At 38.7% G+C, this 72,089-nt stretch overlaps 1 protein-coding gene across 3 annotated transcripts; it reads left to right on the forward strand.

Annotated features, from left to right (window-relative positions):
* The first annotated feature begins 17,119 nt into the window (after positions 1-17,119).
* LRRN1 (leucine rich repeat neuronal 1) lies at positions 17,120-53,878 on the forward strand. Of its 3 annotated transcripts, XM_047779438.1 has the most exons (3): positions 17,141-17,592; positions 18,305-18,465; positions 50,616-53,878. In XM_047779438.1, exon 3 carries the CDS (start codon positions 50,895-50,897, stop codon positions 53,043-53,045), a length of 2,151 nt encoding a protein of 716 aa, XP_047635394.1. In that variant the 5' UTR covers positions 17,141-17,592; positions 18,305-18,465; positions 50,616-50,894; the 3' UTR covers positions 53,046-53,878. The 3 variants fall into 3 exon arrangements, with proteins under 3 accessions (XP_047635403.1, XP_047635394.1, XP_047635412.1); XM_047779447.1 differs by lacking the exon at positions 18,305-18,465 and having other exon boundaries at positions 17,120-17,592; XM_047779456.1 differs by lacking the exons at positions 17,141-17,592; positions 18,305-18,465 and adding an exon at positions 38,730-38,771.
* Positions 53,879-72,089: the final 18,211 nt, after the last annotated feature.

The raw sequence follows: 72,089 nt of genomic DNA on the forward strand, positions 1-72,089 counted from the left end.
GCAGTTCAGGTACAGGATTAGCAGAAAGTGTGTCTTCTGGTAAAGGATAGAGGGGAGTAGCAGAAGTCAGGTCAGTGAAACTGAGCAGGCCCCTATGGGGCCTTCCAGGGCACAAAAGTTTTTCTGTGTCCCCCATTTCTTATTTGTAGGAAATAGGTATCATTCAGCATCCTTGACTTACCTTGAATTCCAAAGGGCAGATTCAAATAGTGGCGCATCAGAGAAAAGAGGGAATGCAGAGACGAAGAAGCAGAAGTCAGGAAACAATACAGTCTTGGAGCAGGGGCCTGGTTCTGCCTCAAGGGATATACATAACAATGCCTTTGAGTTATGAACTAAGGACTCTACACAGGTGGAGAATGGTAATTTCAGGCTAGACAAAAAATTCCTGGAACACCACTCTGTTACTTCACCACTCAGAGGAAGGTCACACACTCTGTAGCCTTCACCTCAAAATCTTGTCTATTAAAATCTTACCTCCCCAAAATGATTAAGGGGTTTGAGATTTTTGATTGTTTGTTTGTTTTAGGGCCATGCCTGCAGCATATGGGATTTCCCAGGCTAGGGGTTGAATTGGAGCTATAGCTGTCAGCCTACACCACAGCCACTACAATGACAGATCCAAGTTGCATCTGTGACATACACTGCAGCTTGCAGCAATGCTGGATTGTTAACCCACTTAGTGAGGCCAGGGGTCAAAACAGCATCCACACTGAGACCCACTGAGCTGATAGGGATAGAGTAGGATAGTCACATGGGTAGTTGTAGAAGTCCCAGTAAGGGATCATAGATAGAGAGGGAAACCTAGGGAAATTTGGGAGATCATTGTAAGTTAATAATAGCTCAAGAAAGTCCTCAGAAGGAGTTCCTGTCATGGCTCAGTGGTTAATGAATTCAACTAGGAAAGATGAGGTGGCAGGTTCGATCCCTGGCCTCGCTCACTGGGTTAAGGATCTGGCATTGCCATGAGCTGTGATGTAGATCACAGACGTGGCTCAGATCTGGCATTGCTGTCGCTGTGGCCGTAGGCTATTGCTCTGATTGGACCCCTAGCCTGGAAACCTCCATATGCCACAGGTGCAGCCCTGAGAAAGACAAAAAAAAAAAAAAGACAAAGTCATCAGGACGAAGCAGGCTTACCACAACTAAGAGCTCAAGATATGCCTCAGGTCTTTACCCTTAGGACAAAGGGCAGGATTTAAGGACAATCCTTCGCTGATTCAAATAAACCCTGACAGTCCTAGTTTGACCTTATAAGTTCAAATACTCTATTACCAGACACAAAGTAGGAGCTATTACTCAAAGAAAGAGGAAGAAGCAGTCTTTTCCCACTCCCCACTTCCTTTGGATTATAAAAATGTAGCTAACCTAATCCTCCTTGTGTGCCCATTTGCATCTCTCACAAACACCTTAATAAATCTATTTCTTGCCTATCACTTTGTCTCTTGCTGAATTCATTCTGTGCTGAGGCACAAAGAACTTGAACCTCAGTAAGTCCAGAAACCAGATGAGTGATTCTAATTTAAACACTATGGGTTCAAGTCCCAATCTGTGTTTAGGCTGTGTCCAAGTCCTAGCACGTGGGTTCAAGTCCCAATCTGGGTTCTGGCTGGGTTCAAGTCATAAGTGTTGTCTATTTCAGAGCCACAATGGGAACTCCTAAGATTTTGGGGGGCACAAGTCACCCATTCTCCCTGTTTGGGCTTGCAATAAACCTTTCTCTGCTCCAAACTCCAACATTTCAGCTTGTTTGGTCTTACTGTGTAGCAGTCACATGAACTTGTGTTCTGTAACAGTTTTGGTGAGCCAGCCCAAGTGTCCATGCCCATTGCAGGTTGACCTTGGCCAGGAGAAGCCCCTTCCCTGAGTCCTCAGCAACTACTGGAGCTCATTTCATGCCAGGGAACTCAGAGGGACTCTTGCTAACAGGCATACAACTTGTGATCATAACATCAGTTTTATCATCTTTTGTTGTAGGTATCTGTTGGGTATGTAATTTTCCATGAGTCTTTTGCAGCAAGTTTTTTGGTAAGGCCCTTTTGGAATCTTGAAGACTTTTAAGTGCTTCTGCATACCAAATAAAATAGGTATCCCATTTTGTTTGTTTAATTCAGGAACTCTTGCTCAAGGGTACTTTTTAAATGAATAATCTTATCTAATTGGAACATTCCTCATAATGACTATTGTAATTTTAGATTGTCTTTATTAAGATTTTGCAATTTTTATAAATAATTGTGGCTTCTGGACCCTAGTTCTTTTTTTCCTTCTTCATTTTTTTTTCTCTTTTTTCTCCAGCATGCAGCAGCTTGATGTGGGATCTCAGTTCCTAGACCAGAGATTGAATTCAAGCCACAGTGTTGAAAGTGCCAAATCTTAACCACTATACCACCAGGGACCATAATTCTTAGACAAAAAATAAGCAGGTGTGCCAGAGGTGGCACACTAAACTCTTATGAATGTAAGTATTCCACTGTATTTAACTAAGCCTGTGGGTCTCTTGGACCCTGACTAATACCTAAAAGAGCTATGCCTCCAGGCTGAGAATTGTATAATATTTTGCAGTGTACCTTGCTGCAAAGAAGTTTTCTTGGGATTGGTGAGTGAGTGTCAATCTAGCCCACTCCCTGACCAATTTATACTAACACAGGTGTGTTAGGTAGTGTGTACTATGAACAGCTTTTAAATGCTTGATTCATGTACATTTTGTGGCTCTCTGTCTTCTAAGACCCCCATTAGCAATAGCCTCTACCTCATGTACACATTAATATACCAACAATACCAATGAGATGTTATTGTGGCCTGGCCAGTAGAAAGCCCTGTGTATACTGATGGTAATTCCCATGGGACTAGGGATTGGGGAAAGAGGTGAACCATCAGATGCCAAAGAATGGGGACTTCAGAGTGATTCCAAACAAATGAGGAACTTCAGACTAAACTTCCAGCAGATCCCAATGTGGAATCTAGGAATAGAACCAAAGGCTAGGGTTTTCTAATCAAATGGGAAATTGCAGACTGAACCAAAGGCTAGGGGCTTGGGTTCTGGATGGAATTATCAGCTAGTTCATGTGGACATTTCCTGGACTGAAAAGCCAGTTAGATCAGGAGCTCAACATAAACAGAAAAGAGCTCAGAACTGAGAGGAAGTTATCATACAGCCCTGGGAAATGGTGAGAAAGATAGAACTCAGAAGAGTTTGTGTGTATTACACCTGTGTCTCTTGTCATTGAAGCCATTGGAAGTCACCTTTGATTCAATCACTGCCACTAAATCTGTTAAAAAAACAAAATCCAACTAAATAAATATGAAGATGTAATTTGCTTACAAATGGTTCATGATTCATGAACCAGGTAGCAATCCATTTTAGCACATAAAAATGAGCTCTGAGGACCTGTACCAAATGGAAAACTTTTACAGACAAAAGGAGGAAGGGCGAGGAAGCTAGTTTTGTGAACAATGGATTGTTTCAAGCAAGGTCAACTTTCTCTGGGAAAAGGCAGATTACCTCATTAATACTGACCAGATAATTCCAGATTGACAGTTAAAGGTAACATTCCCAGAAGAGGCTGAAATTGCAATTACATTAGGTATGAAATCTTGGTTTGCTGATATGGGACTTAGCGCAAGTGGCTCCTTTTTCTTTTTTGGCCACCTCATGGCATATGAAGTCCCTGGGCCAGGGATCAGATCTGAGACATAGTTATGACCTACCCCTTAGTTGTGACAATGCAGGATCTTTTAACCATTATGCCAGGCTGGGGACTGAACCTGCATCCCAGAGCTCCAGACATGTTGGCGGATCCCCTTTGTGACACAGTGGGAACTCCACAAGCGACTCCATTTTGGGCATATTGTTTATTTTTTAAACAAATTTTGACATTTCAACTTTTTCTCAGGCTCATGACGCAGAAAGTTTTCTGTCTACTTAGCAGACCAAAATTACATATCTGTTCATCTCTGCCACCTTTCCTTTCCATTAAATCTCTGTGTGGCAAGGAAATCACTCAGATAAAGAGATTAAAAAGCAATAACTTAGGTAAGGGAGGAGGCTTCAAAAGGATATGATCTTAGCTTGCTCCTGTGATATATATAAAAATAACATTCCTCATGGTAGATTTGTATTTAAAAAAAAAACAGATAAAAAATAAACAAAATGTTTGCTGCACATTTTATCCCCAAGGCATAACTTCAAAACTTTGTGTTCCCAAAATTTGACCACACTAAGTTCTAGAAGCTTTTAGGAGATACCTAAGACACAAAAAAGGTCACACTTGTACTTGGGGACGTTCCAGTTTTGTTTCTAATTTCAACCAATGAAAACATTTGAAGGGAATTTCCAGAGCATTACTTGAGGCATACATGATAGATAGTTAATGCAGACAAGCACATGTATATGAAACTTATTTTTAAGCCAGTGTAGTATGCTTTCTTATTTGAAGATAGAACATTTTTTAAATACTGTACTTCCTTTCTGTGCTAGGCACTTGTACACACACTATCTCATTTAACCTATTAAACACAGGCACATAGGGGGTAGGTATCTAAAAGATAACTGCTTCTCTAGATGATACAGCTGAAGTTCAAAGAGGTAATTAATTTGTCAAGGGCCTCGGAATATAGAGAGTCTTATCTGCTCTCTTAAACCCTACTCTAGATCCACTTTGGACCACATCAGAGCCACATATCAGTGCAGAATTTCTCGCTCTATTTTATTTTATTTTATTTTACTTTATTTTTTTGTCTTTTGTCTTTTTAGAGCCACACCCATGGCATATGAAAGTTCCCAGGTTAGGAGCCTAATCAGAGCCGTAGCCACCGGCCTACACCAGAGCCACAGCAATGCAGGATCCGAGCCGCGTCTGCAACCTAGACCACAGCTCATGGCAACGCCGGATCCTTGACCCACTGAGCAAGGCCAGGGATCAAACCCACAACCTCATGGTTTCTGGTCAGATTTGTTAACCACTGAGCCATGACGGGAACTCCAGAATTTCTCACTTTAAGTGCAAGGGATTAAAGTCCTCAAAGTCAAGAATAGCTGTCTAATAATAAATATAAAACTCGTTAGTATGACTAGCTCACTTTGGTAGAAGCCAGGCCTTTCTGGTTTTAGCACCAAAATACTGCATCCTGGGAAATCACTCAGTCCCAGTTTTAAAAAGAAAAGTTTTGTGCAACCAGTAAACCCCTCAGGTACAGGCAAACTGTGATAGTTTGTCACCCTACCTGTGGTTTTCCACATATGTAGGGGCAGAATCAATGCTAACATCTAATTCTTTAATGTCCTTCTCCCTTGTCCCCACCACAGGATTCATCAAATCTCCTAGGGCCTAGATAAAGCTCAGAGCTGAAAACAATTCAAGTATTTGCTGAATTAGTGTCCATATTTGTCCAATCTCCCAGTTCATGGGCTCTCACATTTTAACTGTAGTCAATGTTCATCAATTTTTATTGAATCTTGTACAGCTAAAGAAGGTTCCAAGAAAGGGAGAGATCTGTCTCTACATCTTGATGATTGTGGGTGACATGGGAGTTGATTGCACATATATGAATATCACACCTCACTCCTCTAGAAGATAAATTTGTGGAGCCACTTCCCTATCCTGGTTAGCAGCCTCCTCAAGTCACTGCTCTATGGCCAAGTGAGCTTCCAAGGGAGCAAAAGTAAAGGTATGTGCCCCAGTGACTTACAAGACAACATTTCTGATGTCCCAGACAATGTGCTAATAATCAATCCATTTAATATTGCAACAACATGACACAGATTCTATTATTATTCCTATTTATGGATAAGTTTACTAAAGCTTCTAAAAGGACTGAATCTAGAGGCCAAGCTCTTAGACACAAGGACATAGTACATCCCAAGTTATCATATAGCTGATGTACACACTATGCCTAATGATATGGTACCTCACTGATTTCTGTTGTCTTTGGGGTGTCCTGATAATAATAGGATAGGTATTTTCCAATAATTGAGAAATATTAGGGAGTAAAAGATTATGTAAACAGGTCTTTAAATAATTTTAGTTAGCTCATTTGCTCGTTCTTTTTTCTGACTTTCAGAAATTTGTGCTTGAGATTTGTAGATATGAACCTGTGCCAAACACTGTAAGCAGTTTCCCTATACCTGCATCTGCAAGTACTTGCAAGTTAAAAATATTTCCCTTGAAAGACCCAAAATATGCCCTTCTGGAAAAAAAAATGCCATATAATCTCTGTTAAATATTGCATCTTTCTTTCCCTTGCCTTCCCTTTCCATTCCTTGTGTGTAAATTAGATATTCTTATACTGATACACCTAATTGAGGGAATCAAGCCAAAGGTAAATGTAGATGAAGCCATACTCCTTGAGTATAATATTCTTAACTACTGATAATTATGGAGAATATATTGGAACTAGCAGAATCCTCTAGGAAAATACTTCTTTAAATTCTCCTACTCTAATTTAACCTTGGAAATGCACAGACTAAGGAATTTTAACACTAGAGAGAAACTTAGAAATAATCTAGTTTGGTGTTTTTCTTGGTTTGGTTTGCAGAGCCTTGGGGGCCTGTTTAGTGAGGGGTTGGCCAACAGGGTCCCATCAAAATCAAGGAATAGTGAAAAGTAAAAGTCAAATAGGGGCTCCCATTTTGGCCATCTTCAATGTGCATGATGGCATATACTGTGAGTTGGCCCAGCCAATACCCAGGATAATCCCTTTCTCTCTGGCTTACTGTCCTGCATAGGGTCTGGATTCAGTCAAGCAACACATAAGCACAAGTGGATTACTTGAAAAGGCAGCCATATTTTTGGCAAGGACCATGGTAGCATCACTAGGCAGAGCTGTGTAGAGTTACTGGACTCTCGCCCACAGTATAGTAGGTATCAAGCTGATAGGCAAGTAATGTTTCCCATTCCATCAGAATAGGAACATTGAGGTAAGACATGTTCTCCAGCTGCTTTGTTCTTGGATGGGCAATGTCTAGTCCTTCCAGAGATCCTGTAGGCTAACTAATACCTTTTAGGAAAGCTCTTCTTACCCAAACTACCTAGAGCAGATTTGGTTGTTGCAACCAAAAACTCAGGTAAATTTACTTTTATGTCTTGATGTAGTATTTCCTTGTGATTTAATCTAATCAAAGAACTCTGGAGGGAAAGAAAATGTGAAAAACACCAATTCTATAAGCCTGCCTCACTTTACACCTAAATACCTTGGGATTCAAAGAAATGAAGCTAATCCTAATAAAATATGAGTAGTATTCCTTGGACTCCTCCTTTCCAAAAGCGTTAAGATATTTGGAGACAATTCCTAGAACACTACATAAATCTTTCTTTTTCTAATTTTCTTTTTTTTCTTTTTTCTTTTTTTTTTTTTTTAACCAAAAGGTATACCTATGTCAATGTGACCAAAATGGTGCAGGCCTTTCAGATTATAGTACTATAGCAGAGATTGAATCAGAAATTATGGACCACCATAGTTAAAGCCATGAGCTCTAGTATCTGGGACATGTTATATACCTTAATTTAGATCTCAATTACTGGAGTTCCCTTGTGGTACAGCGGGTTAAGGATTCAGCATTGTCACTACAGTGGCTCAAGTTGCTGCTGTGGTATGGGTTCAATCCATATGACATTGGTGTGGTCAGAAGAAAAAAAAAATCTCAGTTATCTTACCTGAAAAAAACTAAGGTTATAGTGATACCTACCCATCTCATGGGATTGTTGTAAAAACTACATGGAATTCATGCAAAAATTATACCACACCTAGCACAAAATATCTGCTTAATAAAAGTTAGCTGCTACAGTTTTCTTCTTCTTCTTTCTACCTCTATTACTCCTCCCCCTCCCCTTTTCCTCCTCCTTCTTATTACAGCAAAATCTTAACTATAACAGGGAAAATTCCAGAGAAAATGGCTACCTGTTTTCCAATCCCAAACTCCTTTTGGACTTCAAAAGGAATAGTCCTAGAGGGCATTTAGTCTTTTTTCCCAAGGTCTGCTGGTACCTATTTTTCTGCCCAGGACCAAGGGGGAAGGGAGCAGGAGCAACTGGCCCATACACTCTACAGTCTGTGGGAACTTCATTCTGGAAACCCATCTCAGACAACCTTCCACTTTCCTGGCATCATTAAATAAATGGCCAGCAGATTCCACAGTTTTCAAAATGCTTCACTGAATAGTTTGACCTGATCCAAAACACAAAAAAACAAAAACAAAAACAAAAAAAAACCCAAAACACTCCAAGGATACAGGCTGGACAGATGTCTTAACTCTGGCATTTCAGAGGACATATTTCAGCTGGTGGATAGCATGCTGAGGAATATTTTTGGCTGGTCAACAGCACAATTATATCTTCTTACCTTAGTCTAGATCTCTTCAGAGATTTGTACACATGTAACATTTGACTAATATATTTGAATAATCAATTCAAACAAAATCATAGGCTGCACATTTCAAAGTCAAATAGGTCAATAACCTAAGTGTGTGAGTCAAGCCTGGTATAAGGTGATAGGCAGGGTGCTTTCTAAGAGCATCTAAAAATTCCTACCTCCCTGAAGACACTCATTTTCAAGAATCAATATGAAGGCTTATTGCAATTCTTACACACTGCTCCTGGGAATGAAAAATGGTGCCACCACTTTGAAAAAACAATTTGGCACTTTCTTAAAAAGCAAAAAGAGACACCTACCACATGATGTAGTCATTTCATACTTGGGTATTTACCCAGAAGAAATAAAAGTATGCATCCAGGCAAAAGTCTGGACATATTACTCAGAGGAATATTATATGTAATAGGCAAAAACTGAAAACAATTGAAACATCCATAAATTGATAAATGAATGAATGTACTATGGTATATCCATACATTGAAGTTCTACTCAGCAGTAAATAAGAAACTATTAAAACACACTACAACATGGATGGATCTCAAAATAATCATGCTGAATCAAAGAAATACAAGAAAAACAAATTAATCTACATAAAGCAGGTGAGTTTTACTGAATCCAGGGATAGGCAGCCAAGAGGAGGGCATGGAGGGTAGGAAGGAATAGAATACAAGAAGGCACAAAGAATCCTTTGAGGGTGGCAAATATTTTCCTTATCTTTATTGTGATAATGGTGTCATGAGTGTATGCAGAGGTCAAAATTTGAAACTATAAATAAGTGCAATTTATTACATGGCAATTGTATTGTTAGCTAGGGATACTATAGCAAAGTACCACAAACTGAGTGGTTTAAACAACAGAAATTTATTCTCTTATAGTTCTGAAAGTGAGAAGTTCATGATCACAGTGTATGTAGGGTTGGTTCCTTCTGAGCGCTATGAGGGATAACCTATTCTGTGCCTCTCCTGTTTTTTTCTGGTGATTTGCTGGCAATCACTGGTGTTCCTTGGCTTGTAGAAGCATCACCCTGATTTCTGCCTTTGTTTTCACACAGTGCTCTCCCTGTATCCATGTCTGTGTCCAAATTTCCATATTTTATAAGGACTCAGTCATTTGTGGTTAGAGGTCCATCCACCCTACTCCAGCATGACTCATCTTAACTAATTACATCTGCAATAACCATATTTCCAAATTAAAGTCTCATTCTGAGGTCCTGGTGGTTAGAACGTCAACAAATAAATTTGTGGAGAACAAAATTCAACTCCTACTAGCAATTATAACTAAATAAAACTGTTTAGAAAAAACAAACACATGAACAAGAAAACTACCAAACCAGTTAAACTCAAATTCAAATGTAATGATCAAGTTTATGTAAGAGTTAAACTTTCCCCTCTTTTTTCCCCTAAAATTAAGTCACATCTTGAAGAGTGAATGTGGTACTGATGCCCAATCTTCCTCTCTACCCTCTCTGCAGTTTAGACTATTGCATATGTTGTAGGGTGATTCAGTCCTCTTATCCTTTTCTTTTCCTCCCTTCACTTTAACTCATGAAATTTCTCTGGAACCGTCTTTCTTAGAATGTGCTGAGATATCATGTGGCCTTTACCTGGTGAGAAGGCATCATGTACACATCAAAACCATCCCATTTCTCTCCTATTACTTTTAAATAGTTTGAGTGGTACTGTTTGGCATCAACGTAATCATAAACACAAACATAGACACTGGCACAATATGTCATTTTTTTCTGCATTCTATTGTAAGGCTGCCATTCAATTGATTCAGAATCTGCTTATATTAGTTTTTCAGATTATTATTGGAAGTTAAACAAATAAAAATTTCTTATATCAACCTAGCAGACTTCTAAACATATATCCACAAAATTCTGGGAAGCCTGAGGATCCTGGTTAAAATCACACTACTACTAAAGAAAGATTCTTGATCTAAAAATCAAAAGAACTAGATTTTAGACTTAGTACCCTTATTAACCAACCAGCAGTATGACCAGATAAAGGTTTAAATCCACTCAAACTTCCCACATGCTTTGAAGTACATGGACATGTCAGCGTTCTTGAGATTTCAGATTGCTCATCTGTGAAATGAAAGGATTGAGCCAGATTATCTCAAAGGTTCTTTTCAGTCCTCAAATCCTATGGTAGTTGCTGAACTGAACTACAGTATAGCCTTGTTTCTAGTGACTAGCTTAATTTACCATTTATATATCACACATCTCTCTGTTTTTTTGTTTTTTTGTTTTTTTTTCTTCTCTCAAAGTCAGAAAACTCAAAAAACTAACTTCCTTTTCTGAAAGACAGCTGGTGTGTAGTGCAAGGCTTGGGCAGGATACAGACTCAAGGGTACAATGTGAATCAAATTTCAGAGAATAAGCATTTCAAGAGATGATCATTTGAGTACTTAGTTATCCATGAAAATAGAATATGGGAAATGTTTTTCTCAAAAGAGACTGTTAACATGCTCAGAGATAAAAAGCATGAACATCTCTATTATAAAACGAAGTGCAGTCAAAAATGCAGACAAACTTGACAAAGGAAGGTGTTGGTTGAAATGTAGGGAAATTCTGTGAGCTTCAGTGTTCCTACAGGATGTGTGTAAACCACTTGTGTCTACTCCACCTGCCAATCTCTCTTTTATAGTCTGGTAGGCTCCTAAGGCTAAAAGTAAATGTGGATATTAAATTTATGATAATAGGGGCACTAAATTCCAGTGCTATAGTCTCTAAGCATTTTCTTATGAGGAAATATTCTGAACCTCCTTAAAGTTTTATGGTTACTGAAAGAAAAAGGAGTACAAGCTGCTGTTGGGCAGCTAACAGTCATCTCTTCCTGCTTCAAGTCTCTGGGAACTTCAGTGATGGCAACCAGATTAGCCATTCACCAAGAATGATTTTAAGAGGAAGTGAGAGGGAAATATAGCCAATATTTTATAGTAACTATAAATGGAGTATACCCTTTCAAAACTGTGAATCACTGGGAGTTCCTATCATGACTCAGTGGTTAATGAATCCGACTAGGAGCCATGGGGTTGTGAGTTTGATCCCTGGCCTCCCTCGGTGGGTTAAGGATATGGCCATGGGTTGCAGCGTAGGTTGCAGATGCGGCTCAGATCCCGCATTGCTGTGGCTATGGTGTAGGCCGGCGGCTACAGCTCCGATTGGACCCTTAGCCTAGGAACCTCCATGTGCTGTGGGTTCGGCCCTAAAAAGACAAAAAACAAACTGTGAATCACTACACTGTATTTCAACTATACTTCAATTTCAAAAATTTATAATAGTAAAATAAGAGGAAGTAAGACTTGGAAAGCCCTATCTAATAGCTGTCATATGAATATTTTGTTTGCTGTAACAATGGCTTCTTCCTTGCTGTATGACCCTGAGTCAATCTTGTCCTCTTTCCTACCTTAGTAGGCTTGTTTTGAGGACTAATCAAGATGAGAGCAAAAAGTAGGAGAGACTGCTGTATTGTTAATACACATTGCTATATTTTTTAATATAGATTACTACACAGAACAAAACTTCCTCTGCTGTTAAGCATACACCTTGTCTCCTTTCACAAGCTTCCCTTGCTATTCAGTGTTGCTATATACCTAAGTTCTTGCCAATAGACCGTAGGTGGAGGGGATATGAGCCATTTCTTAGTCAGGTCCAAAAATTTTCTCATGGAGTTCTTTCTTCTCTATTTCCCCATCCTCTGTGTGAATGAGTAGGGGAATATAGAAAAAGAGGAAGAAGAATCAAAAGATGGGAGCAGTCTACACCATGAAGGACCATGTGGAGGCCATCCAGCCAGAATCACACTCTGCTATACAACCGTGATATAAACTTGCCTTATTTAAGCCCCTGGGGTTCTTTGGTTTATTTGTTCCAATAGCTAGCACTATATTAACTAATATATTAATATTTAGTGAATTTGAATTCTTGCCATTTGCTAGGCACATACACATCTCTTTAATCCTCACAAACTTCATGATATAGGTGCAATTACAAACACAGAGAACTTAAGTAACTTGTTTACATTCACACAGCTATATTGAATTAGAGTATAAACCTTAGTAACATAAATAAAGAGCCCCAACTTGTAACTATTATAGTAATTGCCTTTTTCAATATAAGAAACATCACTAAGTGTATTACCTGGCACAAAGTACTTAATTTATGTTAATTTACAATAGCTATTATTATATAGGCAAAAGAGAAGTCAGAATGGAGAGAAAATAATTGAAAACAAACTTATCAACTAAAGTAAATATTTGCAATATAAAAACAAAAAATCTAAATAACCCTTCATATTTTAGTAAGGTCTAGATGTCTAAAAATAAATAATAATGAAAAGAGAAAAAAATGAATATGTTAAATTGATAATCCAAACTATAACTTATGTATCTATATTTCAAAAACTGAGATGGACATTTCTAATAAATACATTTATTATAACATATGTTTTAGCAACTAATTGATAAAGGCCTTATTTCTCACCAACAGAAGATTGATGAAATTATACAGCCATAAAGCATTATAGTTTTGAAGACTTTTTAATGATTTGAAGAAAATGCTCATGATATAATGTATTCTAATTTCGTAAAGACATTAATGTGTTATTTGATTCAATTCATTCATTCAAAAAATGTTTACTGAGTACCTATTACACACTGGGTGCTGGGCTAGGAGCTGGCCATCTGGTCTCTGCCTTCAAACAGTATATAGTCTAGCTTTTTAGTATAGGCTTTGTCAACAGACTGGTACAATCTCTTTCTAGGGCTAAGTTTTCTTATGTATAAAATAAGGAGATTGAATTAGATGACTCTCAAGGGCTATGGAGTAATTAAGTTCTAAGAGTGGTAATAGGATTCTTGATCCATTCAGGCATAAGGTCATTATTGGGTTCATTTGCAAGGTTATAGCCCAACTTATAGAGTACCGTAAACCTATCCATGTAGTTATTTAGAACAGTGAAACATCTTGGTTTGTTTCCTAAGATGTGAAACTTATGACTAGAGCCTGGAGAGTCCTAGGTAAACCAAGATGGCTGGTCACCTTAGTTCCATGTCAAATTAATTTAAATGCTAAAATCATTTTAATCAACAATAATCAATGACATTATTTTACTACTGATAAATAATAATTACAGAAAACTCAAAAAATACCTTTTTGTGTGTGTTGGAATGACTTCATGTGCAGTACAAAGCTGAAAGGGCAGAAGCCATGTATATGCTGTAAACCCACTCAACTGACAAAAAGTTTTAGAGTAATAATACATTTAGAATCAAAGTTGACAACGATCACAACAATCACATAATTCTGAGTTGTACAGTCATCATCCTCTAAGAGCTTGGTGATGATCATTTTAAAACCATAATATTAATTCAGAGGCTGGAAAGAACACTGACTACCAGCACTCTATTAACATTTTGTTACAGAGAGACATATTTTCTTTTTTTTTTCCCCCTTTTTCTTTTTTGCCTTTGATGGCCACACCTGTGGCAAAGAGAAGTTCCTAGGCTAGGGGTGAATCAAAGCTGCAGCTGCCAGCCTACGCCACAGCCACAGCAACATGGGATCCAAGCCACATCTGTGACCTACACCACAGCTCACGGCAAGTTTAGATCTTTAACCCACTGAGCGAGGCCAGGGATTGAACCCACAACCTTATGGATCCTAGTTGTATTCATTAGCACTGCACCAACAGGAACTCCAAGAGAGACATATTTTCAACTTTTGAAAATTGTGGCAAATTGTGGCTTAAAATTGTGTATTATAATTATTGCATATTATTCTAATATGATCACACTCTAAAGTTTCATCTTTTTTTTCCCCTCATTTACCACATGGACCAGTACAATTAGGCCCATACCAATTATAGAGTTTCTTCAAAGTGAAGCTGAAGAAGCTCAAGGGGATGACAGGGGAACCCAGAGGGACTTGTAGTGTCTCAACATGGCCAGCTCCAGGGACAAGAACTCCTCCTGATATCAACTGTGTGACCTGGCTCTCTTGGGAACTCTAGGATACTCCTATCTACTTCTATTCCCTCCAAAGCCTCCAGGTCTTCTACAATGTATGAAATAACTAAATAAATATTTACTAATAAATTTAGAACACTAGGACTGAGTGGGCTCACTAGGAGTAATTTAGATAGATTTGAGGATTCTACAAAAGAAACAAGTGAGTTTGGTTTAGTTATACTGGTCCCTTGACTGGGTGTTTTCCCTTAATTCTTCCCAATGACAAGGAGGTTTTAAGTGTCAGTTGGTATAATTCTGAAAACTATTTGCAGAGTTACAAAATGGCAGTTCCTAAAATTCCATTAACCATTAACCATTTAGGCAATTCATCAGATGTCCAATAACTGGATCAAATTTCAGATTCCTTTGTAAATGCTCTGCCTACATTTGTCCTCTTCTGTCCCACAGCCATCTTTCTAACACACAGCAATCTTCATACTCCCCCACAACCAGCCCTCCTCCCCAAATATGGCACATACATTTCTCCTAATGATATACTCCTTCTGTTAGGAGCCAAATATATGCAGCAGTGATGTGGAAATAGGCAAAGCTTTCATTCTCACTCTTGCCCTGAGGAAGAGGGAAATTAGCTTAAATAAATGACATGGTGATTTAAAAAGAAATGAGTAGTGGAGAGACAGAGTCTGTTTCTCTCATTGCAGCTGCTCGTGCTTTTAAGATATTCTGTCACCTGTGTCAGTTCTGTGAAATAATCATTCCACCTGTCTGACCTAATGTCTTGCTTTAGTCTTTACTAGCTGGCTAATAATGCCTAGTTCTTCCATGCATTGAATGCTTACTATATACCAAGAACTGCACCAAGGTATTTTACAGACTTACTCTTACTTAACCAATACAATCCTCTGGGATAGGTACTGTAATTAACCCCACTTTATAGCCAAGGAAACTAAGGCTTAAAGAGGTAGTGACTTACCCCAGAGGGACACAGCTCATAGACTGAAATATTGGGATTTAAAAGTGTCAGCCTGAATTCAAAACTCATACCCTGGTACCTACCTGATTTGATTTCTTTTTCGCTGAGCTTCACACTATTCTCATGAAGTCTCCCCCAAAACCTGGTGGCTGTGAGATCTTGCCTCCTAGAAAGAGTAACTCCCCACCACCACTAATTGTTTCAACAGCCCCCAGCACCTACCTCTGCAAAGCCCCACTATACAAGGTACAAGATTATCTCCCTTTCGCTTACAGAAAAACAGTTTAAAAACCCTAAAGGAAACTCACTAAGAAACCTGTGTTCTATATTTCCCTGATCATTCAAGTTCTGTGTTTCCACTAGAGGTCCACTTTCTTTCAGACAGTCTCCAAGCCATATGTAATCAGCATGAGAAAAGAGGAAAGGGAACAAAAGTAGAATGCTTGGGAAAGGTTCTAAACTCAATTTTCTTTGAAAGTTTTTAAATCTTCTTTTATAGGGAGAACCCTCCCACCTTAGCTGCAATGGGCCTTTTCATACAGCTGTCCTTCTACTCTTCACTTACCTTCTTCTCTGAATCATAAGATCTTCTTTCTCTAGAACTTTCTAAGGCACACTGTGACCCACTGGTATCTATATGATAGTTCCAAGATAACATAAGTTAAATGAACACATGAGGGCATCAAATTGTATCACACATCTATGAAAGACACAAAGAGATGCTAGAGGAAGATATAGGGTCTAAGATTATTGTTGTGAAATTTAGGCTACGTTTTCAAGGAATTCAAAGGACGACTCTATAATAATGAATGTATACTTCTGAAGTATCCAGAAGTTCTAAGATTGGATATCATGAGGACATGTCACCACATTCTCTTGCTGGAAGTTGCTCTGCACTGAGGGGTTACTAATGCTCTAGGTTAAAGCAGATTCCCGCATAACAAGTACCAAGGACTTCTCTGGAGCGTGGCTCCAACCTGGCCACTTGTAAGCTGAAACTCAGAGTTATGTGCATTTTCCAAAAACCCCTTTCCACCTTGCACTCTGACACCCCTCACTTCAAACAGATTGCATTCTCGGTCCCCCAGATATAGGAACGCAACTTTCATACCTAACAAATCAGAAAGCTGTAATTACAAAGTTTCAGAAACGTCTTCTGAAAGCCTCCCTAAATCGGAAGCGGCTTCTCAATTCACTTAAGTGTCTAAATACTCTCTTCCCGCGGCAAGGGCACAGACCAGTTCTGCGTGTGTACACCCAGGCATGTACACACAGCCCAAAGAATCGCCATTCATTTTAAGACGACGACCAATTTTCATACTGAGATTTGGCTCTCTCTCGGGTTGAATTTTGTCTGCTTCTCAATCCCTGAGTCCAAGTTCTAGGTTGCACAGAGGTCCGGCCCCATTGTGCCTAGCTGGCCCGCTAGCATAGGCCTTTTTTTTTTTTTTTTTTTTCCTTATGTCTTTTGCTAAAATACGGCAATGTGTTTTGCCTCCCTAACCCAGCCGCAGCCTGTCGTCCCCAGACAAAAAGCGGCGGCCCGCTGCTCCCTGCAGCGGCCGCGGCGGCGACACAGGGCGGCCAGGCCACCGGAGACCCGCGGCGGTACGCCTTTGTTGGGCAGGCTACAGATGGTGCCCCAGCAAGGGACTGAGCCAGGGGCGGGTGTGGGGGGCGGGAGGAAGAGAGAGGGAGGCCTGGAAGGGGGTCGGGAGGGAGGGGAGGAGATCGCGGAGCAGCCAATCGGCGCGCAGCCCATCAGCTGACCGCTTTTGCTTACACCAGGTGCACGCCGGCTGCGGGGAGCACAAAGCGGGGCGCACCGAGGGCGCCGGCAGCTTGCCGGGGAGCTAGGCGAGGCCCGTGCGCCCGCGCCTGCAGCGCCCTCCGGACGGGGAGAGGGGCCGGCGGCCTCAGCCCGGGCAGCGGCATCCGCGCGGTGGCAATCCCTAGGAGCCCCGAACGCCTTCCTCCGGACCTGGACGCTCGCTGCCCCGCCCTCTGCACCCCACTTCTACCCTTTTCCCCAATCCTGCCTCCCTCTGCCTGGCCCCCGTGAGTGGGTTTAACTACGGGCCCGCGCAGCAGCTGTTGCTCGTGTCTCTGTTTCGCCTCTCATCTTGGTGCTCTGCCGGGAGCCCCCCAAGGAGCCAGTGCCTGTGGGTTGGAAGGGAGGCGCCGCTCAGCAGGTCCTCCTCCTCCTCCTCTTCCTCCTGCTGCCGCCGCTGGTGCCTGGTCCGTGCGCACCCCGACACCCCCGCCAGCCGGGCCTCGGGGTAAGTGCGCTCGCCCAGCCGGGCTGCGGCGGGAGATGTGGGCGGCAGCGAGAAGTAGAGGCAAACTTGGCGGCGTGGTGGGCTGGAGAAGGGTCTGCGGAAACGTGGGACAAGATCGCGGGCCGAAGGGGTACCGGGGGCGCGGCTCAAGGAGCCGGGAGAAAGATGAAGTCGGGAAACCCGGAATCTAGTACCCTCCTTACGCGGGGGAAAAAAAAAAATTACTGGAGTCGAGAAGAACGGTAGTTCGGAAGACAGGCCGGACTGAAAAAGGCAAAAAGCAATGACAGGAGGAGATCCCGCTAGATGTCAGGGACCAGCGCGGGGAAGGGTGATGCCGAGGTATCTGGAGGAAGGAGGGCTGCTGGTAGGTGAAGTGGGAAATGCAGCCGAAGACTGAGAAAAAGCGCAGAAGGGGGGCCCTGGGGAGTTGGAAAGAGTACTAAGAGACAGGGAAAGAAGGTGGCAGGCCATGGAAAGAGAAAAGAGGGAGGAAGGCGGTGGCCTTAACGGTGAAGAAAGGGGCAAGGGCTGTAATTGACAAAGCATTGAGTGTATTGAAGTCAGAACATTCGGAAGAATCTGCTCAACTATCGCATGGCATAAGTGGGGGAAAAACCTAACCCTACACGTTTTGAGCTTAGAAGGGATGGCATCCTCGGGAGGTTTGCCAGGGATGCTGGATTGTGAGGGAAGACTCGGTCTGTTCCAGGCAAGAAGCCGGTTGCTGGCTTCCCAGAGGCCGGGGTCGAAAGCGAGGAAAGTTTGCCAGCGTGTGCCTTGTGCTGCGTGGAGAGAGGTGTGGGCAGCAGCCTTCCCAGGGCCCTGCTGCGACTGCCTCCATGAAGAGGAGTCCCTGCCTGGCAGGCCCAGGTAGGGTGGAAAGATCAAGTAGCTGGAGGGGTGCTGCACTCAAGGGACTGGTGGGAAAACCCGTCCCAGGACTGTGTGAGAGAGAGCGAGCATGGCTTCTCGCCCTGGGAGTTTTGGCAGTGGTACCTGCTCTGGGAGAGGGGGACCTGCCCTGCTTTGTTCACCGCTGTAGCCAAAGGCCCAAGAACAGTGCCTGGTACTGAATGAATGAATGAATGAATGACCAGGATGTGAACGGTTTTGAGACATTAGACCCACACAAGCAAAGGCCAAGAGTACAAGAAAACAGACCCCTCTCTAAATCTTATACCACTGTTAGCATTAGCATTTTCATTCCCAGACCCAGATAATAAAGGAAAAGTGGACTTAAGTGAGGAACAGATATAGCTTTTGTTTGTAAGATTTGTTTGTTTTTTTTTTTTTGATAGACAGTATTTTGTTTTGTATTGTAATTTGCTTTGCCGCGATGGTCTAAAGAAATTAAATTACTCAAATATACTTATTATTTTATTTCTAAGAGATAGGACTGTAGGAGTAGAAAGTTCAGGAAGGTACTCTGATCCTTATAAGTCTAGAGTAAAAGTAGTGTTGTTGGCTCTGGGGCCATGTGTCCCTAAGTCTCTGATTTGCATGCAAATGTGAGCAAATCCTGGCAGATGTCTTGCCTCATCCATTCACATGAAGGAATTTGAAAACACAAGGAGTCCTTAGTTAACAATAGACCTTAAGAAAATGAAATAAAGGCACAGTGAGTTTTTCTGTTTGGGAATTCCAAGGCTTGCTGACACCTTTATTCAAGAGCCAAATTTTCTGAGTGCTATTGTATTGAAAGCTCCAAGTACTGCTTGCTCTTTACCTGGCTGTGTGTTTTTGTGCAACATTCAAGCTGGATGTTCTGAGCTAGTAAGGAAAATGTTTATCTGAAGCAGATGATAACTTAATTCCACTTCTGGTGGTTTGAAGTAATTTCTGAATTGACTCCTCAACTTTTATTTAGAGTTTCTGTTCTTTTTCTTTCAGTAATCCCATCTTCTACTCACACTTGGCTGTCCATCCTCAGAGAGATACAATTTAGGGGAAGATAGTTGTAGATGCCAGACAGGAAGATCTCAATAGAATGTCCATAGTTCAGTCAAAATCACTTTAGTGACAGGCACCAAACTTGTAGAACTGCAGGTAATGGAACCGTCACCTTCCTAGTCACCTGGGAGTTTTTATGTCACAGGACATAACAGTGAATAGAGAGGCAGGAGTGCAAGCCACCCTAACACAGAGAAATTTCTGCCTTGTCTAAGAGTAGCTAATAGATCACTGCACTGCTCACCTCCTGGCGTTATTCAACCACCAAACAAAAGGCGGGCAGTGTAGGCTGCACGTGAGTCACAGAGATTATACCTACTGACAAGCCAGCTCAGTGGCCTCTTCCTTTGTCAGCCTCAAACATAGCTGAGGGGAAAAAGAACCTATTCACTGAACAGTGTTTGCCCCTATATTCTATATATGAACTGAAAGGGACATTAAAATACCAAAAAAAAAAAAGGAAAAAAGACAACATTGTTTTGAGGCTCAGTGTCAGGAGTTGGCGGATGGGTAACAGATGTTAGTCTGCAATTTACATGTTTCCCTAAGTTATTTTTTGCTGGTTCAGTGACTTTTTACACATAGGCAGTATTTTCCCAGGAGGGGAAAATGAATTGAGTCAAATTTAAGTAAGAAAATGTTATAGCCAAGATTACATTTTCTGTCTGAGAGCTATCCAGAAGTCAGAAAGTAACAAATCATTATAATAAACCCTTATATGACTTAAGCCTGGGATTCTGTCTTTATTATGGAGTTGAGAGCTAACCATAAAATGTAGTTGACATTTCTAAACTAGGCAATAAGCCATTTTATTGTAAAGTTATCACCTAGGTATTTTTTTGAAACAAACTAGTAACTAAAATGACCAAAGCCTCACATTTGTGAGGACTTATCTTTGGTTGTTATCCTGCTGATGTGAAATCTTAGTTCTGCAAGTCTAATGAAAGGGAATATTAGGGCTCATTCCTTGGTCCATAAAGGTAATAAAGTACTTATTATTAGAAAAGGATCACACTGCTAAATAAAATCTTAGACCAGATCCAACTGCAGTCTCTGGTTGTGAACATTAACAAAGGAAGTTCTGGTCAGTATCTGAAATTCCCAAAAAGCAAGGGAAAACTCAACTATTGATTTCTCTCTGGTTAAACCCTACTAGGGCCAGCTTCTTGACCTGAATTGTTAGAACAGTTATCACATATTCTAAAGCAGTGACACTTATGGGAACATACCCCAGTAGATACTAAAGAAAATTTGCCTCTAAAGAATTATCTTGCTACTTCCCAAGCCAGTTGGGTGTGACTATAAATAATCCTAATGGTGGGCTTTTTATGCCACCATAAATAAGCCATAAGCCACACATAAAATATGATAAATTATAGCACCCATGTGTCATTTTTACTAGACTTTCATAATGCTTTCTTATAATTTATTTTTAAGCTACACAATAATAGTTCTTTGATTCACTTGAGCACTAATGTAAGGTTACTCAAATATCATATTTAATTTTTCAAAATCATTATGCTGAACATCTATTTTTGGTTAAGGCAGACTTGGAGATAAAACAAATTCCATTTTAGAATCATAATCATATTTTGGTTTCTGGGAACAATGGAAGTATGTTTAACTCATGAATAGACCTTTGATTAATATTTTATTCAGGATGAAATTATAATTATATAGATGAAGTCAGGGAAACATGTATTCTCTCTCTTGTGTTGGTTCAAAGTGGAGAATAGAGACAAAAGTTAAATCCTTTATGTAAAATGCAATACTTCAGTGACCAAAGGAACCATTCATTCTACAAGTCTTCTTAAATGAAATTTTCTTTAAAATTTTTCTTGTTTTAGCATAGTACTGTTCATCGGCTTTACTGATACATAACTAGATGGAGCATCCAAGTCTCAAAACATAGACAAGTGCATAATAAATGGTTTACTGACATTGCAATCACAGCACATGATAAAATAACATCGTATGTATTTCCATTATTTATGGCCATCCTATAGAAGTGTTAAGCACATTATTCAATAATTAAAATGTATGACATTTCAAGTTACAGTATTATTTTCAAAATAAACAATATGCAGACTTTTTAAACTTTTTGAATATTTTCAAAAGCTCTAACAAAGGTAGGATATTATCAGCAGTTTTATCAGTTATTTAGTTGGTACCTAAGCTATTTAGTCATAACTAGGTGATCTTAGACCAGTTTCTTAACCCTACCAGCCCTCAGTTTCCTCATTTGTATCATGACAGGGTTGGACAGATAGGGCTGGAAGGACTAACTACCCTAACCAGTGAGATTGCTAAAAGGTTTGTGGCAGCTGTGCCTCCAGTACCACAACTAACACAAATATTTAACTTGAATGGAACCATTACACTTAGTACCCTGAAAATTATCCTGAAATGCAAAGAAACTAGGCTTAAACTTGCCTTAATATGCACTGGAGGTCCATCAACTCTGACTTGAGGGTGCCCTCCAAGGATGCTGCTGCCTTTACTTCCAACATTTAGCTTTAAAAACTGTAGAGTGAAAACCACTTTCACAGTGGCTTATTGCCTTCCATTTACACTCTTCCGAGCTCAGGAGTTTAAATGTTATTTGAAAGCTCTGATTAATATAAATGAGTTGTAATTTTCTGACCCAGGCCATCCGAGCTCACATCTATTATACCACTGGCAGACATGGGGACTCCACAGCTGTCTCATTTGTGTATGAAACAGATATACTGGTAGCATTTTTTGGTTACCATAGTTACATTAACAATATACAAGTAACATGACATCCTTCTACATGAAAGGTTTTTGTGGCAAATATCATGTAGACCTGGGAGTAAAGGACAACTGTGTAAAGTTTGAGGAGTGAATAAATTAATCCGTTGTCATTTGGGGGGTCACCATTTCAATCATGGGAGAACTAGCCTACAGTGGTGTCCACAAAAAGGCAATCACAAGCCTGTGACTAACAAAGATTTCCAAGGGAGGCATTTACAGCAATGCTTAACCTCTACAGGAGGATGTCCATTAAGTATTCATTTCAAAATATTTGCTCCTCCTATTCATGACTGCCCTTTGTGAGATAATGCAAGATAATGTATTAGCATAGTCATTTTTGATTCATACAGGAAAAAATGGACAGCACAAGTATTAGCATCCATCTCAGTAAGACCTAGGGGACAAAAAATCAGTTTGCATTATTAAGCAGTAAGCACAAAGAGAGAATCTTCGTTTAGGAAAACCAAAAAAGCTTTACAAAGAAAGAAAGGTTTCTTAATTGGTTTCGTGCCTATAATTTTCCCCTCTAGAAAAAATGTTAGCATGGCAATAAAGAATATCATTAACCTGCATTGTTATTTCACAATAGTAATAAGTCTTAATTTGCATCCATAATAATCACTGTAATCAAGTACTGTACAGGGAGTCAGGAAGGCACAGGCTCATTTCCCAGCTCTGACAGTAATGACTGAATGCGTGACCTTCTGATGTCCTGCATCCCTCCTGGTCCTTTGCATCCCTATCCAAGTTGTGTTCTAAAGGATCCAGGAACACTGGTAGATATTTCTACTATTATCACTGCAAAGAATTTGATTTCTGCCTTATATGTCAGGATTAAATGCAAAGCTAAAGGTTTGGGGGAGACAGCAAGGTGATTTTTCTGGTTCCTAATCTCACAGCTAAGATATTGTTTTGTTCTTTCCAAATTTTTCTCCCCCTAGTATTTTAATTCCCCATCACCTCTCTTGAGGGAAAGAATTTTACCTGGGATGTAGGAAGCTGCTTAGGACTAGAGAACACTTGTTCACTCACTAAATACATACTGAGGACCAGCGGTGTGCCGGGCATTGTAAGAGGTACTAAAACCAAAAGAAATTAGTTTGATCTTTCTGCAGCTTGTATACTAAATCCATCATAAACGTTTTGTTGCCAGCAGTCATGTATTCTTCTGCAACTATTTATTGAGTACCCACTGCAAAAAGGCACTTAGCTAGATCTAGCACAGAAGTTTTCAGCTGGGGATGATTTGCCTGCCAGGGGACACTTGGCAATATTTGGAGACATTTCTGTCAGTTATTATCATAACTAGGGGAGGGGGCTGTTACTGGCTAGAAGCCAGAGATGATGTTACACATCCTAAAATGCACAGACAACCCCTCTGCAACAGAAAAGTATCTGTCAGTCATGCTGAGAGTTGGGGAATCCTGCTCTGGTGGGCACGGCTCTGCCCTCGGTGGGTTTAGATCTAGTAAAGGTTATAACAAGGAGACTGGCAAATGCAATATAGCAAGCTACAATGGTGAAAGTGTGAGCTACAGGATCTGTACAGAAGTAGGAGCTTCATAGGGGATGCAGTTGTAATTCCTTGTAGGGCTCAGTCAGAATTCAGTGTCTTACATGGTCAGGAGAGGAGACTGGAAACAGAACGAATGTCAGTGACAGTGGCAAAAAACATAGGGCTGTACCAGCTACATAAAGAGAAGATATGGCTGAGTGAATAATGCCTCATGTTTTAGAACCTTATGTTTTGCAGAGTCCTTAAATATGTATCTCACTTGACCTGCAACATTCTGAGACACCAAGTTTTATCATTCCTTCTTTCTTTTTTCAATAACTAAGGAATTGGAGCTATGGAGAGATTCAGTGTGACTTTAGACAAGTCACTTAATACTTCACTTATTACTTAAAGGTTTAGCTATAAAATAAGAGGGGTTGCAAGGCTCTTCTTCCTAATGCAAGTTCAATTTGTCTAAGATCATTCTTCTAGGGGGAACATGGAACTGGGATAAGACAAACCTCCCTGCCTCTCTTAGACCTAGTGCCTTCCCCATTCACACTAAGGTTCCTCCCTGGACCACGGAGTCAGAACAGGTAATAGTATGACAGTGACTCAGCATTTTTGCTCTTGGGTTACCAGAGAGACCAAGGATCTGGGATACATCAATTAAAATGTATCATGCAGAGAAATTTAAGCTGAATTTCCCAGACACCTAAGGACTAATCAGACTTTCTCTCTAATATTTTACTTTAAGTTGACCTCAGAAGCTTAAAAAAATACATATGACATGCTGGGAAGAAAGGTTCATAGGAGATTGATGCTAGGGTAAGAAAATGAGATAGCCCAGAATGTGTGGACAGATTTGAAGATATTCTGCCTAGAAAAGAGATGCAGTAGTGGTATGACTTTCTGGCTTTGTTTGATTTTTGCTTTTTTCTTTAACAGGGGTATTTTATCTTTCCTCCAAGAGAATGTTGTGTGTATATACATAATACACACACACACACACACATACACAGGGAAGACATTAGATTCCATACTGAGAAGTTTATGATTTTGCTTTTAATCATAAGACTGGCACATTAAAAATAAGTTTTGGAGAGAGCTTTCTCCCAAGGTCTTAGAGAGGTAACTACTTCTCACTTCTCTGGGATGGTGTAATGTTTTCTTAGGAGAAGAAAGACTGAGTAGCTGCCTGACTGCTCAAGTTCTTTTCATCTTCATAATTCTGTGATTTCCAAGATCATGAGTGAGAGTTATGTAGGACTTCAGCCATGACCTGAGAGTTTCCAAGACACTAATGGAATCTATATTAACTCATCCAACCATGATAGAACTGCTGAAGACACTGGAATGGCAATTAACTGGATTTCTCTGCTTGTTCTTCCAGCTGATTATGGTTCTTTTCAAGGAAAACTACACGTCAGGTTTAACCCCCCAAAGGACCAGTTAGCTATGCTGTGTCCTACGGAGATAGTCTGTTTCTGGAATCCCAGCCAACTTCTGCACATACTTATAAACTCATATTTCTCACCTGGGAGCCTAGGTGAAAAACTTGAGTCTTTTCAGAGCCATCTGAAGGCAAAGCACAAATTATGTGGGCAAATATTGGTGGGAAAATATTCTCTTCATGCATGAAGGATAACACTGTCAAAATAGAACCCTAGGAAGAAGTTTCCAAATGGCTTTACCCTTAGGATTAAGCAATGGAGTAAGAGATTTGCTCCCTGCAAATAAGATGTTTTAGTTTTTAGGAAGAAAATACTACATAGGACTCCCAAATTTTATCCTAAGGGCCCACCATTTTACCTAATACAGAATGTGGAAGCAGGAAGAGAAAGATCAGGCTAATCAATATTATTATGCCTTTCCAATGTGCCAGGAAATATTTCTCACACTTTATCTGCATTCATTCACTTAATCCTTGCAACAACTCTGTAATGTAGATACCCACTTTACAGCTCAGGAAACTAAGGCACAAAGCAATTAAGTAACTTGCCCAAGGCCAAGAATTAATGCATACTCAATAAATATTTGTCCAATGAATGAATAGAATATACATCTGTTTTAGAGGAGAGAGTCCTTTATTTGAATTATTAGTTTACAGCAGTCCTGCTTTCTAAGCTGGGGATTTTCAAGAACTGGCACTGTGACTATGGATGACAAATGAAGTCTCAGAACTGGTAAGCGGCAGATCAGGGATGTGAACTTGGGTCTGACTCTGAACCTGCACCATTAAAGTACTTGGCTATGTTTCTTTCTCTTTAATTGCAGCTATAAAACAAAAGGATTGGACTAGGCTAACTTTCATAGTCCATCTGGCTCTAAAAATTCTGTAATTCCATTATTAAAGTAAGCTTTATATAAAATGATGTTTTTCAGTACTTTAAATTTTGAAATGTAGCTTGGTATTTTTATTTAACCAATCATCAATAAATGATTCTCTAAAATTATATTGGAATTATTAATAGCATATTTTAAAATTGTATTTGAGGTATGTAATTGTAAATGGATGAAAATGAATACTTAAGGATTGCATTCTCCTAACCATTACCATCACATGACATACTGAGTTCTATCATAGTCTAATTTTAGAAGATTCCTAAAAATTGAAAAGCATCTTTCTGTTACACAGAAAAAAGAAATAAAATTATTAATCGTGGAAAAGATACTGATAATTTGCAGAGGTAAGTAGATTGCTGAATATTATGAAAAGTACTGAGTAATTTTTAAAAGAGCTTAAAACTGCTAGCAATATTAGAAACTACTTGAGATTTGCTGCTATAGATTGTTTTGTTCAAGGAGATCCTTCTGGTATACAATGATGCATCAGAACAATGTGAGTCCCTGCCACAGTGTTATGGGAAACACAGCCCAAGGCAGGGCAAAGAGTGGATAATTGGGCAGGTCTCAGAGTTGGGAAGAAGTGGTTTAAAACCGCATTCTAAAAAAAAATAAAATAAAAAAAAATTAAAATAAAATAAAACCGCATTCTGGCTCTGTGGCCTGGAATGATTTCAGTGAGCTTCAGTATCCTCATATGTGAAATGGGGATGATAACAGAACTTGCCTTATAGAATCATTGGACTCATTCAGTGAGATCATGTACCTAAGGCCCTTTGCACAGTTCCTGGATGAAGGAGTAAATAGTAGCAATGGGTAGAAGTGGTATTATTATGAGGAAATCTGGCATTTCTGGCTGCTATCGTGTCTAGATGCTCATTGGGAGACAAGTGGTGGTATTTTAAGAGACAAGAAGATTCCAACTAGAAGTTTGAGAAATCAGTAATTCACATGATTGTCACCTTTTGTAATGGACTCCAAAAGAGCTTTATGTTTGTCCAGGCATCCAAGAAATCTTGAGCCAGTGGATGCACCAGGGGATGTGCTGTGAAAAAACTGCCAAAGATGAATACATTAGAGTCTTTTTTGTTGCTAGATTCTGTTCTGTATCCACTCGATCGTTTCTCTCTCTTAAAGTATTATAAGGTCCCTAAATTTTGATTCATAGAATCACATTTTCTAACCAGAGAGAAAAGGTTCAGAGTTTGGAGCTATTGTTCCCCAGAGAGGAGCTGGATTCCAGACACTGTTAGAACTAACAGATCCAAAAGCTTCAACTCTCTGGGATCCACTGTTAGATGGTAAAGTTGTTGTGGCATATAAAACTCTTTTAGAACAATGGCTAGCATCTTGTAAATGCTCAATAAATCATGCTGCTAGTATTATTATTATTGATTCTTAGTGTCACCATCTTCATAACTTTTATCATCTTGTTTCTCGATCAACTACAAAGTTCCTGGTTGGGACCAGATAAGAACTCAATGATTAAGTATAACCAAGATTCCTCCTGGGAGTAGGGTGAGTCACAAAGCAAGAGGAGGTACCAGGCAAGCCATATTCAGGAGACCCTTGGTGGGCTGACACAGGAAGAAGAAGTTGCTAGGACTTATCTGCTATAACCTCTACCCTGTTTCAGCTAGCAGTTTCTACCTTTACACTTGATGGGAAGGGTTAGCATACTATTAAGTGCCTCATTTTCTTTAAATTTCAGGAGTGCTGGAAATAATAATCATTTATAGAGAACTTTATATTCACTGCCTGTTTAAATCCTCCTAATTAGAGCTTCCCAATTGAATGGTGGGTACATTTATATGTAGTTGGATATACTGATACTTTTAGCAGTTGGGGACAGCTATTACCACTCAGCTAGTCACCTCTGGTTACTCTAGCCAATAAATAGCATTTTCTAAGTTTACTGAGAGGAGGGTATAGCAACTCTGGGAGGTAAGTATTATGCCCAGTTTAAAGATAAGGAAAAAACCTGAGATGAAGAATTCGTCCAATGTTTCACAGCCAGTTATTGATAGGATCAGGTGCTTTCTACTCTCATTTTCTTCCAGGTTGAGTTAGTCACACAGTCTTTGGTTTTCTCACATCTCTGTGTCCTCACTTCAGGCATAGAAATGTTATCTTAATTTAGGATTACTTATTTACATCTCTGTAATACCACCCCCTCCACCAAACAGCTCCTCTAGAGAAAGACTATGGCTTTACTCAGCCTCAAGTCTCTAGCACCTAGAAGAACACATGGCACATGGAAAACACACAAATGTTCAATGAATGAAAGAAGCAAGGGATTTCCATATCATACATCTATTTCATTTTGCCATGTTGTTTCTTCAAAATAATTTTTTAAAAATTATTTTCTAAATAGTTTGGTAGAAATTAGTAGCTGTTAAACACCTGAAATATACTCAGAGATGTTAGTGCATTACTATTTTAGAGAGGTGATTATAGAAAGATGAACTCATTTGGGTATGTTTTATGTTATTAATACCAAGGAGGTGTTATTAATCAAAAAGTATTTATTAAATGCATGTAGAATATCAAGTGCTATTAGCAGGATGTGTGGGGGGGGATTAAAAAATGTACAAGGTGTTATTTCCATCCCAAATAAGCTTCAAGACTCATTGGGGAGATAGAATGAATAGAGACAAGACAAAATAATTAAGTGATCACCTGTGGAAGTTCCACAGCCAGCAGAAAAAAAGAGGGGATCAGATGAGACAGGTCTGGGTTTGAATTTCAACTCTATCACATACTAGCTGTGTGATCTTGGTTAAAAGACTTAATTTATTTGACCCCCAAGCTCGCTCATCTATAGAATGGAGGAATGATATGATCCTACGGGGTTGCTATGAGGATATGTGGGAAAGCTTTGGCTGCAGTGCTCAGAACATGACAATCATTGACTTCAGTCACTTGGCAAATATTGACAGCACCACCTCTGTGCAGATCTTTTTCTGTGAGCTGGGGATACAATGATGAGCAAAACAGGATGAACTGTTGTCCCTTCCCATGTAGGCCTTGCCTTCTGTTGTGGGATAAAAGTATTAATCCAACTATCACATAAGGAAATGTAAAAGTGCAGCTGTGTTAAGTCCAATGAAAGAGAAGTTCACAAGGCCAATAGAACATTATATGGAGGCTCCTAAGCAAAGACCTCCTTAACTGAAATCTCAAGGGTAAGCAAAAGTTACAAAGGTACAGAGGAGAGCTTTGCGAGCTAAAACTTGGAGGTTGGAAGGAGCTTGATGGGTTTGAGGAACAGAGAGAAGACCAGTAAGGCTTAGAAGAGAACAAAAGGGGGGAGGGCATTAATCTCGGACCTTCCATTCCCCCTTCCTCTAAATATACTGGAATTCAGACAAGACAATATTATGAAGTTCTGCAAAGGGAGAGTTTGCATAATGTGTAGAGAGCATGGGATGTGTTGAATCTAGTTATGGAAAGAGGAAGACAACAGAAAGCTTGAAGTCCTGGAGGGATGAAAAGCAGGAGCAAGCATTTAGGGCCCTGGGCTGGTTGAGTGGCATGTCAGTGCCTGGCATATTTTGACTGACATGCCAAGATCTAAGAGCAAAGGGGAGCAGCAGGAGAAAATCTCTCCTTCATTTCTCTATGGTCTTGGGCATGTTGTTTAACTTTTAGCTAATATGCCTTCTTTTATTTGCTGCTTTCCATTGCCTTCCCCACTCCCTATTAATACATTTCCTTTTATTGTGGATGAACCCTGATTAAGACACTGGCTTACTGACCATATAGACAGTGTTGCCCACAGATGTAAATTGAAAAATACTAGTTTAGGGAGTTCTGGTTGTGGCGTAGAGGAAACGAATCTGACTAGTATCCATGGTTCTATCCCTGGCCTCACTCAGTGGGTTAAGTATCTGGAATTGCCGTAAGCTGTGGTGTAGGTCACAGATGGGACTCAGATCCTACATTGCTGTGGCTGTGGTGTTGGCTGGCAGCTGCAGCCCCAATTCGACCTCTAACCTGGGAACCTCCATATGCTATGGGTGTGGCCCTAAAGAAAGGAAAAAAAAATACTAGTTTAGGGATATCTTTAAAAAAGAATATCTCTCTTGCTTGGTATGCAAATGCTCCATGTATGGAATATTATTCTTGTTCCTGATCTCCATTATGTAAATTGCACTTAGCCACAGCTGGTTAACTTGAAAGAGGTGACTGATGTTGAGTGTATAAGATTCTCCAAGAGCTTTAGATGGTAAGTAATTCCATTTAGGGTGCTAATGACCATAAAACCTAGTTGTTATTGATTTGTCCTCTGTGAAGAGATCTACTTTTCTGCCTAGTCTCGAGTATTATGGTTTATAACAGAGATCATTTAAACACTGTGTCAGCATGCTGCCCCTGTAATAATCTGCTTTAGCTCCATCTTTGTACTGACATATAACTTAATTTAGACACTATCACCAAATAGTTAACTAAAGGAGTGGTGTACAAAGAGTCACTTGTTTTTCAGCAAGATGCCATTTTCCTTTGTATTTGTACTGTGCTTTATGGCAATACATCTGTGGCTTCCCTGAACCCTTTTATTACTATTCAGCTTTCTTCTCCATGTGCCTTGAGATCTTAAGTCTTCTATACTAGATCTTTATGAGGAAACCATTCAAATTTCTCTCTGACCATAACTTCATTCCCAAACTCTAGTCCTATATTTTCAAATGCCTGCTGGATAGTTTCACCCCCCAAAAACCACAACATCATGGAAGGGTCAAGAGGAGGCCATGGTTTGGATCCAAAATGAGCTCTAGCTGTGCACGAGGACACCATGGTGTTCTGCAGAGGAACAGAGTCACTACGGACTGGCCCAGCAGGGAGGGAACCAGGGGGAAAAGTATCCCAACCTCTCTCTTCCTAATCACACAAACGCAAACTCATCCCATTCTTAAAATAAGCTGTTGCATGCCGTACCTTGTTTGGGCAGCCATGATCTCAAAGTCATCCAGGCTAAATACTTTGTCATTATTTTTAACTCTTCACTCTCCTTTCTCCACATCTGTCAACTGCAATATCTGATAGATATTTCTCTACTTGTAGTTCTCTAATGCCTCCTAAATATGGTCCTTCTCTGTTCCTATTACCACAATCCCAATTCCAGTTCTCATGCCCTCTTATTTAGCTATCCGAAAGTGTTTCTTAGTGGGTTTCCCTGTATCTTTTATGTCTCCTTTCCTGTTTTACACACAGCTGGTGGATCAGTCTTTCTGAATTACAGAAATGATCCCATAGCTCCCTGCAAAGACACTTATTGGTCCCCACTGATAGTGAGCCTATGCTGGATATTCTCCATACTCCTCCAGAACCTACCTACCCTTCTCAAATTTGCTTTGTACTCTGGGAATCAGACTTGTATAGACTGTCTTAGTGGATATTTTGCCATCTGGCTTCTTGTTGGCTTCTGCTCCCTACAGTGCTAACTCAGGGGTGTTTATCCATCCTTTATGAGTTCACCTTATTCTTGTCTTTGCCTTGTAAATAGTCCCTTTTTTTCAAATTTGCCTTATTCACTTTCTTTTGAATGTACCTTCTGTTTTCTGCTAGGTCTCTGAGAAGGATAATAAATTGAGAGAATACTTTTTAGTGAAGCATTAAAAGCCCTCCATAGCTAGGCACCATCTTTCTTTTCTGTCTTGATCTCCATTCCTATTTTACCACATGTTGAATATCATTTATAATGAAATAGTTCCAATTCCATGAACCTATTCCAGCTCTCCTACTTCAGTGCCTTTACACCAGTGGTGTGCTGGTAAATATTTAAAAGTCAGCTCTCCAAAAAGATAAGCCTGATTTGTAGTGTTTTCCAATTTCTATGGTGTAAATATACTCACCATGACCAATTTCAAGGTAACAACATGATGTCTTTAAACTTGGATTTGAAAAGAAATGGCTCACAACTGGCTCAGGACACTACTTCTTTGCATACAGCTGTCCTCTCCCACCCTCCACCCTGCAACCCTGGCCTTACACAGAAAATCTAACCAATCAACCATTCTAATTCATTTCTATCATTCCTTTGAAGGGTACAGTATCCTAATTTCCAGCCACATTTTGAAAAAAACATTTGTGAAAACGCAATTTTATCATGAGTGCCAACAGGTGTACTTGTTAGATTTTTGAGACTTGAAAGTACTTAAGCAGGAGTTCCCACCATGGCTCAGTAGATAAGACCCTGACATGGTGTCCATGATAATGTGGGTTTGATCCCTGGATGCTCACCTCAATGGGTTGAGGATCCTGCATTTCTGCAACCTGTGGCATAGGTTGCAGATGTAGCTTGGATCCAGTGTTGCTAAGGCTGTGGAACTTCCATATGCTGCAGGTGTAAAAAAAATAAAAATCCTGAAGCATAAATAAGGTACCAGTCCATATTTCATTCCAAGCTACCGAAGCTTAAAGTTGATTAATTTTCTAAGAAAATAATTCTCATTTTTCTAGTCTTGTGTTCAAATTGTTTTCATTATCCTCATTTAAATATATTTTCAAGTAATAATAAATCGGTGTTAATATATGCCATCACTATTAGAACCAGTTGAACATTCCACAGTTAATTTTTTTATTTTTTATTTTTATTTTTTTGCATTTTAGGGCTGCACCTATGGCATATGGAGGTTCCCAGGCTAGGGGTCCAATCGGAGCTACAACTGCCAGCCTACACCACAGCCACAGCAATGCCAGATCTTTAACCCACTGAACAAGGCCAGGGATCAAACCTGCAGCCTCATGGTTCCTAGTCGGATTTGATGCCACTGCATCACAATGGGAACTCCACATTCCACAGTTTAAATGGCTAAACCTAAAACTCTACAAAAAGCTTTAAAGTGCATGTTAGTCCTCGATAGATAAGACTGCACTGCAATTTATTCTAAAATGTATTTTATCAAGAAATAACCATTAGTCAACTTTCTAACATAACTTTAATTTTGCTTCAATAAAAATATGACTCCTATACTTAAAAGTTCAAAAAGTAACTACAGTTTCCATTAGACAACTAAGAGATCTTAAAGTAATAAAGATGATCTTATAATAACATTGGGCTATGCTAGATTTTAATGGTTCCAAATGGCAATATAGAAATTTAGCTCAAACTATTCTTTTTAACTTTAATTTAATAAGACACATGATGAGAGACTATAGAATGCATTATGATTTATAATACCTGCTGACATGTTAATGTTCTCAGATGTTCCTTTGCACCACTGATTACACAAAGCCTAAACTGTCTAATTAACGACCATCCCACTAATGTGTTCCCGTGGATTTATGGAGTCCTGGTCATAGATGATCTGAGCACTTTCGTATTGGACCATTAGTTTCAAATGCATACTAACATAGGTGAACACATTGACATCAAAGAAAATCTATAATAAGAAACTATTTCAAATTTGGAGAGGTAGCTTTCACTTGATTTTAACTTACCAAAACAATTTAAAAACCTGATTACCAGAAATCCTAATTAACTGGAATATTTTTCCTCTGGAGTCTACCTTTAAGAGAAAATGGGAAATTGGAAGAAAATAAATTAATAACCAAGGCTTTAGATTAAAAAAAATTCCAACGTGAGTTCATTATCAGGGCCTTAGAGAAAATACATCTTTAAAAAAAAACAAAAACAAAAACAAAATTAACTATCCGTATCAAAGGTAAGAAAGTGGGTTCTAAAGATTAAAACTAAAAGCTTCCTAGGAAACCTTTAAATTAAAAAATTCCCTGAGGCTAATCTTCTGGTTAACCAGGGCTTTACTTTACAAGTTAGTTTTCTTATGTGTACCTGCAGTAACTCTGCATTGCATTCACAATGTTTGCTAAAGGTCCAATAAGATTACTGAGGTGGGTGCATTCACAGAAAGGGTACTGACTTCAGAATGTAACAAACTTGGTTTTAATATCAAATCTTTCACCAAGTGGCTATGGGAATTCTGGCAAGTCACTTAATCTCTGAGCCCTAAGGTCATTTATAAAATGAGAATAATTCCATCTCATGCTGTGAGAGTGCAGCTAAAGTACTTTCCATAGTGCTGCCCCTCTTGCTCTATATCCGGCTCCCCATCCCTGGCTATTGGCCATCTTGACATTCTTCCTTGGAGAGTCACTGCCTTCAGAGGGAAGGTCTGAACAGGCAGGCAAACTTCTTACTGTATTCATCCTTTCCCCCTCTCTTGAATAAAATCAAGTTTTTTGAGTCCTTATTAGAACAGTCATAAAAATAGTTTAGAAAAAGAACTTAACATGTTTAAGAGTTCAGGGACAGATGGCTTTATTTTGCTTCTTTAAAAAATATGGCATTCTGTAGAGATACGGTGTGCTTTAGAGCCATCAATTTGAAGGGCAAATACTGTCACTCACCAGAACACTGCAATCTTTACCTTGAATTGCAGAAATTTTATGCCGAAGATACATACACTTTTGTATATATTGCTTTGCAGTTTTTTTTTTTTTTTTTTTTGTCTTTTGTTGTTGTTGTTGTTGTTGTTGTTGCTATTTCTTGGGCCGCTCCCGCAGCATATGGAGGTTCCCAGGCTAGGGGTTGAATCGGAGCTGTAGCCACCGGCCTACGCCAGAGCCATAGCAACGCGGGATCCGAGCCGCGTCTGCAACCTACACCACAGCTCACGGCAACGCCGGATCGTTAACCCACTGAGCAAGGGCAGGGACCGAACCCGCAGCCTCATGGTTCCTAGTCGGATTCGTTAACCACTGCGCCACGACGGGAACTCCTGCTTTGCAGTTTTTAAAGGGACATTTTAATGTGGAAGGGATATGTTTTCGACATTTTCTCATCTAAAGTTTAAACAGCACTTAGTCTTCTAATTGGCAAAATCTAAGCAGTCAGACTCTAGAGAAATAACACCTAGATCAGAGCTAAAAGTGTAGCTTCCTATCTTATAGACTCTGGATGCTTTCATTTCTTTAAATAAAAACTGTGAGAACATATGTTAGCTAATAAAGATTACTACTAGATATATATATATATATATATAAAAGAAGGATGGTATAGGACTACCTTTGAGCAAAGAAAAATGCAATATTCTGAAGCATGTGAAAATGTTTACCTTTTTTGATAAGAAATTATTTTCACTATTACAAACTCTCATATTCATTCTGGGAGCAAAAGAAAATCTGATATGGTCTAATGGAGTTTCTTGATTTGGCTGGCATCAGAAAATCTATGGTGTTGGTATTAGCAGCCTACATACTGGCACTTTCAGTACCAACTATGATGAGTCTATTTTTTTCATTGGTATATCTGTAGTTTTGAATGTATAATGAAGAGCCATTATAGCAACTGGCTCTTTATGCAAAATTTATTAACACGGTATGCTAAAATCTACATGTACACTGAAAATACTAAGCAATATACTATGAAGTACTTAAAAAGAAGTAATGAATCTGAGCCTTCTAGGCATATTAAGGCTGCCAAACTAAAGATTTTGTATTTCTTTAACATTTAATCATGTTGGTAATTACAAAGCAATTATTTCATATTATAGGAAGAGATTATTTTTTAAAATAATTTGTAAAAAAGACTAAAATTAATTGATTTCATGGTAGTTTTTATCATTGCACTTGCTGGTACTAAAAAGGAGCAATAAAAATAGCCCAGTTGTTAGTTCATGTTTTGTTCTGTTTAGCCTTCTGTCAGTTTCTCAGTTCAATAATGTTAAATTGCTACTTTATGATTCCAGTTATACAAATAGCTCATTTCTTAGAAAGAAAAAAAAAAAAAAAACTTTCTTGTTCCTGCGAGAAACAGAAAAAAAATTTTTTTTTTCCTGGTTCAGCCTCTTTTGCTTGTCTTAGAATCACAGGTTTTAAAAGGATTTGAAAGACGGTAGGTTCAAGAATTCTTCAAACTCTACCTGGTATATGACTTTCAAAATATTAGAGGAAAAATTATTTTGGCAGAGCTGAGATAGTTCATGAATAAACATTAGTTTGCCTGCTAAGTCCTAGAGAAGAAGTGTAAAGATCATCAACTTTACCACAGCTTTTAAAATTAAGAATGGGTATCCCCCTCTGTAAGATATATAGGCAATGGTCGAAAACAACCTCCTTTCATCATTAGTTATGTGCTGCAGGTATGTGGTGGGGAGGAGGGTGAGGAGAACTGTCACCTTAAATATTAAATAAAATAAACATTCATATAAAAATAGCAAAGTAGTTAATACACATACAGCACTGTATTTTTTTCAGGACTGCCATAATAAAGTACCAAAAACTGGGTGGCTTAAACAATAGGTGTCAATATCTTGACACCTGAAATAAAGGTATTGAGATATCAGCAGGGTCATAATCCCTCTGAAAACTTGTGGAGGAATCTTTCCTTACCCCTTCTGAGCATCTGGGGGTTTGCTAGCAAACTGGTGTTCCTTGCTTGGCAACTGCAAGACTCTAATCTCTAACTTCACTGACACGTGGCATTGTCTCTATATATTCACAGCATCTTCCTTCTTATAACAACACCAATCATGTTGGGTTAGGGGCCAGCTCCTGCTCCATATGACCTCATCTTAACTAATTACATCTCAAACAACAACCTTATTTCCAAAAATGTCACTTTCTGAGGTCCTGGGGATGAGGACTTCAACCTATCTTTTTGAGAAGGACAGAATTCATGAAGAAAGGATGTTTATACTGTTCTCAAAGACCCAGAGACTAGAAGAAAAGTGACATATGTGCGTGTAGAGCCAAATTTTCATTCAATCTGTTGGCTCCAAAGCCTGAGTGCCTTCTCATCTTCTGAAGAACTGCTGTCTCATTTGACATGTTTTCCTACCCTCATTTGATATGTTTTCCTACCCCCTTTCTTCTAGTGGGAAATAGATAATTTCCTGAGTTCTCAAAAACCATTTCCACCTTTCTCATCGTAATATGAGTTTGCCTTCCTTTTTTTTTTTTTTTTTCTTTTTGCCCCTCCACCCCTGCTTCTGCATGTGGAGTTCCTGGGCCAGGAATCAGATCTGAGTGGGAGTTGTGACCTACACTGGAGCTGGAGCAATGCTGGATCCTTAACCCACTGTGCCTGGCCAGATGGAATCTGCTTCCCAGTGCTCCAGAGACTCTGCTCATCCCATTGTGCCATAGCGGGAACTCCTGCCTTCTGGTTTTTTAGAATTTCTACACTTTAAAATCATTAAAGTTTATGTTACCTCATATCTTCTACAGTTATCTCGCCCAAAGGTATGATCCAGAAATGAGAAATGTTTTTGATGGGAGCCAACTAAAATGCCTAAAACACAAAATAGGTAGCTTCTTCATTTAGCAGTCTTTTTTGAGCGCCCACTCAGTGTTCAGCACTCCGTTAGACAGTGTGTGGCAACTGCCATCAAAAATTCGAAATTTCTAAAAAGTTTCACACACTCTGCCTTGTCTTTAGGAAAGAACCATTGTATTTCCTACAGAGGTATAGATTTTTTGTTTAGGTTATTTTCTACACAAAATGTTCTCTGTCAACTGATATTTTCGATGATGGTAAGGAGGACAATGGTGCACTCTGATGCTTGGTCTGAATGTAGGAGATCTATGGTGATGAAGATTTTTGTTGGCCTTATCCCGAGATTCTGGACAAAAGAATTGTCTCTTTATGAATTTCCTTCTAGAATCAAATGATACACCTTTTTAAGAGTGAACTGGCTCTCCTGTGTTTACTTTTTGTGCTACATTATCCATACCCTTGTTCCAGTTGGACTTTGTTTTCTGGGGTGGTAGGCTCCCTAAGTGGAAGACTGTTGAAAATGTATTTTGTTATATTTCTTGGTTGTTTCAGCAAACATTTATGTAATACTCAAAGGGCAGGCACTGTGTTAGTCACAGTACTTACCAAGAGGAATAAAACACAACCTTACACTCAATTATATATTAGCTTTGAGTTTGGGTCACCTCTAAAAGCAGTTGGATGAGTGGGTGGAGATAGAGTGGTTTAGAGCAAAGCCAAGTCAAGCCACATGTCTGCAGTTATCAGGCCCAGGCCAACATACTTGCCAGACCCTTTGAACCCATGAGTGGTAATACAGCAGAGCTGAGCCAGGATGGGCTAAGGCTGGAGTATTTAAACGTGGTCTGCATTAGAGCCTTAATCACCCAGACCCTCTCTCAGACCTACTTCATCGAAATCTCCATAAGGCACAAGAATCTGCATTCTTAAAAAGATTCCTGGGTTAAACACCAAGTGTGTATATCTAGGGTACTGTTGCCTAATATGGTAACTGCTGGCCACATCTGGATATTTACATGTAACTGAAAGAAGTTGAAATAAAATTTTTAAATTTAATTTCTTCTTCACACAAGCCACATTTCAAGTGCTCAGTGGCTACTCAGTAGCTACCCTATTAGGAAGTGCCAGTACAGAACACTTCCATCATCAGAGGGTTGTACTGGTTAGCACTGATAGAGCTGTGACAGACTGGCAGCTCTCACCTCTCCTTGCTGAGGATCCATAAATCTACTCACTCCCTCCTCCTTTTTGACATGTATCTCATTTTACAGAGTCACTTGTGTATTTGTCTGATTCTCTCCCCACAGGACTATAAATTCTTTAAGGGCAGAGTCTGGTCTTTCTGGCCCTGTGACACAGTAAACACACCCAGTGAGTACTTGTTTAATTAAATTTATCTAATTAAATTAGGCATCAGTTTATTAGACCTCTTTTGCATTTAGGCTGAATTCTGATTTCATCAGAGTCTAAAGAAAAAGATGATCCAGAGAGTAGGATTTTCCTAAATCACAAGCATTAAGATGAATGGGGAGCAGATAGGTACTAAACGGCATATCCTTTTTTTTTTTTTCTTCTTTTTTTAAAAATAAAATAAACGCTTTTAAAAGCATAGAGTTTGTATCAGCCCAAAAGTCAAAGACAGCCAGTAGGACTGTGAACATTTGCAAGCTTAAAATTGTTGCCATATTCAGGTTAACTGGAAAGCACACTTTAATTGATTCAGTCAGTTATTTTATTTATTTATGGAGTGCCCACTTTGTAGATGCCAGGCCAGCGTCATTATGAATAAGACAGAAACAAGGTCTCCACCCCATGAAACTTGCTTTAGTCCTGGCAGATTAAAATATTGGTAGGGACTTTCCCTGCCCAGACAGGTTGGGATAGAAGAGGAACAGGATTTGGGCTCTGGCCTCTGATGCCTGGACTCACATAGAACCCCCACCATTCTGTTGGCTCCATGATCTTGGCCAGCTTATTTCATTTTTCTGAGTCTCCATTTCATCATCCATAAAAATAGGAAAATTAATTGTTCCCACCTCATTAAATGAAATAATTTGTGTCAAGTACTTTGTGCAGTGTCTGAGGCCATGTACGCGCTCATTGCTATTAGTTAAGCAGTGACCGCTACTATTATTATGACTACTACACAGCCAAAACAGCCCCATAAGAAACATTAGATGTAAAGTTTGGAAGTGTCTACAAGGCTAGAAAATATGTCATTATTTGTAAAAGATGCTTCCTGTATCTTTCTTGGGCTAACGATTTAATTCCATTTGTGTATTGTTTACATCTTTGCACCCAAAGTAACTAAAATAACTATGTAAATGTGTTGGTAAATGCCCATTCCTTGCTATATTTTTTGTTCCTTTGTTTAGTGAAGGATGTAACTCATTTGGAACACTTCTTTCCGAGACAAAGAGTAATGGAAATGCTTTGGTTGTTGCCCAGCCTCTCAGTGTAGAGAGGTATATGCACTTTTTTATATATACAATGATTTTTATTTTTTCTATTATAGTTGGTTTACAGTGTTCTGTCAGTTTTCTACTGTATAGCAAAGTGACCCAGTCACACATATATTTCTCACATTATCCTCCATCATGCTCGGTTTATGCACTTTTTAACATAGTGTTTTAAAGAGGTTTGCCATTAAATTGCAAAATTCAAATCCTAAGTAACTAGCATGCAAAGATTTAATTAGCATTGTCTCATTAAAATAAATGTGTGATTTTTTCTTAATTCCAAAAATGACATTGCCTTTGAAAATACATTCTGAAAATGAGTTGGGAAAGAGGGAGAATTGAACTTTGAATGCAGAGATGTAATAACTGGGGAGTTTGCAGGTTAAACCTTTTTGGAGTCTTCATTGTTTGGTCTAAAGGAAAAGGACACCTGCTTATACATCTGTATTTTGTATTAAAATAGAAACATGAGACCTACCAGATACAATGCAAACTAACTACAGAACTACTCCTGTGTCTTTGCTCTAAAATCTAGTATTCTGGAAATCTATTCTGTCCTTAACAAAAGGATAGAAGATGCCTCAGTGGTACCCAAGCTTTTTGGCAAAGAGACGAACCAACCCTAGGTCTTCTCTGTGATCTATTGGGCCCCCATCATCCAGGAAGAATGAGTATTGCCTTTAAGAGCTATAAATGCTCCTAGCTAACCGATCTATACTTTTGATTCATTGACAGTCCCATTCATCTGATTCACAATCAAGTCTTCTTCAGGATGACCATGGGACATGTGGGATGTGGTGTTTAGGGGCTTTGGGGCCAGGCCATCTCAGTTGAAATCCTGCTCCATCCCTTTCTAGCTGTATGTCCTAGGCAAGTTACTTAATATCTCCATGTATTGGTTTCTTCAGTGTGAGAAGGGAAAATCATAGTTCCTACTTCCCAAAGATGTTAAGAGGGAAAAACAAAGCACTAAATAAGGGTTAGGCTTGAGTGAGAAAGAGACAGGGAGAGAGAGAGAAGCAAGAAAAGAAAAGAAATGCAAAAGAAAACTGTTCCAGATAACTTTTAAGGAATATATTGATTTTCTTGTTGAAAGGGTAGAGTACTTAGTTTTCAGCACCCGATTCTAATTTTCTAAGTTGAGAAATCCAAAGGAAATGTATGATTATTGAGATTTTGCTTTGTACCAAGAACTGCTCAACACGTTCTCTCATTTAATCCTTACAACGCCCACATGAAGCAGATATTTGACAATCCCCCTCCAAAAAATGAAGAAACCAAGGCCAAGAGAGTTGAATTAATTTTAATTTGTCCAAGGTAACAAAGGTAGTGCCTAGCTCAGTCTGCTCTTTAGGCCATTTTTTTTTTTTCTTTTTTTCAGCCATACCCATGGCATATGGAAGTTCCCAGGCCAGGGATTGAATCCAACCCAGAGTTGTGACCTATGCCAGAGCTCTAGCAATGCCAGATCCTTAACCCACTGTGCTGGGCCAAGGACTGAACCAGCACCTCCACAGAGAAAAGCTGGATCACTAATCTACTGGGTTACATTGGGAAACTCCCTAGACCATTTCTTAAAAAAAAAAAAAAAAAAAAAAAAATTGCTAAACACAGTTTCTCTTAAAAAGCCAGCCTCAAGTCTTTTGTTTTCAGTCATAAAGAGTGCTGCTCATATGGGTCCTATTAAGAGTGAAAACCCAGATGGGAATTACCATTGTGCCTCAGCGGGTTAAGAACCTGACATAGTGTCTGAGAAGATGCGGGTTCAATCCCTGGCCTCGTTCAGTGGATTAAGGATCCAGTTTCCACAAGCTGTGGCAGCTCGGATCTGGCATTGCCATGGCTGTGTCCTAGGCCCCAGGTGTAGCTCTGATTTGGCCCCTGGAAACTTCCATATGCTGAAAGTGTGGCTATATAAAGAAAAAAGAAAAAAAAAAGAGTGGAAACCAGAAAGGAAGTGTCAAATACCTTAAGCTCTAGAGCTGAAGGAGGCCTAAGACATCTGGATTTGGCCCAGCCTCATCACTTACACATAGGAAAGATGGCCAGCATGATCCAAGTCAGAGGCAAAACCAGAGCTGAGAAGCGGGGTCACCTAACTTGTGGTTTAATGCTCCAGTCTCTGGAGTACCTTCAAACCAGATAAGATTCAGAACTAGACAGCATTAGGTCACGAGCCTTATGTCCTTGACTCAGTCTTATTTGAGCTCTTGTACAAGTGATTCTACCTCTCTGTGAAAAGTAGGGATGATCATACTTTATCCATACACATGTAAGTCACTCAGTGTAGTGGTCTGTACATAATAAGTATTTTATTAAAGAAAGTCTATTAGTAAAGTTAGCTATATTTATATTATTATTATATTATTCATGAGATCTTTCCTATGGAATGCATGCTTCCATTCCAACTCCTACTCAAATCTTTTTTTTTTTTTTTTGTCTCTGCCATGATATAAGTTCCCGGGCCAGGGATAGAACCTGTGTCACAGTAGTAACCCAAGCCACAGCAGTGACAATGCCAGGTGCTTAACCCACTGAGCCATCAGGGAACTCCCCCACTCAAATCTGTTTAAATCATTTTTTATTAAAGTATAGTTGATTTACAATGTTCCTTCAATTTCTGCTGAACAGCTAAGTGACCCAGTCATACATTATATATACAGTCTTTTTTTTTTAATACTATCTTCCATCATGTTCTAACCCAAGAGATTCGACATAGTTTCCTGTGCTGTACAGTAGGACCCCATACACTTCTTACATTCGAATATATATGCCCTTACAGAGTTTGCAACACATAATCCATCATCAGGTTAAAAGAAATGTAATTGATGTGTTTGACAAATTAAACTTTCAATTTGGCCGTGCTTTCGTAGAACAGATTAACTGTTTTGATCAGTTCACTGCCATGTTTAAAAAAAATCAGTGATCATTGTTTAGCTGACGTGACTTAATATTTTGAAATAAGTTGGCCATCAGCATGATTGATTGAGCTGTCCACCTTATCCCTGACCTACCTAAGTGAAGATAAGATGGAGGTTACTGAACAAGCCATTGCATTCTTCTTACATTGAATGATATTTTCTTATGCTTCTAATAAATGGTAGCTGATTAAAGGAGTGCTAGAGGCCAACACTGTTCAGAGAGCTTTGGATCCTACCCATTTAGACCTTGTCAGAATATGTATTTTAACTAACCCTAGACTAGGTGAAGTAGTGCAGGGTTCTATAAAGGATCCTGTGTTTAGTGAGTAGGAATGCAATCAAGCTTGGCCTCCCAATATGTGACCTTGCCTCTCTGAGGTATCCTTTGTGAAATGAGAGGTTGTTGTAGATATGCCAGGTGATCTCTAAGGCCTTATCCAGCTGTCACAGTTGATGTTGCCCATATTTCATGGGGAGGCTAACCTGCTTGTCTTTGATCAGCTGAGCCCAATTAGAATCTGAAGTAGATGTTATTACGCAGGACTCTTTCACAAGCACATTTGCAACCATGCCAAGCCACCACCTTAGACTTGGATTCATGACATCTGGCTCAGGGCTTTTGGCTTTCTTTTCTTTCTTTTTTTTTTTTTTTTGCCTTTAAAAATTTTTCTTTTGTAATTCTTTGGTCCATGCAGCCCAAACTTACCCTGGTTACCATGCCTGGCCAACCCTCCTATGAGGGCTGATGCGCTATCCATGCCCAGTTCCTCTCAGGAGCTGAATGAATTATGGCTCAGCTTATTCCCTCAGCTTGGAGACCACCTGTGCCTGTGAGCTTTTCCCAGAGGTGTTGGCTAATACTGCACCTGCAGTGTGATGGGTTTGCCCTGGCCCAGAAGAGGAAGGAAAATGAGGAGGAATCAAAAGATCACTTGTGTCCATCCTCTGCTTCACGCACTAGTCCGTTTGTACTGCCCAGAGTATTGTTGAGTCTTTATTAGTTACGAATAACAAAATTAGGGAAGGGACAATCAAATTTTTCTCTGGGAACCAGAAAAACCAACACAGAATTTTAAAGTGGTCAGATCAGGAAATGCTGAATTTGGGATCAAGGCACTTGGGTTTTATTTTCTTCCTCTGCCAATGAACTGGGTCATCCTGGATCACCTAGGGTATCTCTAAGTTCTGCCTGCCTTTAAAAATAGGTCTTCCAAAAGAAAGGAATTTTTGTAAATATAATGCTTTTTAAAAAAGTACGAAAGAGGTTTCCTTCCAAGCGAAGATTCACACCATAATACACTGTTTCTAATTATAGGTTTTCACATATGGAACATGGCAGATATATTTAATATTTAAAGATATTAACATTTGAACATCAAAATTGATATCTAATTATCAAATATTCCTATTAGCTCAGTTTTATTGGTGATAATGTTATTTATGGTGATATTTAAATAATTCAGAAGTTTTAAACAGGCCACATGTCATAAAAGGCTTCAGAATGCAGACAGGTTTCTTTTCGCTTGTACAGTTTGCAAATCCATAAACATTTGTGGATGCCTTTTGGAGTGCATGCACTCTCCATCTTTTGACCTAACCATGTCTTCCTTCTGTGTTCCCCTCAACTGATTTTGCCTACTTGGCCACTGAAGGCATTGCATTTTGAGATGCTCTGCATAATCAAACTCCAGGCCTCCTTAACAACTTAATAACCCAAAAAGGGAAACAAAGAAAGGAGGGAAGGGAAGTGGAGAGGGAAGTAAGAGGAAGAAGGGAGGCAGGGGAAGAATTTTCTCTCTGAAAGTGGTGGGAAGTGTGGTTTTTATGGGCTGATAAAGTGACTTCCTGAGGTTCATTTTGGCCTAGGAATCTGTGACTGTCTTTCCTCTCAACCCACTTATTGTAAGATAAATAAAGTAGGACACAGTTACTAGACTTGCTCAAGGTCACCTAGAAAGTCTGTGGCGAAGCCAAAATTAAGAATCCTTTCCCTGGCGCCCTCATTCTGTTGCTCAGCCCACTCACACAGGGTGCTGCACTGCTTGCTGATGAATAATGTGGGCTCTCAGAACAGTTCCTTATGCAAAAGAGCTTCAGCAAACTCCATTATGTCCTTCCAAGGGGATACAATTTATTGTTTCCTTAATGCATTATGGAGACTATTATAGCTCTTCCTCCCTTATGCACCCTCCATCTGCGACCACTAACACACACTACTGGGTGCTTCACTTTGGATAATGTGTGAACAAGGAACATAATTTTGGAAAATGGTTGGAGAAAGAAATCTAAAAGTCAGAAGGGGTCAGGGGCCAAACAAAAGTTCAAGAAACTAAAGTCTTTAAAAATAGCCCATGCAAGATTCAGCGCTCAGAATGCATTTGCAAGAGTTTCTTTCCTTCTCAAGGGAAATAAAACATACCCTCCATAAAGAATTTGCTGTAATCTCTCTGACTTTCCCTGCACTAGTCATCTAATTGTTAGAAGGTCTGGCAGAAGGCCTCCCACCAGGCCCTTTTCTGAACTTGCAGTTGCTAAATCACAAAGGGCGCCCTCTACTGATTCCCACTACCCATTCCTTCCTTTCATCCTTAAAGGCCATAAAGAGACTGCAATTCTAGATGAGATAGCAAACCTGTAAATAGTGATAGTTAACATCTATTGAGAACTTGCTATGTGCCAGGGCCTCTGACCAAAAAGCTCTACATTTAACATCCCATTCTAATTCTCTTACCACCCTTGGCAAAGTAGGTTTTATGATATTCATTTTCCAAAGCAAGGAAACAGAAAACTTCAGTAACTTGCCAAGGTCACAGAGGTGAATTTGCAACCAGGTCTGTCTCTCCAGATGCCACACTCCTAACTCTGTTCTAAACTTCTGTTTCAAAAAGCTTAAAGCCGTGGTGAATCTAATAATCAGCCACTTGTACTTGCAGTAGAAGTCAAGGTGGCCTCAGACATGGGGAATCCTTCTGGGAGGTCAATCCATAGAGTAGAGTCTGGCTCTACCTTACCATCCCCAACCCAGCCCCTATCCCATGAGAGTGGCTAGAGGGAGAATTTGTACTGAGACAATGCCTTTTTTTTTTTTTTCTTTATAGCCAGCAGGAAAGCTTATTTGAACAAAAATCCCATTTCTTTATTACGCCATTCCCAGAAGAAGACAAGCAAATCTTAATTCTATATTAGCCCTGGATCTATTTGGAGACTAAGATAACTAAAAGAATTTTTCTGAATATTATGTACATGGTGTGAATTTGGCCACAAAAAAATTTGCATAAAAGCCCATGCCCTATGAAGGCATATTCTTCATATTTGGGGGGATCAAAATTTTAGTTTCTCATTGCTATGACTAACAGGCTCTGTGAGATGATGTTAATTTCCAGGTGGGGGATTTGTGTTTCATAATTTGCTTGCCCGCATCAGCTTTTAATTTAGCCCCAGTGCAATATTTGGTCTCTGGATTTCTAACACTACTAATTCCAATAACACTGGTTGAAAATATAATGGAAATGGTAAACAATAATAAATTCCAAATAATTAGAGAAAAATAACTTTTTTAAAATACCTGTCATGCCCAGCCCATGAGTCTTAAAGAGATTTGCTTATTCATTACCTCCCAATAACCCTGCAGGGTAAGAACAAAATTTAACAGCAAACTTGATGAGGTTCCAGGGATCCAAATAAGGATTTGAGGTCTCACTCTGTGCTGGACTCTTTCCCAGATTCTGGGCTAAAGACTTTCACATAGATTATTTTATTTAGTTTTCATATATGAAGTATGTATAATTAGCCTTAATTTTAGCCATGGAAACTGAGACACAGAGAACAAATGTGTCCATACAAGGTAACCCTTTTAGTAAGTGAAGCAGTCAAAATCCGAATCAAGAGATCACTTGATGCCCTGAGGACAGAATTCTTTCTACAAGTTGAGAGCTGAGTTTAGTATAACTAGAATTCACATAACCATTATGTTACTATGATTGCTTATTTCTTTCACCCAACTCCATAAGAACTTAATGCATAAGGATCCTACCCCAAATTCCTATCAACTATCTTGATTTGTTAAACCAACATCCCATCTGACATGATTCCATGGGGAAAATGGGAGTACCAATTTCACTGATGGTGATGACCATGCAGTCCATTTCCTTTGGAATTTTATATTCAGTGCAGAGTGTTCCAAACATCTATTGTTAGAAAAAGAAGCATCAAATGTAATTATATTATTGTTTGTGGGCCTTTTTGAAAGGCATCCCTTGCCCATACTGGGCCTTTAAAGCCATGGTTTGTTTTTTAAGGGATCATTCCTTTACACTGCCAGACTCGTTTGCGGAAGACATTTTCTTCTTCTATTTGATCAACATTGTCCAGTCAGCCCTAGAACAAAGCAATTTTACTTAAAAATCTATGCCAGTCATTTTGTATTAGTTGCAGAATTTAAAATCAATAATTTGTATGTGATAAAAGTTGGCCTATAATTAATTTCATTATAATAAAAAGCCATAACATTAAGTTTATCATATTTTTAAGTATACAATTCAGTAGTGTTAAATATATTCATATTGTTGTTCAACAGATCTCTCAAACTTTTTCACCTTGCAAAAGTGCTACTCCATTAAATAGTAATCCTCTCTCTTCCCTTCCTATGTCCTTAGCAACCACCTTTCTACTTTCTGTTTCTATGACTTTGAATTAGTTGAAATAATTCATATGCATGGAATCTTTTTGTGATAAACTTATTTCATCTAGTGTAATGTTCTCAGGGTTCATCCATATTGTAGACAGGATAGGATTTCCTCTTTCTTAAGCTACATAACATCCCACTTTACATATATGCATGTTTTCTTTTTCCATTCGTCCATCAGTGGACAAATGGGCTGCTTCTACATCTTGCCATTGTGAACGATGATGCAATTTACATTGGTGTGCACATATCTCTTTGAGATCCTGCTTTCAATTCTTTTAGATAAATATCCCGAAGTGGGACAGCTGGATCATATGGTAATTCTATTTCCAGTTTTTGAGGAACCTTCCACACTGTTTTCCATAATAGCTATGCCATTTTATATTCCAACCAGTAGTGCACAGGAGTTTCAGTTTGTCCACATCCTCACAAAAGTTTATTTTCTGTTCTATTGACAGTGGTTGTCCTCTTGGGGCCCACTGTCATTCTTTTGCATGTGGATACCCAATACCATCTTTTGAAAAGATTATTGTGTAGTGTTGGCACTCTTGTCAAAGATCAGCTGATCATACATGGAAGCATTTGCTTCTGGGCTTTTTGTTCCACTGGGCTATACATCTGTCTTTGGTTATTATTATTATTCTGTCATATGTTTTGAAACCAGAAAGTGTGAGGCCTCCATCTTTGTTCTTCATTTTCAAGATTGTTTTGGCTGTTCCGGGTTCCTTATCATTCCATATGAATTTTACGATTTTTTTTTCTATTTCTACAAATATTGCCATTAGGATTTAGATAGGGATTGCATTGAATCTGTAATTCACTTTGGGTGGATAGACATTTTAATAATATTAGGTCTTCCAATCCATGAACATTAAAGATTCTCTTCAATGGTAACATTGTTTTGGGAGTCTTATACAACTTGAATACATATTTTACTTCCTACTATGTTTCTTCAATTAAATTGAAACATAAAAATTGATTGAAATTCCATCTCAGAGTTAGAGATGGAATAAACTTGTGGAGTTAATAATATTTGGACAATGCTATTCTTTGAGTTATGTTTTTATTTTATGGAATTTATTTGGCTTTTTGTCTTTTTTAAGGGCTGCCCCATTGGCACAGCAAGGGTCCCAGGCTAGCAGTCAAATCAGAGTTGTAGCCGCTGGCCTATACCACAGCCACAGCAATGTGGGATCTGAACCATATCTGGGACCTACACCACAGCTCATGGCTACACCAATTCCTTAACTAACCAAGGGAGGTCAGGGATCAAACCTGTGTCCTCATGGATACTAGTCAGATTTGTTACCACTGCTCTATGACAGGAACTTTGGAATTTTTTGATAAAAGTCAGAATCAGGTAGTGTTAAATATTGAAAAGTGTTGCATGTCCATGACATTTCGTAAAATAACCTAGGGGTTGGAGAAGACGAGATTATAGCAAGCATCCAGCATTATGCAACACATTCACTTCCTTCTCCTACTTCTGATTTGCCAAATCTGGACTGGATTTTTTTTTTAAATTCCATCCAGTAACTTGGTTTTTATATTTTGTAAAACAAACCAAAAAATGTAGAACTTTTCATTTTTTTTTCTACTAAAATATAACAAATCAGAACTTTAGGACTGGCTATTTATATTTTTATACTTCTTGGTTCATTATAAGGATAACTGTTTTACAAAGTATGAAGGTAATAATAGTAACTAGTGTGAATTAAGAGCTTGCTATGTGTTGAACACTAAGCTTCCCAAGCACATACACTTTATTTTATTGAATCCTTATAGTAATCTTATGAAGAAAAAGAAAACACTAGTCACTAAAGTTCTTTCAGTACTCAAAGCTGGAGTGCATTATAACAAGACAAGTTAAGGATGTATCTATATCTATATCTAGCTTTACTTTTAATATCTTAGCAAGTGCCTGGACTAGTCATGAGAAAGCAAGACAGACACTGAATCTTTAATGGCTTTTTATACCTGATTGGAATCCAGAAGACTAGCACCGTTAACTACTAATATTATCTTTACAAGCAGGTAAACAATCCATATTTAACTTCAGAGGACCTTTTCAAAATGAGTAGATGATGACTAAAGTAAAATCAAATATCTCCAGCTTTCCTTCTTCTACTTACCCTCTAATAACCATGATTTCACTAAAATTAGGGAGATATAAGATATAATAAGATGATAATAAATACAATTCACCTTTATAAGTATTAAATACTGCCAGGCACTACACCAAGAACCTTACATAAAAAAAAAAAAAAAAAAAAAAGAGCCTTACATAGATTCCTTTAAATCTCTCAATAATCTTATGAGAGAGACACCTTTATGACCAATCCTATTTTATGGTTGAAGAAGCTGAGGCTTTAAGAGGTTAAATAACATATCCATGGTGTATAGCTATTATGTGGCCATGACATTCCCACGAGATTGATGAAATCATTCATGTGAGATTATATATACATGTATAAGTGTATTTGTGTTTTTAATGAAGACCAGTATGGTAGAATAAAGTCCTTTTACAATTTTAGTCAGTGAAGATCAGATGTAGCTATGCGAATACTGATATTTCCCTTTTGTCCTTCTGTCAAATTAACTTTTTGCATAGGAATATTTGAGCTAGATTAGCTTTGGCTGAATATGTCTACAGAATTTAGCATTTGTAAAAGAAAGAATTCCTGAAAACAAATGAGGTATTAATTAAAATATAAATAACTAAAAATGAATGTTGAATCTTTTTAACTTTAAAAAACTGGCTTTCATTTGGCTTTATTTTTTGGAACCATAGATACATGTAGTTTCTGAAGTCACCTTTGTTTTTAAAGAAGTGACATCTGTGGGCTTTTCTAAGGGTTTCTGTTCAGTGTGTATGAATGTGTGGATACACATGCATGTGTGTTTAATGATTTTACCCAGTAATACAAAGCAGTCCCAATTTAATTGTAAAGGTGAATGGACATTAAAACTAGTTTAGTATAGTAAGTGTAATAATATATTAAAAGTATTCCACAATTTAAAAGCTTGTTTCATTACTTTGAACTTTCTGTTAGTAGATTTCTAAGTTGATTATGGCTTTTGAGTAGAGAAAAGTTATAATGTGGAAAGTATATGAAATAAACATAAACATCTGTCCTAATCTAATTTTCAGGCACATCTCCAGACTTTGATTTGGCTGAAATAACTTATGCCACAGAGCTGTGTGCATGCCTGGAATTCAAAGACACTGTTAAAAGACTCCAAATTGCTTCCTGCCTTTTGAAAACTCCAGGAAACCATCCCTTCAGACTCTGGATTTCTACACATCTCAACGGAGATTTTGCTTGAATGTTTACATTTTCTGCTTGCTGTCCTTCACACCACTATAGAGTGTTCACCTTTTCTTAAAACTGAAAAATTGTCAGGAGTTGAGCTTGCTCAGCAAGCCAGCATGGCTAGGATGAGCTTTGTTTTAGCAGCTTGCCGATTGGCGCTGGGCTTACTAATGACTGCATTAACTGGGTCTTCCCTACAAAATAGTGAGTGTCCACAACTCTGTGTATGTGAAATTAGGCCCTGGTTTACCCCGCAGTCAACATATAGAGAAGCTACCACTGTTGATTGCAATGATCTCCGCTTAACACGAATTCCCAGCAACCTTTCTAGTGATACTCAAGTGCTTCTCCTACAGAGCAATAACATCGCAAAGACTGTGGATGAGCTTCAGCAGCTTTTCAACCTGACTGAGCTGGATTTCTCCCAGAACAACTTTACAAATATTAAGGAAGTAGGGCTGGCAAACCTCACCCAGCTCACTACTCTACATTTGGAGGAAAATCAGATTACAGAAATGAATGATTATTGTCTGCAAGACCTCAGCAACCTTCAAGAACTCTACATAAACCATAACCAGATTAGCACTATTTCTGCTAATGCTTTTTCAGGCTTAAAAAATCTTTTAAGGCTCCACCTGAACTCCAACAAATTGAAAGTTATTGATAGCCGCTGGTTTGATTCAACACCCAACCTGGAAATTCTTATGATTGGGGAAAACCCTGTGATTGGAATTCTGGATATGAACTTCAAACCCCTCTCAAATTTGAGAAGCTTAGTTTTGGCAGGAATGTTTCTTACTGATATTCCTGGAAATGCCTTGGTGGGCTTGGATAGCCTTGAGAGCCTATCTTTTTACGATAACAAACTGGTCAAAGTCCCTCAGCTTGCCTTGCAAAAAGTTCCAAATTTGAAATTCTTAGATCTCAACAAAAACCCCATACACAAAATCCAGGAAGGGGACTTTAAAAATATGCTTCGGTTAAAGGAACTGGGAATCAACAATATGGGGGAACTTGTCTCTGTGGACCGCTATGCCCTGGATAATTTACCTGAACTCACAAAGTTAGAAGCCACCAACAACCCCAAATTATCTTACATCCACCGCTTGGCTTTTCGAAGTGTTCCTGCCCTGGAAAGCTTGATGTTGAACAACAATGCCTTGAATGCCGTTTACCAAAAGACAGTAGAATCCCTGCCCAATCTGCGTGAGATCAGTATCCACAGCAATCCCCTAAGGTGTGATTGTGTCATCCATTGGATTAACTCCAACAAGACAAACATCCGGTTCATGGAGCCCTTATCCATGTTCTGTGCCATGCCTCCTGAATATAGAGGGCAGCAGGTGAAGGAAGTTTTAATCCAGGATTCAAGTGAACAGTGCCTCCCAATGATATCTCACGACACTTTCCCAAATCATTTAAACATGGATATAGGCACAGCAGTTTTTCTAGACTGTCGGGCCATGGCTGAGCCAGAACCTGAAATTTACTGGGTCACTCCCCTTGGAAATAAGATAACTGTGGAAACACTTTCAGAAAAATACAAACTAAGTAGTGAAGGTACATTGGAAATAGCTAACATACAAATTGAAGACTCAGGAAGATACACCTGTGTTGCCCAGAATGTTGAAGGGGCAGACACTCGAGTGGTGACAATTAAGGTTAATGGAACCCTTCTGGATGGCACCCAGGTGCTGAAAATATATGTCAAGCAGACAGAATCTCATTCTATTCTAGTGTCCTGGAAAGTTAATTCCAACGTCATGACATCAAACTTAAAATGGTCAACTGCCACCGTCAAGATCGACAACCCCCACATAACATATACTGCTAGGGTCCCGGTAGATGTTCATGAATATAACTTAACACATCTCCAGCCTTCCACAGATTATGAAGTATGTCTCACAGTGTCCAATATTCATCAGCAGACTCAAAAGTCATGTGTTAATGTCACAACCAAAAATGCTGCCTTTGCGCTGGATGTATCTGATCAAGAAACCAGTACGGCCCTTGCTGCAGTGATGGGGTCCATGTTTGCCATCATTAGCCTTGCATCCATTGCTGTGTATATTGCCAAAAGATTTAAGAGAAAAAACTACCACCATTCATTAAAAAAGTATATGCAAAAAACCTCTTCAATCCCACTAAATGAGTTGTATCCACCACTCATTAACCTCTGGGAAGGTGACAGCGAGAAAGACAAAGATGGGTCTGCAGACACCAAGCCAACCCAAGTTGACACATCCAGAAGCTATTACATGTGGTAACTCAGTGGATATTTTGCTTCTGGTAGTAAGGAGCACAAAGACATTTTTGCTTTATTCTGCAAAAGTAACAAGTTGAAGACTTTTGTATTTTTGACTTTGCTAGTTTGTGGCAGAGTGGAGAGGACGGGTGGATATTTCAAATTTTTTTAGTATAGCGTATCGCAAGGGTTTGACACAGCTGGCAGCATCTCTAGGCTTCCAGTTTGTGTTTGGTTTTTATTCTTATCATTATTATGATTATTATTATTATATTATTATTATATTATTATTATTTTGTTCTAGTTATTGTGCTAAACTCAATAATGCTGTTCTAACTACAATGCTCAATAAAATGATTAATGACAGGATGGGGTTCCCCTGTGCTTTTACCAGTAGCATGACCCCTTCTTCTGAAGCCATCAGCAGACAGTACCATGTCCTCCAAAAAGCTAACACACAGCTGCGAAGCAGCATTGAACCTTTTGTAGCAATCTGGTCTACAGACTTTTAACTCAAGAAGCTAAGGCTAGACTTGTTACCTTTGTTGAATGATGTTAGTTGACTGTACTGTAATGTTGTATCAACTGAATTGAATGTTTGCTTTTAAAGGAGACAACTTTTCTTCTCTTTTCTTTTGTAATAGTTAAAAGGCTTAGAACAAGCTAACAGGCAATAGAAATATGTATATCAGATTTTTTAATGTAACAAACTACATGTTAATTGTTACCTTATTCTTTTTATCTTTAGTAGACACTTTTAAAAGAAAAGATAATAATTTTGTTGTGTTTAACTCACCAACATGTGGTGTATAATGAAGACAGAACTACAATAAATTAGTTTTGTTCTGATTTTTTTAGAACACTTGCAATAATGTATCATTTATAGTTTTTGCTAGTTGCAGTGGTGATATTTTTCTCATCCCTAAAAAAAAAAACCACCAAAATAATTCAGCTACAGCATGTTCCTTTTTAAAACTGGGCCCTGAAAAGTTTTGAATTCTTTTTCTAAGGGAAGAAATAAATATTTTAGTGAAGATATTTTAATGAACAGTATGTCTATATTTTAAATATTACTGACCAGACTTAATGGAAGGAAAAATTCATATGTATCCGATGCATAGCTAAAAGCGGTAAATACATTGAATATGTCACATTCCTTTTCTGTAATGGTCTTATTAAAATTTGATTTTTTAAGTAGTATCCATACTCCCTATCAAAGTTTAAAACATAACAGCTCTGTAGTATTCCAAAATGTGTTGTATTTTATCCCTGTTTTAACAGCTGTCATTATCTTAGACCCATATTAGTCCACATATGAGTGGAAAGATAGCTTCTGAGACAAGTAAATGATTAATGGAAAATAGCACAACTCTACAGTTGTTGTTTTTGTTTGTTTGTTTGTTTTTGCAGATTTGCAGAATTAGGTGCTTACTGGGTAATGTGTGTGCGAAATTTAGAACAGAAGGAGGCAGATTTAGGTAGGAGGCCAGTTCCACAAAGGGGAGGAAGGAGGAAATTTAAAGGTTTAGTAGAGGAAAAAGGACCCATTTGAAAATGCAGATCGATAAAGCAGAGAACTTTTTAAAAATGCTGTTCCAGATGGCACCTGCTTTCAGAGACATGCTGTCACACCAGGAACAATGAGATTATAAAAAGGGACTGAGAGAAAGCAGGTGCCAGCTGAGCAAAAGCAAGGGAAAAGAAGAAAGGAAGTGCAGGTGAGGAGGCCTGAAGGATTTCTTTGTAAAATTCCTTGTTTTGTGGATCAGTTATAAACAAGCAAACAAACAAACAAACAAAACTGTCATTTTTCCATCCCATTTCTAAGGTGGAGAAAGGAATTTCAAGTGCTGAAGCAAGTAAGCTGCACAGAAAACAAAGAGCATCTGAGCTAGAAGCATGTCTTCGCACAGCTTTCATTTAGTGACGGAAAAACCTATCCTGGAAAGAATTGTAACTTGCCCCATCAGACCCCTGCCCATTGAGAATGCTGCTCTCCATCTATTGCTGTGGGTCTAGCAGCCTTCCCGGTTCCCAGGCAGAGCTCACATTTTTCAGTTTTCGACAACCTCCAGTGCCCCTGCTTCAAAAATGTACTGTATCCTCAATTTCCTATTTACCCAGGACAAATTTCAGCACAAGGACAGACCAAAGGGTCAGTAAAGCATCTACATTGTTAGCCTTCCTGTGCACATGTAGGAAACACTGAGAATTAGAGATGCTTCGGATACAACCTCAGGGATGGGATGGTTTCCTGCTGGGAGAATCCTATCTTCAAATATCTACACAGAATAGTGGACTATCCAACAAACTTCTGCTAATCCTGCAAGCAGTGAAAGAGAAATGACACTGAAGCATTAGGCCTGCAGCAGGGAGGAGGCATCAAATATCCAACAAAGCAATGATTTGAACTTGGCACATAATTAGCACTCAAATATTAGTGGAATAAATGAAAACAACAACCATTTTTCTATTCTGAATTATAGCAAGCACAGGGAACTCCAATTATTTTCTGTCAATGGTCTTTTGCCAGGCCAGTTTTTCAGAGGGTGGGGGCAGGGATCTCTTTTAACTTTTTCTCCTCCAATAAAGTATTTGAGCATTTTTTCCCTTTTCTATGGTTTGGTTTTAAGTTGGTAGAAAGCAAAATGGCACAGAACTTTTTTCTCTAGCCAAGTATTTCCTCCTTTGTACTTAATTTAATTTGATAAGTTAGACAGTCAGTGAAATTAGACATTGAACTAGGTCCTGATTAATAATGGAGGCTCTATCACCTTTACCAATGAAGTGACTATTATAGGTCACTTTCTAATTTCATATTTTCCTTTTGGCTTCCTGCTGCCCTCAGGGCATATAATGTATCTCTAATCTGATTTTACAAGGTTATTTTTGGAGCAGTTTCTTAAAACATGATTCCCAAATTTGCCCATTTAATTAATAACAAATTGAATAAAAATAATACTATGAATAAAAAGACAAATGCAGGAGTTCCCGTTACGGCTCAGCAGTATTGAACCCAACTAATATCCATGAGGACATTGGCCCCACTTAATGGATAAAGAATCCGGTGTTGCTGTGAGCTGTGGTATAGCTCAGAGCCAGAGTTGCTATGGCAGTGGTGTAGGCAGGCAGCTATGGCTCCAACTGGACCCCTAGCCTGGGAACTTCCATATGCCACAAGTGTAGAAATAAATTAATTAAAAACAAATTCTATGTTTGATTATCAAATTTTCTAATTTGGCCAAGTGATTGGGAAGAAGGAATCATCTCATTTCCACACACAAACAATACCAAAGTCCATCATTTTCTCTCATGTGGTTTTCTGTTCATTCATGGATTTGCTAAGGACACCACCATCAGTTCTTTACTTGGTGCTTGCTTTCTATCTCTGTATTCATCTCCCAGGGCATTTTCTTTTCTTCAATATTGTTTCAACGACTGGAAAACAAAATATTTTTCATCTCTAACACTTTTCCAGGAAAACCAACATAGTTTCTGCCTTTCAATCCATTGAAAGGGGGAATTTTAACTACTACTTCTGATGCATTTTTAACTACAATTGAAAACGCGTTTTTCTCCTCAATTCTTTGACTGCTTGCAAATAAACTTTTCAGAATTATTATTCATAAGGAATTAGCTGGAGGAAAAATGTTTCTTAAAAGATGAGTTTGAGACTCACCATCCAGAGCTCTGGAAAGATTTTGGCTTAGAGTCCCTATAAGACTTGACCTTCACCTTCCCCTCCTCCCCTCCTCTCAGTGATACCAGGTCTATCTCTCTGTACTCCAAGTTAGGAAGTAGGGTATACAGGAGGGAACTCATTATCTTTGTACCTGCTGGTTCAGTGTTGCCCAGCACAGGTTAACAGAACTAAATGGGTTTCTTGTACTGTGGAAGTCCTCAGAGACTGGATGGCACTAATATGAAGTATATACCATTTCCTACAGCCATTTGACCATTGGCGTATTTCAGGCTACTATTCTGTGCTACAGATCCTGAGAAAATGAGGATTTAATCTAGTCTCCAAAATAGTCCTGATAAATTAGGTATGATTCTTCCAAAAGTATAGAAAAGACGACCAAGGCCCATAGGAGTAATTACTCGCCTGACACCAGGCCATTCTATAAGCAGCTGATCATGATGGGCCCTTCACTTACAGTTTCCTCTCCATCCATCCCCCCTTTCTGAGGTGGAGGTGGGAGCATCTATCAAGGGTAAGAGGCTGGAGGTCACAGGGCACATGAAGAAGGCAAAGTACAGACAGGAAAACTCAAGGGAGATGACACTAAAGGCTTTCTTTATGTCTGAATGTTCTTCTCTTTTCCCCTTTAAAGCATTATGTGCTGGGAATCTGTGAGATACCCATCAAAACTATGTTCACATCAGGCCAAATTCTAATTCTAACCTTTAGTTCTCCCTAGACTCTCCTCTCTGTTCCCTGCTCAGAAAATTGTAAAGATTTTGTGGAGGAAATTCCAAACGTATTCCTTCCTTAGCAGTAAATCATGGAAGGCTTGTGTAAAATTAGTAACAAACTCAATGTTTATCTCCAAAGCTTAAAGGGGGAAATGTGACATTCATATAATTGGGCAGTTGCAAGGCTGTATCTGACACACTTGGGAACAAATGGCTTTTGTACAATCACCAAGTTTGTGGAGTTTGTAGGATACTTAGATTCAGAGATCTCTGTATTCCCCTCCAAAAAGTTCATCCAGCAGCCATAAGACACTAAAAGGATGACTTTTTAACAAATATGGTAGCCCTCCTGACATACCCTCATTTTGTCAGTCATATACTACTTAATATGAAGCAAAACCATTTTCACGCACTTCATGAAAGTAGCTCTGGGTACAAAAGTGAGTCAGACCATGCAGTCCTCTCCTTTCCACACTGGCCTCCCTCCCTTTCTGCCATAAGATTAAACTGACAAGGTAAATTTCATCCTGAGCCCTGACAGAATGGTCATGAATCTTTAATAAGTGGACTGTTCTGAATTAAGTAGCATTTTAATGCATTGTTCTATACCTTAGTGTGTTTCACTAATGTAAACAAGACAGGGTGGTCCTGGAGAGAAGAAAAACAAATTTATTGTGGTGACTCTTGGAGGAATAAGGAGGGAGAAATATTTTTGTGTATGTTGCCTGCTGCCAAGAGCTTCACATAGATCATTTATATTTAATCCTTTTAATTGCCCCCCAGGGAGTGGGCACAGGGCAGGTACCATTGTCCCTCCATTAGAAAAGAGAAAATGAATACTCAGCCTCAGAGATGCAAGCAAGTACCTGAAATCACACAGCTGATAAGAGGCAGAAGTTACACTTGGGGTCTATATGACTAAAACTTGTAGTTTTTCTATGCTAAAAGAGTCTGCAAGCCAAATCTGGACCAGGAGTAGAGAACACAGAGCCCCAAAGCCAATGTGGCACATGAGACAGAAGGAAAAGGAGAGCAAAAGAAGGCAGCAGTGAGGCCTCAGACTCCAGGGGTCTAATTTAAGACTCAAACCTGAAGGTAATACACAGAAATAACAGTAAGCCAGAGAGCAGAAAAAGCAATGGACAGCTATTCAAAGTTTGTGACAATAACTCCATACAAGCAAATGGAAGACCCTGAAAGTGCATGGAAAAGTAACAGTTTAAAAAAGGGGAACAGGGGCAAAACTTGGAGTAGATATCATATCTTGCCATACAGTGGGCACTTGGCATGTTCCACATGTTGTACCGAGCACACTACCTGAATTATCTCATATAATCTTTACCTAAATTAAGTAGTTATTTCTTATGAAATAGGTATATCCCAGTTTTTCACATGGAGAAACTGAGTCTCAGTTCATCAGTCTTAATTTGAAGTCAAATCAGGAAGTCAAGGTTTCAACCCTGTCTGGCAGACTCCAAGGCCCAAGATCAACCTCTAAACTGTTTTGTAGCCACAGAGCTGGCCATCTCATTTGCTTGATTGATTGAGTTCCTCCTTGAGAATGAGGAGCAGGAATAAGGGTAGGTTTCATGACCTTGTGAGGATCTTGTAAGGATCTTCCCACAAAAGGTGTATAAACATGAAGTTAATGACAGAGGCTTCGGTAAGAAGAAAAATGCTACCTCACTTTTTCTTTTGTAACCTTTAAGGTTAGTCTCACATTTTAATCATGTCTATGATCTGTTTTTTTAAAGCTGTACCGCATTATTCAGACCAAGAGTTGTTCTGATGACCTGTGTAATCTAATCTTAACTTTCCTGTAAATCGTTCCAGGAAATGGAGGTGCAAGGAGGATAAACTCTCCTGAACCATGAAGGGAAGAGTTTTATGCCTAATCCCCTAGCTGTGTGATTTCAATAGGCCTTAATTTAAAAATATATTACGTCTACCCTGTAAAAAGCAAACTGGTTAAATACCTCTGAAATTATGAGAAAAAAAAAGGCCACTATGAAAGTTAACTAAAATGTGTGCTCCCATATTATTTTTCCTCTTGTTAGAATATCACACATAAAAATGCTCCATTTCACCAAATTTTATTCTAACTGGCATAGGTATGCCTGTGCCTTTCATTTCCAAGTGGTATTTTTTTTCCTCAATTATAAACAGTAATATGTGTTTTCCATAAGGAATCTGAAGAAAATTAGTAAGAAAAAAAATAGTGTTTAATTCCACAATTTCAAAATAATCACGTGAGATTTTTGGTGTACTTTCTTCTACTCTTTTTTCCCCTCTGTATGTATATTTATATATGTATATATACATATAGTTATAAAAGTATACATCTTTATGAATATAGAATTAGAATCCTGGAATATATAATTTTGTATACTGTCTTTTTTTTCTTCATGCAAAAAATAAGCATCTTCTCATATTATTAAATTCTCTTGGAAAGTATGTTGTTAAAGTCTGTACAATTATATGGATATCCAGTGATTGAACAATTCCTTCTTTGGGGGGCATTTTACCTCTTCTACATCAAGTACTAGGGACATAAACATGAGCCTCCTATGCCCTTGCTCTCCAGGGCACAGTCACAAGGAAAAATGGACATCCATGGAAGTGACAATCCAGTATGAGGTCTGCCTCCAAGAGGATGAAATGGTAGCACAAAAGCCCAGGAAAAAGAACCCTGGTCAGTTGGGAAACTCAAACTTCAAGCCTCACTACTTAAGTTCAGAATGAAAAGATGAGATTCACAAGCCAACATTCAGAGGAAGGGCTTCCTAAGTAAAGGGAGCAATTCCCCTGGATCATAGAGTGTCTAATAACATGCAAGAAGCCTTCTCAGAGGATCTGGGGATCTGGGGATGAGGAAAGGATTATTAAAAATACAGAGTAACTAAATAGGAAGCTGAGGTAGGAGAAAAGTTATAGCAAGTTTTCATGCAGAGATAAGGTAAGGCTGAGTAATACAAGAAGGCTGTGGGTCCCAATTTAATTTCTTTTAGCCATTCTACATAATCCCTGGAGGAATGCCTTCCTGGTGAGATAAGAGAAGCTTGCAAGAGTTATTTGATAAGCCTCCCAAGCCCAGAGGCCCCTAGGAAAACCCAAGCATTAAACAGATGAGAGATTGTCCTAATTACTTATGTCTACCCTAGCCAGTGACCTACAGTTAGCGTACATTTCCTTTGGTGATTATTGTGTCAAGGAAATAGGAAGTGAATGTTTGGAAAATGGGAAGTGATTATATAGGGTTTTAAAGCACGCAAATTCTCTGTTCAACTTGCTCCTTACCCACTAAATACAAATATTCCTGGTTCACTTGTTTAGGAAAAAAAAAAAAAATCTGATTTTTTTTTTTAGTGTTGTAACAAACTAGATGTTTTGGGCTGAGAATAGCAATTAAAAGAAAAAAATCCATACTTTGATGCATCCACTTCCAAACACTCACCCCTCTTTTTCCTCTAAAATGAAACAGGTCAAAGACATTTTTCTGTAACCTAATACAAAATATTTCTGAATCTAGAATCCATTCATATGGGATTTCCTTTGGACTCTTAATTTGATTAATTCTTGAGAATAGAAGTTCATGATATAAGAGGAGACTGGTAGAAAATTTATTTTCCCTAGTTCTTCTCTTAATATATTTGTGGACTTAATATTCAGTGTTGCTTTGTCATTGGGAGATTTGTCCAAGCCTGTTTTCACATTCCATCAAGCCATCCTCTGAACTATTGCAGAAAGATTCAAATAATGATTCTATAGATGTCTTCATTCCAATCCAATTCCCCAGACAGAAATATAAGTTACAGTTAGCTTCCCACTAGGTACATAAATAGACACAACCAGTATTGTAGACAATGAAAAACACTGGGCAATCCAAAAGTCAATAGAGAAGTTTGTTGAATGAATTAATTCATTCACAACTTTGACTTTGGAGTGAATAATAAATTTTGCTAGAAGCAGATTCTTCTTTCTAGTTAGATTGTTTTGTCTGGTAATAGAGTTTTGGACTGCTGCAGGGAGAAAGTTGGCATCTGGTTGATTTGGAGAACAGACTGCATTTCTTGTATTTTATTTCATTTTTTTTTCTTCTGTATTGAGGCCCAGGAAATTTTGCCTTAACTTCATTCTGAGTTTGTGGAATCATGCAGTCCAGGACACCTGCTTGGGGTGAGCCACCGGTGGTGACCCAGGATTGTTGGGATTTCCTGAACCTAGAAACTACAGCTTACATTGTCAGGGTACGTAGCAACCCAGTGTAGCCTTGAATACTTCCCATGAAGATAGGTATACGTTCTTTACAGATCAGTGGAGTACACCTTCCCAATTCCCAAACTCTGGAAGCCTTGTGCAAAAAGCACAGTCATCCTTGTTTTTGTTTTTGTTTTCCCTGAAAACCTTGTACTTTGAAGACATATACAATCCCCCTCATGTTTCACAATTACAGTCAGGCTGGAAAGGAGTTTTGGGAAGATTAATGCCACTAGGGGAGAAATGGAAAGAAAGCCACACAGGCACTGTAGAAATGCCAAACAAGGTGGTCAATCTAGAAAAGACTGCTTAGGGGCAGAGTTCAGACATCTACCTGTCTCCCTAAAAGCTCTGTACCATGGTAGGAGCAGAGAAAGGACAAAATTTGCTGAAAAAAGAGTCTCTGAAATGGCTCTTTTGTGAATAATCAATCTCCTTTTCCCTTCCATTTTTTTTTTCATTTTCTCTAAGCAAACCTGTCTGACATTTCTATAATTACTACAAACCTCTCACTTTTTTGGGTTTTCTCCTGGGGAATGAAGAGAACTTCTAGTTTGACCTAGAAGAACAGAGGCAGTGTCCTAGTCTTTTAAGTTACCTTTCAAATTGTGAGACCCAGGGAGAGATATCAATTTGGCCAAATCTCCAATCCAGTTAGTGGAGAAACTGAAACTAGAACCAAAGTCTCAAGATTACCCCTCACATTTTCCTGCTTTTACATCAATAAGATAATTGTCTTGGCTTTGTTTCATTTAGTCTATCAGGGACAAATAATCTGTGATCATATAGAGTTATGGTTATAAAAACCTTGCTTTTAGCTTTTTAGCTCCTTTAATACATGTGGGAAATTCATTTCTCTTTTTATCTCAATAACTTGCCCTCATCTTTTGTGCTGAGCAAAGCCATGGGAAGCACCCTCAAACCCAAGGCCAATTCTATTCTTGAAAAGGAACATTTTTTCAAAGTATAGGGAAATTTGTCTTTTTTTCCTACCATCTTGCAAAGGAAGAAGAATGCAAGACAGAAATAATCCATCATAATCAGTTCAAATAACAAAGCACTGTGTTTCCCATGCAATCATTTTTAACATGGGCCAAGAATGAAAATGATAGCTGTCATAGTGAAAAGAACAGGAATCAGGAGTTCCCGTTGTGGCGCAGTGGTTAACGAATCCAACTAGGAACCATGAGGTTGCGGGTTCGGTCCCTGCCCTTGCTCAGTGGGTTAACCATCCGGCGTTGTGGTGTAGGTTGCAGATGCGGCTCGGATCCCGCATTGCTGTGGCTCTGGCGTAGGCCGGTGGCTGCAGCTCCGATTCGACCCCTAGCCTGGGAACCTCCATATGCCGCGGGAGCGGCCCAAGAAATAGCAACAACAACAACAACAAAAGACAAAAGACAAAAAAAAAAAAAAAGAACAGGAATCAGAAATGATTCAGCTCTCACATAAAGAGTTTCCCAAACCAACTTAAATTCATGAGCCATAAAATATATATATGACATGTCACCAAATGCTCCCCAGGCTCAAAGCTCAAAGGTACTTCTAATTTCACTAGACACACTTACTAAGGAATTTCAATTTAGGATGAAACGAGGTCTTCTGATGGAACAACACATATGGTAGCTACAGAGAGTTCCTGTCACTCTACATAGATCCTTTCCCAGACAAAAAATATTTGTTGAGCAGCTACTGTGTGCTGGACATGACCACGAGGTAGTTGTGTTTACCAGTTAAGACTGAGCAGCATGCTAGGGAGGACTGAAATTATCTCAGCCATGCAGAGGAAAGGAAGAGACATGATCCAGATATCAGCCAACTAAGTGGGAGTCTAGAAGAGCATCCTTGACTCAAGTGGCTGCCACTTTCACCTCAGAAAAAAATGTCAATAGGATTTAAGAAAGGAGAGGTCACTTACAAGTATAGGGAACAGGAAAGGAGGAATCACTTTTGTGGAAGCAGTTAGATAGGAGGCAACACTGAGACAGGGTAGCAGAGAATGAAGAGCATTTGAACTCTTCAAAGAGGGGAAGATGTGAGAAAAAGTGGGAAGCAAAATTTGAAAGAAAATGTAAACTATGGGGTACTTGCAATAGTGCTTGCAACAGTAATTAGTTCAGTTTGCTGGATCGGGAAGAGAACTGGTAAAAATAACAACCTTTTATTGAGCCTTTACAATGTTCTCGGCATGAGTTTATAAGTATAATTTTAATTAATCTTCATAGCAATTCTGTGAGATGGGTTCTATTGTTTTCTCTGTGAGGAAACAGGAAATTTAGAAAGGCCAAGCAATTTGCCTAAGGTCATCCGAAAGACAGAATCAAATATTTAATCCCAGAATCTATGCTTGTAACCACAACACAATTCTAAAATTTGATTGCAAGAAAATCAAATGCAGAGTGAAGGCATGAGACTTTATTCCACAAGTGTTGGGAAGCTGGTGAAGGGTTTTGAACAATCAGAATGACATAATCAATATCATTCTTCAGTTAGGCAAAGGATCCAAGATCACAGATCAAGTGTCCAAAATATACATAAAGACTTCCTTTGTGAGAGAGTGAAAAAAAGGAGTACAGCTTTCTAGAACAAAGGCTCTTTCCTAACCTCAACTATACCATTAAGGAATTAACAGTCAATGGGAGTCTCCATCTTCCTCCACCCTCATCTCATATAGGACTCACCAGACTTTGGGCAGAACAAAGGAGGCTGTAGGGACAGGTGATTCAAGTCCTTATAAATGGCTGTTGGAAGGTTTAAGACACAAGATGTCTCACCTTTTAAAGCTGTATAGAAGCAAAAATATTCACCTATAGAAGCAGTATATATGTTGGAGACTATGTTGGGCAAATGATTAATCCCAATGTATGTCCTTACTGCCCCCTCACCTCTTTTCTTTTCTTTTTTTTTTATTATAGTTGACTTACAATGTTTCTTCAATTTCTGTTGTACAGCGAAGTGACCCAATCACACACCATTCCCTGTGCTATATACCGTAGGGCCCCCTTGCCCATCCATTCCAAATATAAAGGTTTGCATCCCAAAAAAACCGAACTGCCCCGTCCATCACACTCCCTTCCCTCTCCTTCCTGAGAACCACAAGTCTGCTCTCCTTGACAGCAGTCTGTTTCTGTTTTGTAGATAGGGTCATCTGTGCCATATTTTAGATTCCACAAGTAAGTGATACCATATGGTATTTGTCTCTTTCTTTCTGGCTTACTTCACTTAGTATAAGAATCTCTAGTTGTATCCATGTTGCTCCAAATTGCATTAGTTTATCACTTTATGGCTGAGTAGTATTCCATCGTGTATATGTACCACATCTTCATTCATTCACCTGTCAATGGACATTTAGGTTGTTTCCATATCTTGGCTACTATGAATAGCGCTGCAATGAACATAGCGGTGCACATATATTTTTCAGTGAAAGTTTCATCTGGATATATGCCCAGGAGTGGGATTTCTGGATCATATGATAGCTCTATATTTTGTTTTCTGAGATACCTCTATACTGTTTTCAATAATGGTTGCATGAATTTACATTCCCACCATCAGTGAAGGAGGGTACCCTTTTCTCCACACCCTCTCCAGCATTTGTTATTTGTCGACTTCTTAATCATGGCCATTCTGACCAGTGTGAGGTGGTTCCTCATTGTAGTTTTGGTTTGCATTTCTCTAATAATTAGTGATGTTGAGCATTTTTCATGTGCCTGTTTCCATTCATATGTATTCTTTGGAGAATTGTCTGTTTAGGTCTTCTGCCCATTTTTCAACTTGTTTGTTTGTTTTTTTGTTGTTGAGTTGTATGAGTTGTTTGTATATTTTGGATATTAGGCCCTTGTCTGTTGCATCATTGGCAAAGATTTTCTCCCATCCTGTGGGCTGTATTTTCATTTTTTAAAATTATTTCCTTTGCTGTGCAAAAGCCTTTGAGTTTAATTAGTTTCCATTGGTTTATTTTATTTATTTATTTATTTTTATATAATGATTTTAATTTTTTTCCATTGTATTTGGTTTACAGTGTTCTGTGAAATTTCTGCTGTACAGCATGGTGACCCAGTTACACACAAATGTATATATTCTTTTTTCTCACGTTACCATGCTCCTTCATTCTTTTACATTCAGCTTTCCAGTTTTCCAAAAACCATTTATTGAAGAGACTATCTTTCTTTCACTGTATGTTCTTGCCTCCTTTGTCATAAATTAGTTGACCATAGGTGGATTTGTTTCTGGGCTTTCTATCCTGTTCCATTAAGCTATCTTTCTGGTTTTGTGCTAGTACCATACCATTTAGATGATTGTAGCTTTGTAGTACTATCTGAACTCAGGAATCTTGATTCCTCCATTTTCATTTTTCTTTTTCAATATTGCTTTGACTATTTGGTCCCCTCACCTCCTTTCTGCTAAAGTAGCATAGGCTATTAAGCTTTACCAAACTGACATAAAATGAATGCACTTTTATTTTATCTTATTTTATTTTATTTGCTTTTTAGGGCTGCTTCTGAAGCATATGGAAATTCCCAGGCCAGGGGTCAAATTGGAGCTTTAGCTGCCAGCCTGCACCACAGCCACAGCAACACCAGATCAATACTGTGTCTGCAAACTACACCACAATTCACAGCAATACCAGATCCTTAACCCACTGAGTGGGGATAGGGATCAAACCCATGTCCTCATGGATACTAGTCAGGTTTGTTACTGCTGAGCCACAATGGGAACTCCTAGATGCACTTTTAATAACAACTTAACATAACAAAATATGAGCGTTTCTTCAACAGAAATGTAAAGAAAGAAAGAAATTACTTTTCAAACTTACAAAGAATCCACATTCTGAATTACCTATTTCATTGTTACCAGGATGCTAAATCTCCTTAAGAAGTTTTCATTGATATTGGAGAGATCCACATGTTAGGTATCATGTAACAACTTATTTGTCTGTTGTCCCTAATTAGTATATTAAAAACCACATATATGGGAAAGTTGCATATTTAGATATTAGAATTTGAAAGATCATTGGCAAGTATTGAGCATCTTGGCAAATATAGTCAAATCCTCTCATGAAGGAATAGGAAGATTTTATTATGAGCTATATCATTCATTCATCCATCACTAAATAATTCTATTGATCCTCTATTATATATATGTTAGGCACTATGCTGGGCATTGAAGACACAAGGAGAAGAAAGCAGACTTGGTTACTGTTCTATTTGAATGTATGTTCTTGAGGGGCAATCACAGCTAATAAGTTAAATTATTAGCTCATTAACTGTAGGTTATGATAAGTGCTATGTAGAAAATTGCAGGGGCCAGCTCAGCAGGATGGGGCTGAAGAACGGGTGCTGTGGAACTTAAGGAAAAATGGTTAACATAAAACAAGACACAGAGACATTTATCTTAAGTAAAGGTGGGAACCCGGGGGACTCAAGGTCTCAGGGACCAAGAGCGCCCTGCCTCAAGAAACCACACTGCTTTTATTATGCTCTTTAGATGAGATCAAGTGAGGAGTGGCTATGGGTGGATGATACAGGGTTTGTTTACTATTATATAAGTTCTTTTACTATTTAAAAAGCCACTTAGGTGGTAAAGGGTTAAGCTCTTACTCTGACCTCTAGGCACATAACAGTTCTTAAGCTTAAGTCACTTATGCCTTTAGGTCTTTGTTCTTAAGCTTAAGTCATTTACCAGCACTGTGACTGTTTTTCCAAGAAGGAAGATGGGATAAAGTAAAACAAGAAGATGGGATAAAGTAAAGAAGGACAAGATGGAGTTTTCAAGGAAACATGTCTTGCGACAGAAAATAAAAGTCCTAAATAAGAATAACTAGTGTGAGAGAAAGAGGGCAGTCTATTCCTTTCCCACAGTACATTGTAGTTATCTACAGTACATTGTAGATCATGCTAATATGAGACGACTTAATACCCTGGGTGCTGGCATTGCAGCAAGAACTGACTGTACTCTGATGAGGATGTTGTGTTACTTAAATATCTCCCTAGCAAAGGATGCGCAGAAGTTTGCAAATGGCATTTCCATTTATCACTGTAGCACTTCCGAGAGGCAAGAGAGAGGTTCAAGCCTCATTACTTCTATTAAAAAAAAAAGAGGAAGGGTAATGATTAGAGAACTACCCCCCTCCCCTTTGCTCCCAATACAAAGGATCAAAGCAGCTATAGGGCTGATGCAGTAGCTGAGCTCAACACCCCTGTTCCTAGCTGTTTCCACTAAACCATTCGTTCTATCCTTCAGTGTAAGTTGGGAAACTCACACATGCCCGGAGGTTTTGAAAATAAACCAGCTCAAACTAACTCAGCAAAAAGGGCTTATTTGTTACACCAAGAAAATTGCTCCCAGTAGTCATCAGTATGAATTTTTATTACCTAAACTTATAATATTTTCTGAGTGAAATCTAATAAGTGGAATCACAATCTGAATAATTTTGTTGAATGGTTTGCCTGGCTTTTCCCCTCCTTTGCACTAACAACAAACAAACAAATTACCCTCCACTGGAAATTTCTTTAATGTAAATTCATGGTAGCCACAATCCAGAGTCATTATGAACCACATCCAGAAGAACTGATCCGGTTATTCAAATATGTAAAGGACATTAGAGAATCATAAATGAGTGTTCCGGAGGGATGAAGAAAAATCTTAGAATGGTTCAAATCTTTAACATTCCCCACAAGGTTTGAAGCCAAGAAAAGCAAAATGATCTATGAAAAGTCATTCAACTAGTTAGCCAGAACTCAAATTCTAGTTTCTTGATTCTCAATCCAGTGCTCAGTTGCAGGCATTAAAAACTCTACTCAGTAGTCAACACATCCTTGGGACAGAGCGAAGACAAAGACAACATGGCTTAAGAATGCTGAGGACATTTTATTTTATTTATTTTATTTTACTTTATTCATAATGTCAAGTAAGCAACCTGCAGGTAAGCAGGGCAATGACTCAATGACTGAAACACTTTATACTTTTAACATTTTAAAATTTTTGCCATAATTAAGACATATACAAGAGCTGCAAAAACAGTACAAAAAAATTCCAGATACTTTTTACCCAGTTCCTCCAAATGATAATGCTTTATTATATTTGTTTTATTCTCTTTCTGTGTCCTTCTTCTGAACTGTTTGTTTCCTATATGATATTCCTTCAGCCTTATAATTCATTGTGAATTTATTAAAATAAGAAAATTCTTTTAGGTATTCTAAGCATAAAAAATATGAATATTCTTATACATGACACAGCACAATTTTTTTTTCCTTTGGCCACAGCCATTGCTTATGGAAGTTCCCAGGCCGGGAATCAAATCTGAGCCATAGCTGTGACCTATGTCACAACTGTGGCAATGCCGGATCCTTCAACTACTGCACCACAGTGGGAACACCCACTGTACAAGTTATAAAATCAGGACCATTACTATTGATAATACACTATTATCTAATCTAAAGCTATTATGAATATTTTTTCAATTGCTTCCAATAATGTGTTTTAGAGTGAAACAGAAAGCCCAAGATGATGTATTGCATTTAGTTTTCATATGTTTTAGTTTCCTTTATTCTGAATTTTCTTTGTATTTTATGACATTGACTTTTTTTTAAGAGGACAAACTGGTTATTTTCTAGAATGTCTCTTGATTTGGTTCTGTCATCTTTTTTTTTTTTCATGATTAGATTCCAATTATGCACTTTTGGCAAGAAGACTAGAGAAATGACGCATACGGAGATCCTCTCAGTGCACCATAAAGGAAGGCTCACAAATATGTCCCACTGACCAATTAGATCATTTGGTTAAGGTGATGTCTACCAGGTTTCTCCACCATCAGGTTACTTTTACCCTTTGTAATTATCTTGTAGGGGAATACATTGAGATTATGTAAATTCCTATTGTTCCCAAAATTTAACCCCCTGGTTTTAGCATCCATTGAACTCGAATCAATTATTATTGATGTTTGCCAAATAATGACTTTTTGATTCCATCCTCTCTTCTTCATTTATTTGTTAGATTTGACTCTAAGGAAGAACTTTCTCTTATTTGTTTGTTTGTTGTTTATCAGTGGACTCATAGATTCCTTATTCAATAGAAAGTTTACAGTCAGTACAATCCTTTATAGTCAGCACGAATTGTCTTAGATTTGGCTAGTAGGAGTACTTTCAAACTGGCTCCTGGGTCCTTTTGATATACTCCTATCATTTTTTGAGTACTCAAAGAAATTCACTCTCCTAAGGGTTTACATATGCTTCTAAAGCATAAGAAGCAGATTGTCTGAGATTTTAATGCAAGTACAGATCTTTCTTGACTTATAATGTAGTTATCCCATCATAATTTAAAAATATCAAAAGTTGAAAGTGCACTTAATTCACCTAAACTACCAAATAGCACAGCTTAGTCTAACCTACCTTACACATGTTTGGAATATTTACATTAGCCTATAGTTTGGCAAAATTATCTAACACAAAACCTATTTTATAATGAAGTGTTGAATATGTCTTGTAATGTATTGAATAGTCTGCTGAAAGTAAAAACCAGAATGGTAGTATGGGTACGAATGGTTGTCAGGGTTAGCTGTTTACCCTTGGGACTATGTGACTGACTGGAAGCTGAAGCTCACTGAAGCTGCCCAGCATCATGAGAGGATACCTCATATCACTAGAATGGGAGAAGGAAAGGTCAAAATTCAAAATCCTAAGTACAATTTCTACTGAACGCGTGTCACTTTCACACCATTGTAAAGTTGAAAAACTGTCAGTAGAATGACCTTAAGTTGGTAATTTGTTACAACAGCAAGAGGAAACTAGTATATATATCAACTCCTTTTTGTTTGTTTGTTTGTTTCTTTAAGGCCGCACTTGAGGCATATGGAGGTTCCCAGGCTAGGGGTTGAATTGGAGCTGTAGCCACAGGCCTATGTCACAGCCACAGCCACACTGGATCTGAGCCCCATCTGCAACAGACCAGCACAGCACCAGATTCTTAACCCACTGAGCTAGGCCAGGGATCAAACCTGTATCCTCATGGATGCTAGTCAGATTTGTCAACAGCTGAACCATGACAGGAACTCCCATATATCAACTCTCAGCAGTTGTTGGATAGGCACTGCTTCTGAGGTTGATAATTCCCCAGTACTTCGAGCCTGCAAGCAGGTTAAGTATACTAAGGTGATCATAAAAGACTTCAGGCAAAGAAATGTCAATATAGTATCTACACATCAGGGTGGAGTCCATCCAATAACGTGATAAGAGCAAAGCACCCATTCCCTTTACTGTATCACCAAACTGTAGCCTATTTCCTAATCCTCCTCCCACCCCCACCCCCCCCCTCCAGAGCAGCAAACACCCTTTCTTCCAGCACAACAATTCAATCATTAAATAAACAATGGGGAATATTACTGAAAGAGGCAAAGGAAGAACACTTTGTCATGTCTCTTTGTGGATCTCATCTTGGAATGTTATTCTCTAACTGTGGGTTCTTAGAAGGTTGAGATAAATGGTCTTGTCTATTGAAAGAGGACCCAGATAAGGACAGGGACTTGTTAATTTATTGGTGTCATTGATAAAATTTAGCTTTACAACATCCTCTGTAAAGTTTAACACCCAAGTATCACAGATAAGACAAAAGATCAGTTTACAAACATCTACAGAGTAAGCCCCAAAAAGAGAAAGACCTCATTTATTCTAGAATCACAAAAGGAGACTAAAAATAGTCTTTAAAAATTGGAGAATGTTACTATTTGGCATTATTCATAGAAGGAAATAGAAGATCTGAGTATAAGGTGGGTTTGAAATATCCACTGTCTACCTCTGATCAAGTGCTCAATATGGATCCATGAAGTTCCCTTTGAGCATCTTCCACAATCCATGCTGCCTCTTTCATCATTTCTTTATCTGCCTAAATATACGTAGGACCCCATTACAGTGAGATTCTGGTGTTAAGGCCAAGTGGAATGATGAAAGGATAAATAATAACAAGTGTTGGGGAGGAAATGGACACATTGAAAGTCCTTAAGTCCTTGTATAATGCTAATAGGAATGTAAAATAGTGCAGCTGCTATGGAAAATAGTCTGGCCCTTCCTCAAAAGGCTAAACTTAGAGTTACCATTTGACACCGCAATTCCACTCCTAGGCATACATGCAAGATAATTGAAAACATATGTTCACACAAAAACTTATACACGTTACATTATTTATGTACAAAAAGTGGAAACAATGCAAATGCCCATCAATTGATAAATGGATAAACAAAATGTGGTATATATTTATAATAGAATTATAATTATTCTGCCGTAAAAAGGAATGAAATACTGATCCATGCTGGTACATGAGTCTTGAGAACATTAACACTAAAATAAAGAAGCCATTCATAAAGGAACACCTATGGTATGATTCCATTTATACGAAAAGCCCAGAA

This window comes from Phacochoerus africanus, chromosome 1 (genome assembly GCF_016906955.1).
Source record: "Phacochoerus africanus isolate WHEZ1 chromosome 1, ROS_Pafr_v1, whole genome shotgun sequence".
Lineage (NCBI taxonomy): Eukaryota > Metazoa > Chordata > Mammalia > Artiodactyla > Suidae > Phacochoerus > Phacochoerus africanus.

Coding starts and splice junctions, on each gene's coding strand:
- LRRN1 (XM_047779447.1), top strand. CDS start 50,895: ATGGCTAGGATGAGCTTTGTTTTAGCAGCTTGCCGATTGGCGCTGGGC.